The following is a 72,089-nucleotide window of genomic DNA, read 5'->3' as shown; positions in this document are numbered from 1 at the left end:
TAGGTTGTAAACCAGGATATCTGCCAAGAACATATGTTCTTAAAAATTATGCAGAGAATGCAAAATGATCATGAAGTTGGGCATGCATAATAAACACAGATCCTACCAAATGATGTTTTCCACGTGTTTCATTTCTTCCAAAGCCAGAGTCATCTTACACAGAAACAGTCAGTTGATCAGTTGTTTTTATCTATTCATTTCAGTATATTTGTTCATTTCAGTATGTATTGGTGCATCCTATAAACTGAAGTGAATCAAGTGAAAGTTGCTCAGCCATGTCCGACTCTTTGTGACCCCATGGACTATACAGTCCATGGAATTCCCCAGGAGAAAATATTGGAGGGAGTAGCTGTTCCCTTCTCCAGGGGATCGTCCCAACCCAAGGACTGAACCAAGGTCTTCCACATTGCAGGCAGATTTTTTACCAGCTGAGCCACAAAGGAAGCCCAAGAATACTTGAGTAGGTAGCCTATCCCTTCTCCAGCAGATCCTGATCCAGGAACTGAACCGGGGTCTCCTGCGTTGCAGGTGGATTCTTTACCAGCTGAGCTACTAGGGAAGCCCTGGTTCTTTGCACCAGTGATCTTAAAAAATAAGTAAGAAGAAAAAGTGGTCCTAGTTCCTGTCCTTAAAGAACAAACAAAATAGATGGAAACAGTATAAAATAAAATAAGTATACCTCAGTGTGCTAAAGCAGTATTACTGTAAGGAATATGTAGTGGGCACTGGGAAACTGCATTCACTTGCTGAAGGTGATCTGCAAAGGTTTCAGAGAGGATGGTAAAATGAGCCAATTGGGATAAGGGAACCAATTCAGTAGAGAAGAGAAAGGTCACACGGAGAACATCTTCCATGTCTCTGCTGACAGGAGGGTATTTTAAATCTGTGCTTCTCAAACATTTTCCTTCGAGAACCAAAATCAGAAGCCCCTCAAGCACGTGTGTAGTTGTCTGGGTTTCACTTGGAACTACCAAATCAGAATCCATAAACATGTGGCCAACACGCAGGCTTACCCTGTAGCTTTAGGACTTGTATGCAGTGTCTGGCGCACAGAAGGGGCATTGATGTATCACTTAGAGCTAACAGTAGTGTCTCATGAAGCTATTCCCACCTCCTCCTTATAAACCACCACTTACAATGTCGTCTGTTCAAAAAATCTTTTTCTGCCTGTTTAAATTGCTTTAAATTATTTACATTTTTAAATAACAAAAATACAACAAAACAAGTAGCTTAATCAGAGTTTATGATGACAGACATTTTTTATGCTTTTCTTCAATAACATAGCTTCCTAAAATCTAGGTCATTTTCAGAGCTGTGTTAATTTTTCCATTCATTGCCAAAGGGAGAAGAGAGATTCTAAGCATTAGTACTGGTTGGGGGCAGTTAGGTTTCTAATGAGCAGAAATATTTCCCTGCTCTTCAGTGAATAGCATGTATAGTTATTTAAATTAGTCCACACCAATATCTCTATTATGATAATAGTAATAATAATAAATCTCTACCATTATTTGCATATCACATTTAAGATAAAATCTAGAATATCTTTTAAAGTAGAAACACCTGGCTATAATTTGCAATACCTCACAGTAAATTTCAACTCTTATCTATTAATAAATAATTTAATTCTGATCATATCTCTCTGATCTAAATAACAAATTTCCCCTGACTCCCTTCTTAAATTAGAAGTCTTCTAATCTTCTTTCATTTCAGTGATAAGCATGGACAGAGAAAATATTTTCTCATTTTAGAAAAGTAAAAACAAAATAATGCAAAATATCATATGTGGTCTAGATGCAGCCTTTAAATGGCTACTTAACTTTTAAACAAGAATCTGCCTTCTAAGCATCCCTAAAAGTCACCATGTTTTGTTTTGTTTTGTTTTGTTTTTTACTTTTTGAGATACATTTAAGCTTTAGCTAAAAACAGCTTTATCATGGCTGTTGTTTTTTCTTCCTATCTAATAAAATTATATGCACACTCAGAGTGTATCAAAATTTGGGAATAATTTTGTCCTGTTTTCCAACCCTGATCTCCAATATAATCTTTAAAGTTAATAAGAAGAGTGAAAGGCACTCTTAAATATTACTGATTACTTAGAAGTTGAAAATATACTTGAAACTTTGTCATCAGAAATTTCTTGAAATATGCCATTTTCCTCTGTCTGAAAGTTTCAATACCATTTATTAAAACAGAATTGTGTTTAACTTTGCTAATACCATATTGTATCATACTATCCATTCCTAGAAATCAAATAGTAGTAAAGACCGGCATATTTGCAATATAAACAAAAGTACACTTATTGCAAGAAGGGTTTCAGGTAGCTTCTTTCCAAAAAGACACAATCCAAAACCAAATACAGATCTTCCTTGATTTACAATGGGGTTACATCCCAACAAGCTCATTATAGCTGAAAATACCATAAGTTGAAAACACATTTATTTCACCAAATCTACCAAACACCTCAGCATAGCTCAGCCTACCTTCAACTTGCTCAGAACACTTACATTAGCTTACAGTTGCTCAAAATCATCTAACACAAATTCTACTTTATAATGAAGTGTTGAATAGCTCATGTAATTTATTCAATTGTACTGCAAGTAAAAAACAGAATAGTTGTCTGGGTATAAATTGGCTGAATGTACCAGATGTTTACCCATATGATTGTGTGGCTGGCTGGGAGCTGTGACTCTGCTCAGTATCACCAGAGACTATTGTACCAGATATCACTACCAGATATCACTAGCCCTGAAAAGACCAAAATGCAAAATTTGAAGACAGTTTCTACTGAATGCATATTGCTTTTGCACCACGGTAGAGTCAAAAACTTGTTAAGTGTAACCATTGTAAGTTGAGCACCACATGTAAACAGTACAAATGAAAGCTATTTTCATGCAAGTTACAAGTAGTGAAAATAATATTTTATCATTTAACAAAGAATGATGTTTATACAAATAATTTTTGATTAATTCCAAAGATGACTATTATGATCCAAAAAACTGTCATGCACCTATGATGTGAATATGGAAATGTATAGTCTTTATGCAGCTCAATATCTAGTGGTGGGTTTCAAGAACCAGACTAAATAAGCTAGGTCATGAACTTGCAACTTGCTGATACAGTGAACAGTAACTTTGGATATTTTTTCCTCAGCTATTCAGTTCAGTCGCTCAGTCGTGTCCGACTCTTTGTGACCCCATGAATCGCAGCACGCCAGGCCTCCCTGTTCATCACCAACTCCTGGAGTTCACTCAGACTCACATCCATCAAGTCAGTGATGCCATCCAGCCATCTCATCCTCTGTCATCCCCTTCTCCTCTTGCCCCCAATCCCTCCCAGCATCAGTCTTTTCCAATGAGTCAACTCTTTGCATGAGGTGACCAAAGTACTGGAGTTTCAGCTTTAGCACCATTCCTTCCAAAGAAATCCCAGGGCTGATCTCCTTCAGAATGGATTGGTTGGATCTCCTTGCAGTCCAAGGGACTCTCAAGAGTCTTCTTCAACACCACAGTTCAAAATTATATTTGCCTAAATTGCCTTATGCATGAGTATTTTACTTGTTTTATGTCAATACATCACATTACTAGCAACATCCTTAGTTTGCGTCTTTGTAATGAGCTCCCATGATTTCTGTAGGACATGTCTCCAAATTTGTGTTTACTAATAAAGATATGACTAGTATCATGGTTTGTTCTTGGCCTATTCAGCCCTTTATTAAGGTGAGAAGCACTGTGATGAATAAAGTGGTAATCCTAATTTCATGATTTCATAATTTCATAATTTATGAAACATTTTTCTCTACTTTCCAACATTATATAAATTAGCTTATAACCATATACATTTCCACATTTATTCCAGATGTAGACCCAAAATAACCTCAAACGTTCATAAACACTTTCATTTTCTCTTATCAGATCATCATGTTTATAATTTTGAAATTCACTTTCTTATTTGAGGAATTGGAATAAATTAAAAAGGAAAAAACATGTACCAATGTAAAAAGCTTAAATAAGTGCCAGATGTCAAGAAAACTGCATTCTGATTAATCAAACTCTGAAATACATTAGTAAAATTTTTCTGAGAGAAAAATTGGAAGGAATAAGGGAAGTTTAGAAAGATAGGTCTTACTCTCTGTAGCTGGGCTTTCTAGGTGGCACTAGGGATAAAGAACCCACATGTCAATGCAGGAGAAGCAAAAGATGTGGGTTTGATCCCTGGGTTGGGAAGATCTCCTGGAGAAGGAAATGGCAACCCACTGCAGTATTCTTGCCTGGGAAATTCCATAGACAGAGGAGCGTGGCAGGTTACAGTCCATGGAGTCTCAAAAGAGTCAGACACGACTAAGTAAACATACACTCCATAGTTACTAGTTAGTCTCTTAAGTCCCAACCCCTGCATGTAAACACTGGGATCCCCTAAATACCTCCTTGTTTCCAGAAAACCAAACAAAATTTGTCAAGTTCACAATAGGTGTAAAATTATTGTCAAATGAAATTTTTGCTATTTGTTTGCTTTTCTTGCTTATTTACTTCTTGAGCAATGAGATTATGTATTTAAATATGTTTGTTAGCATCTTAATTATGTAGGTTAGTTCATTCAAAAGTTCACCTTATTAGCAAATTAGTCCAAACACCTTAACAATAGAGACCAGCAATGTAGAGCACCCCTCCAGGTTATGATCTGTGGACTGAAGAAACAGGGCAGTGAAAAGAAGTCACAGATTTGGTAAAAATAATAATAATAATAATAACGTCAATGTGAGTTGAAAGCCAGGAAGAGGGTATGGTAACCAACAGGCCAGGAAAGGAACATCTTTTAGAAAAGAATATGAAGAGTTGGGTAAGACAAGAGCAGAAATGTGTCTATTGACTAGATCACTTTCAGTGAAGTGCTAAGGGTGAAATTGCCCTGGAAACAAGATTGACAGGGGAGGAAGTGGAAACACTGTATAGGAAACTATTTTGTCTGTTTAGAGTGTTGCTCTAAAGGGGCACAGATAAATGGGAATGCAGCCAGTGAATATGAGGTGAAAGGGACTTTTTTTCATTAATGAGAGATACTGAAGCATATTTCTTTGTTTTTAGAAATAAGAAGTAATTGAGCAAAGAGTACTGAGATGGAAGATAAGGAATTAATGAGGGAACAAAGTCCTTGACAAGGCAAGGAGGATTGAGATCCAGCATCCAAGGGGAGAGACTTGCCCACCAGAGGGGTCTTTTGGTAGATGATGTCTTTTTCGTAGGTCTCAAAGTAATTCTTTTCCAAATTAGGCCTGAAAAGTCAGTCATCCAATATATTTGAAGGTTACCAATTTATCTTGAGGAAAATGTCCTTCAGAGTGGAAATGTGAAATGCATTCTTTTTTTTTTTTTTTCCTCCCAGTATCCCAAAGGGAGAAGTTTGTTCTGGCTCACAAAGACCTACATTCGAGAGTTGCCTACATTCGAGGCAAATAAGAAACATGCTTGGAAAAATAATAAAGACTCCTAAGGGATTGTGCAGAGAAAAATCACCAGATTCTGAAATGAGACAAATGAAAGTTAGTTGGGTTTTTATTTAACACCTGTGTAGTAATTCAAACTTGGTGACATGCAGTAGTATAAGCAAAACCCTAGTCAATAGCATGACATCCTTGTCCATTACAACAATGTAGGCTTCAATTTAAAGAAAATTTAATCTGAATGGACTCAAACAAAAAATGAAATCTACTAGAATCCAGATACTCTAGGGATAACATTTATGAGGGCCCTTGGTTCAGGGTTCAAACACAGTGATCACGGCCTGCTGCTGCTACAGCTAAGTCACTTCAGTCGTGTCCAACTTTATACGACCCCACAGACGGCAGCCCACCAGGCTCCCCTGTCCTTGGGATTCTCCAGGCAAGAACACTGGAGTGGGTTGCCATTTCCTTCTCCAATGCATGAAAGTGAAAAGTGAAGTCGCTCAGTCGAATCTGACCCTTAGCAAACCCATAGACTGCAGCCTACCAGGCTCATCTGCCCATGGGATTTTCCTGCAAGAGTACTGGAGTGGGGTGCCATTGCCTTACTTCTTTTTCTATAGAAGTATATTTTGCTTTCTTAGTGTTATCTCAATTCTCAAGCATATTCTTTTCTCTTGCATAAGGTGATTACACAAAACTCTTTATTGTTCATCAGAAAGGTAAAAAGACAAGCATCAAACAAGGAGTAGGCATTTGAAACATGTAACAACTTAATAATTTGTAAAATGTATTACTGCTGTTGTTGTTGTTCAGTCGCCAAGTCACATCCGACTCTTCATGACCCCATGGACTGCAGCACACCAGGCTTCTGTTTCCCTTACCGCCTCCCAGAGTTAGCCCAAGTTCATGTCCATTGATTCGTTGATGCCATCCACCTCCTTCATGGATCACTGCCTTGTCATGGCAAAGGGACTTGTGTAACTCAATGAAACTATGAGCCATGCGGTGTAGGGCCATCCAAGATGGACAGGTCATAGTAGAGAGTTCTGACAAAACATGATCACTGGAGGAGGGAATGGCAAACCACTCCAATATACTTGCCATGAGAACCCCATGAACTGTATAAAAAGGTAAAATGTATTACAATAAAACTCCCAAAGGGAAAAAAATGGTAAAAATCATGGCTGGGCAGTAGTAACTAGAATAAGAAACACAAACAGTTAAAAAAACATTGAAGTTGTTCAATATTATTAAAAAATGAGGAAATCTGAAATGAAATAACAATGAAGCATTATTGCCTAGGTACTATAATGACTAAGATTAAAATGTGATGGCAAGGATGTAGAGCAATGGAACAATGAAACTTTCATACTTGCTAGTGGGAATATAAATTGTCACAGTTACTTTGAAAAAGAGTTTGACATTACTGAGTAAAGCTGAAGATGCACCTATCCACCCCTGACCTTTTTATACCTAGATATATTGGGTTGGCCAAAAAATTAGTTCATCCATAACATCTTATGGAAAAACGTAAATGAATCTGTTGGCCAATCCTAGAGAGATTGGCCACCAGGAGTCATGTACAAAATACTCAAAACATTACTGAAGATTCAAAAGCTTATCAATGGTAGACAACATAGAAATAATAGATAAATTGTGGTATATATTTCATTTATTCAATAGAGCATGTTAAAGCAGTGAAAATAAATGAACTATAGCAAGTAGTCACAGCATGTCTCTCAACAATGAAATGTTAAGCAGAAGTAGCTGGTCAAAAGGAATATACAACATATTATTCTGTGTATGCAAAGTTCAAAATGGGCAAAATTTCACCAACTATCTTTTATGGTTATTTACACATATATATTAAAACTCAACATAAGTATAAAGAAGAGTACAGCACTTAAGTAAGTGGTTATCTCTGTGAAGGGGTGAGTAAAGAAGATGAGACTGAAAGTGAAGGTTTCTATTCCATTGGAAAACTATTTATTAAAATTAGTGTTGGATACATGGGTACCCAATTTTATTATTTTACTCTACTATGAGCAACCCACTCCAGTACTCTTGCCTGGAAAATCCCATGGACGGAGGAGCCTGGTAGGCTTCAGTCCAGGGGGTTGCGAAGAGTCAGATATGACTGAGCGACTTCACTTTCACTTTTCACTTTGATGCATTGGAGAAGGAAATGGCAACCCACTCCAGTGTTCTTGCCTGGAGAATCCCAGGGACGGCAGAGCCTGGTGGGCTGCCATCTATGAGGTCGCACAGAGTCGGACACGACTGAAGTGACTTAGCAGCATGCATATTATGTACTTTTTAGTATGTATTACATATTTCACAATAAAAAGTTAACCAAATACACCTAAGGATGCTAATTATATTTGTAACACCAGTCATATGCTGGTGAACTGGTTGCAAAATTCTTGGTAATGAATACCCAGAGCTATACAAATGCTCTTTTTTTCTGACCTCATAAAAATAGTTCTCATCTTATTATAAAGAAAAAAAAAATACAGAAATTAAGTTTTTGCTCTTTGCAAATGCATTTTCCACCACTCTTACTGAGCTGTTCTAAACCATCATAGCAAACAATCTGCTCCTTAAAAAAGCTGGTTTTATCTCTCTTTCTATAAGCCTTGAAACTCTGCAACAATCTTAATTTCTTCAGAATGGGTTCCTTACCCACCTTATTTTCTACTAAATCCCCCTATATCTTTCAAGACTCAATGCAAATGCTGTTTCCTCATGTCAACTGTCTTTGATCAGTATATCAGGGTTAAGGTTCCCTCTACCATGTTCCCATATTTGTATGTTCATCTATTAAGTATTATGGCATGAGTCATGTGATTTCCTATGAGACTATTAGCTCTATGAAGCTAAGTAGTGGTTTATTCACACCTGAATCTTTCCCCAACAGCAAATTCTACAGATAATTGTTCAGTGAATATTTGTTAACTGAAAAAGAGAACAGGTGACATGTTCACAATAGGATTGTTTATCATAACAAATCTCACAACAACCCAAGTGTCTACTGGTAGAGGAACAATCTGTTAATTACAATGTGTACATCTGATGAAATATTATGCACTCATTAAAATGCTTCTGTGAAGTCAAATATATTAAGATATTGAAAAACTTAATGATATAATGGTAACTAAACTAACTTATGAGAAAGATGGTAATTTATTGACTATATATATATTACAACTATGCAATAATATACTTAGATGAACAGGAGCTGGAATGCAAAATAAAATAGCCTACATAACAAATAGCTACGTATATCTATATTCACATAAATATTAAAATGATTGTGGATTCTTTGTTGAAATTCTTCATCATAGTATTTTTTTTTAGAAATTACATTTAAATTTTAATATTTTCCTACACAAGTGAATAAGATTTTGAATCTCATAACTTATGGCCTTATTCAAAGCAATTTCTATTCTCTTTCTTAGCATGTGGCTCAATATGTCCACTGGAGGCCAAAAAGGATAGTTTCAGATGAACCCTATGAAGCAATTTCTAATCCAAACCATTTAAATGATAATATACTTAAAAAAAATAAGAATCCATAAATGAATTTTCAAGAATAATTCTAGGTCACCAACCAGTAAAGCGAGGGGAAAAGTAAAACAAACAAACAACAACAACAAAACCCACACAAAAAAAACCTGTTGAAATGCACAATTATAAAATGTAAGGATTTCATAAAATTATAACATTTTAAGATGTTCTATGAATCACCCAGTATAAGTGTCTGTGATTGCACTAATTACTGGCCCTTCCTGTAGTCACAGGCAGCATTTAATATAGGACTGCTTTCCATGTGGGAGCATAAAAATACCAAATCAGCATTATTTTTCATCTTTGCCTCAGTTACACATCTGAATAGAATCTGAACATTACAAATAGATTTCTGGGCCCCATTCCAAGTGAGTTTGGGGAGGTGCTCTAGGCTTTCTGAGCTTAAGAATTCTTCAGGATATTTAAATATACAGCTTATGTTGAAAACAGTTGCTTAAAAAATGAAAATAATTTTTAAGGTTAACATAAAGCCTAATGAAACAAAGAACTCACTTAAAAAAAAAAAAAGTATCACTACATATAGTGTCTTTGAGGTACCCGTTGTGGTACTTGAATTGAACATATCTGAAGCCAGCCTCTCTCTTCCCCATTGCACTTCTAGCACCCTTGTTTCCCTCAGCTTTATTGAGGTATAATTGACAAATACAATTGTAAAATATTTAAAGTGTGTAACAAGGTGCTATGAGAAATGTGTACATTGTGCAAGGATTCTCTCCTGACTTTGATACTAGTTCAGACTCCCTAACTGCCAGCCCCATAGTTGAATCCACCCTGAATATCATTACTGAATACATCTTCCTTGGGCATAATTCTGCTCACAAATCTTCAGTAGGTCCCCACTGATTACTGAACAAAGCTCCAGACCCTCAAACTTCCACTTAAGACCCCTGCCTATCTGACCTTAGATAACTTCTCCTATCTAACTCTTTTATTTTCCTTCACAGACTCTATGTTGCAGCCAAGCCATCTATATTCTGTACACTTGTCCCTATCCTTCTCCACATATATGCTTTAAAAAAAAAAAAATCTTCACAGAGTGTATCTAACTTAACAGAAATTCAAGTCTCACTGATCCTCCAATTCTAGTTCTATTTTCCAGGCTTTCCCTGATATCTTTCTCCCTTAAAAGTCTATACATAAACAATCCAATTTTTGGATTTTTGTATAACAATTTGTACCTTTATACCCTGTATCCTTTACCTAACAGAGTCATTATCATCTTATTATCTATAAGATGTATGAAGTGAAGTAAAGCGTTAGTCACTCAGTCATGTCTGACCCTTTGAGACCTCATGGACTATAGGCTGCCAGGCTCTTCTGTCCATGGAGTTCTCTAGGCAAGAATACTAGTGTGGGTAACCATTCCTTTCTCCAGGGGATCTTCCTGACCCAGGGATTGAACCCAGGTCTCCTGCATTCCAGGCAGATTCTTTTACTGTCTGAGCCACCAGGGAAGCCCTTGGGTGTATGAGTACTTTAAAACTAGTATTTCTGACTGATTGTGTTATTTCCTTCAGCATTTTACAACTATTCGTACCCCAGATACTATCATTAAATTACTATATACATTAGAAAGACTTTTGATGTTTCCAGGAAATTCAGAGCATGAAAAGAGATAAACTCCTCTATGCCCTTGACCCCCCTCAACAATAACAACAAAGTTTCCCCTCTGTCTTTTGTATGGCTCTATCCATTTTTGAAGTAGTCAAGCCTGCATCAAGTTCTGTACAAACTTGCATCAGATTCCAAAGAAATAAAAATTAAAAAGACCTGTCACCTTGGAAGATACGAAAGAAACATCAGAGTGCATATTTTAGGGGTTGCAATAAGAAAATAAACACATATTTCATAAAAATGTTTACTTTCTATTATAGTCAATCTAAGATACGCACACAGTTCCTCAGGAGCACCAAAGAGGTGACTTTGATTGAACTGTGATTTTTAGTAATGCTTAGTTATACTCTATTGGGCCCTGAGTAAGTGGTCTGAGATTTCTCCTCCAGTCTGTTTAGCCTCACCCTGAGCTGACCTGCCACCCTGGGCTGTCGCTTGTGCTTCTTCCTGGATTCCATTTCCCCGCTCTTCTGTCTCTGCACTCACTCACCAAACACTATCTAGGCCTCTAGAGAGAGGAGATGCGGCTCCAGGTATGCTGGTCAGTCCACGAATCACTGACTTTGACTTGAAGAAAAAGATGTATGCATAGGATTTTTTGGCTTGTTTTTCTCTAGAAAAGAGAGCACTTGTTACCCCCTGTAATTCTGAACATGGAATGATTTTCCATCATTAAATATATCTTCCCCATGCTTGAGGAATGCTCAAAATAGCAAATCAAGGACTTCCCTTGTGGTCCAGTGGTTAAGACTCTGTTTCCAATGCAGGGGGCCCAGCTTGGATCCCTGGCTGAGGAACAAAGATCTCACATGCTGTGCCATGAAAGTGAAAGTGAAGTCGCTCAGTCGTGCCTTAGCGACCACATGGACTGGAGCCTACCAGGCTCCCCCATCCATGGGATTTTCCAGGCAAGAGTACTGGAGTGGGGTGCCATTGCCATGAGGTATGGCCAAAAAATTTTTTAAAAGACTTTAAAAAAAAGAGGAAACCACATCCTATCCTTCTTTTGACATCAACACTTCAAACACATCTATTTCTCTTTATTATTTTTTCCAATTCTCTGAAGGTCTCAGAAAACCTGAAAAGCCCTGCTCCAAGTTTGCTCCTCCTCTAGGAAAGAACCAGTTTTAAACCACTTAATTATCAATCAATCTTAAGTAAGTCAAGCAAAAGCAGCATCTGACCCAATTTGTTTAGAAACCCATTCATTCAGCCTTGTGGCTTCTCTGCCATGCAGGAAACCTGTCAGACTGGAATCAAGAAAAAGGCTTATTGAATTTTAATGTTGAACTAATGTTGCTTCTGCAGTTGCCTGCATTAGAGGGGTGATGGGGAGTCCAGGAAGGAAGTGAAAAATGGTCTTTCTCTCTCTCTCACTTTTTTTTTTCTTTTGTGAAGAGTTCAAACGTTCAATCTGTCCTTTCTGTGAACCTACTATTTATGGCAACCTCTTTTAACCTATATATAATGCATGAAGAAATCTAGGCAGAATAATATTGCATGTAGGCACTCATATGACTGATTGTGTTGAACCCTGAAAGCTTTTGAATGTCAGGATCAGGATATTGCGAGGTCCTCAGCTAACTCCACCTGCTAAGACAACTCTTATCTACCCTCAGAAAAATTATATATCAGTTTATACTATGGGACTTCAAGTGTGGATACTGTCTCGACCTGGAAGATTTATATGTCTTCCTCATTTCTCTGCATCATTTGTCATAATATAATGCCTTCAATAGGGTTTCATTAATGCTTTCAACTGAATAACAGACTATAAATATGTGCAGTGATTTAAAGAGCATCAACACCACCTGAACATGGAAAATGTAGTAAATGAATACTGATTTTCTCACCTTCTCTTTCCCAATGATTACAATATCTAGTTCTTTTTCTGAACCCCATATCACATATGCTACTCAGACTGAAGAAAGATAAGGAATAAGCAAGAACAGTAGATATTACTTCTATAAGAGGAATTTCCAGCTCTGCCTAAGTACTCAGGGCACATGGAAATTTGTTTCTCATGTCTTAGTGATATAAGTGACTGAGATTATGAAAAGTGAGTCAAAGGGATTTGTTTAATTTTGACTATTTAATTTCACTGTTCCACTTCCAGTATGTCCAACAATGGATTTGAAATAGCTCAACTCTGGTACCCTTGTTTCATCACTCCTGAGAGTTGTTACATTTCTTTTTTAAAAAGGAGGTCCATTGCCTGAGTTTGCGTTCATCCCAAAACAGGGCTTGAGACAGGTACTTGAGTAGTTTATTTGCGAGTAGGAATGTCAGTGCAAGGAAAACAAAAGAAGAAAGGGGAGAAATCCAAGGTAGTTAGCACTTAAGACAACTGGTTCTTGGTCCCGTAGGTATCTTAAGTTCCATAGGGAAAGGTCTGAATAACCCTGTAGAATGCAGATAAAAGAATAGTCTCTTAAAATACTTGGATGCTTAGCCACTTATCCACGCAGTCCTTTCCCACATGGTTTAAGGTTATCCTCCAAGACCACTGACCTCCTACTGCCAGGCTGCCCAGCATAAATGACTTCAGGCTAACCAAGTGTCCAAGCTATCGGGAATACACACACACACACACACAAATATTATACGGGCTTAAGGCAGGGCACTGAAATAAGCCCGAAATCAAAGGTGTGTTACAGAGATGTGGTAAGATCACACAAATTATGTGCTATATCCATGGATTTACCAGGATTTCTCAAGCTCAGCATACTAACATTTGGGGACAGAAAGTTATTTGTTGTTTGAAGTTGTCTTTCACATTGTGGTATGTTAAACATCTTCTCTGAGTTGTGCCCATGATATGACAGTAAGACTCCCCCAGTCGTGACAACAAAAAATGTCTCCAGACATTGGCAAATATCCTCTGGATGGCAAAATCACCCCTTATTGAGACCAATGACCTGAGTCAATTCACTAAAAGTGATATTAGATATTGTTCTGGTTGTATATATAGCATGCTAGAGAAACACACAGGTCATAAACAGATAACCTGCCAGGAACCTCCTACCATCACAAAAAATAATAGGATTAATTCATTTATTCATTCATTAATTTAAAGACATCTGTTTAGCATGTGCTGTGTTCTAGGTACAGTTCTTTAATGCCCTAAAGATATAATTTTGAGTAAGAAGTAGATTTTCCCTACCTTTGGGGAGCCTACAAACTGATGGGGAAAAAGACACTGGAAGATATAATAAAGTTCATCAAGTGTATGATATTGATGAAGATTCTAAAATCAGTTTTGACAGGAAAAGTTGAGACTTCAGGAAAGAAGTAACTCCTCATGGGAATTGGGACCATATGGGTATGATACAACAAAGAGTCTAGAATTCATTATAAGCAAACCACTTAGCAATAATAATAATAATCTTATATACTGCAATGCCAAGTATGTAACAAATGTTTTATGTATGCATATTGCTTTAATTCTTACAATAATATCATGAGCATTATTGTAACTATTTTTAAAAAGGAGAAACTACTTTAAAAAAGGAAAAAGGTAGAGAAGTATAGTACATTTTCCAACATCTAGTGAACAGTAGAACTGGAATTATTTCCCATATAGCCTAAATTCAGAGTTATACCTAAAATAACTGTGATGAACTACCTAAGACAATTGCAGTCACCCTTCATTATTTCCCCCTCAGCCAACATTTTGCCCAATTTGTCCACATTCCCATTAAAAATCGAGGTTCACTAAATTTTTTTAATATAATTCATTTTCTTTAAGATTCAATCCAATTTAGTTTACAGAATTTTAGTCTCAGATGGGAGTAATTCTAAAAAAGAACACAATGAGACACATCCTTTATTATGCAATGCTTTTATATTTCTTCAGTAAATAGTGCAATGGTCTGAATACAATCATATCATTGACAAGTCAAACCAGGACATTCAAGAGTGAAAACAGATACTACTGATAATTTTGCTGGGACCATGGGTATAAATGTTACCTATCTTGGGTTAATTAACTTTACTCATTTGAAAAGACCCCTATGCTGGGAAAGATGGAGGGCAGGAGGAGAAGGGGACGACAGAGGATGAGATGGTTAGATCGTATCACCGACTCAACGGACATGAGTTTGAGTAAACTCCGGGAGTTGGTGATGGACAGGGAGGCCTGGTGTGCTGCAAGTCTTTAAATCTCTTAGAGCTTTTCAGAATTTACCTCTTTGAAATTTCTTGACTTCAGCATCAGTCCTTCCAATGAACACCCAGGACTGATCTCCTTTAGAATGGACTGGATGGATCTCCTTTCAGTCCAAGGGACTCTCAAGAGTTCTCCAACACCACAGTTCAAAAGCATCAATTCTTCAGTGCTCAGCTTTCTTTATAGTCCAAAGTAATGTCTCTGCTTTTTAATATGCTGTCTAGGTTGGTCATAACTTTCCTTCCAAGGAGTAAGCGTCTTTTAATTTTCATGGCTGCAGTCACCATCTGCAGTAATTTTGGAGCCCAAAAAATGAAGTCTCTCACTGTTTCCACTGTTTCCCCATCTATTTGCCATGAAGTGATGGGACTGGTGCCATGATCTTAGTTTTCTGAATGTTGAGCTTTAAGCCAACTTTTTCACTCTCCTCTTTCACTTTCATCAAGAGGCTTTTTAGTTTTCTATATAGGATTAAGCAATGAAAAGATTGTTTTCCTCAATTCAGCCCTAAATATTTCTTCAGTTTCATTTTCTGCCACTGCTTACTTCACACTTCCCACTGCAAGTCTTTAAATCTCTTAGAGCTTTTCAGAATTTACCTCTTTGAAATTTCTTGACTTTGTTTAAACTATTCTGTCTCTGTAATGGTCTTCCCACTCCTCTTCTGTTGGCTAACTGGTCACTTGGCCAACTTCTCCTTTTGTAACTACTCTTTTGGCTAACATCTCATGCCTATTCCTATAAGAATGAGATCAACTCACAGAAGCCTTTTTTTTTTTTTTTTTTTTTTTAATGAGTTTCCTCCTGCTCACTTTCCCAACGAGCCTTAAATCTTTTCTTTGACTTCACTCTCCATTATGTTAAAATTATGCTGCTGAGGAACAAGGCACAAGTTTTTCAAATCTTTGCAGACTCCATGCTTAATACAAAGCATGCAACATGATAAATGCTCAGTGAATGTTAAATGACATATGGACATATTAACAAATATGTTTTTGCCACCCTCGCAGCAAGTATATGTCAGGATCTTGAAATCAATGCATAATTCTACAACTCTTCATGCCCATTTTGTAATAAATGAGACTTTTTAAAAAGTAATGTGGCAAACGGGTTCCTTGGAGTACTTGCCAGATCAAAAAGAGTTTATAACACCATGGATACATCTCAAGAAAGTGTACTGTGTCCTAGATACATGTAGCATGTTACATAATCAATCCAAGTGGTCACTTCCATAACATTTGATGAAAGAATTAGAAAAAAAAAAATCATTGAGAGAGTTATTCCTTGGGAGGGTGGGAGTTTACAACAGATTTTTCATAAAAAATAATTCTATAAAATTAATACAAAGAAATATATTTCCAGGAAATTATGTATTCAATATTTTTTTCAAGGTCAGAAGGGTACTTTTTTGAAGAATAAAGTGTTAGTTGCTTAGTAGTGTCCAACTCTTTACGATCCCATGGACGGTAGCCTGCCAGGCTTCTCAGAGGTCCATGGAGTTTCCCTAACAAGAATCTGGAGTGGGTAGCCACTTCCTTCTCCAGGAGATCTTCCCCACCAGGGATCAAACCCAGGTCTCTCACACTGCAGGCAGATTTTTTACCTTCTGAGCCACCAGGGGAGGAGGGCACCAAAGCTTAGTATTAATAGTAGTATACTAAGGATTTTGCTAACTCCACAACAAAATCTAAACACTTGTCCAATTTTGTTTAACAAAAAAGTTCTAAACTTATTTGACTCTAAGCTATGTTAAATGTGTATATGTTTTAAGAGTGAGAGGAGAGAGAGCTCATCCAAATAAAGCCTTCTGTGATTGGGTGAATAATGACCTTACAAAGAAGACCACATCTTAACCTCAGAGCCTATGAACATACTATCTTCACAAGGCAAAAGGGATTATGCAGCTGTGATCAACTAAAGATTTTGAGGTGGGAAGATTATTCTGGATCATCTGAGTGGGACCAATTATTGAAATAGTTCTGAAGTGAAAGAGAGAGGCAGGAGAGTCAGAGATGTGACAACAGAAGCAAAGATCAGAGTTATGCAATTGCTGGCTTAAAAATGGAAGAGAGCCATGAACCAAAGGACAAAAAAAGGACTTGGTAACTGGAAAAGGCAAGTAAACAGGCTGTTATCCACAGCCATATTCATAGGGAATATGGTCTTATTGACAGATAGTCTAATTTTAGGCCCATTGAGCCCCATTTCAGATTTTTGACTTCTAGAACTATAAGATTACAAGCTTGTGTTATTTTAAGACACTGTTTGTGGTAATTGTTTACTGATGTATTAGAAAAACAATATACTTTCCTAGTGAGCAATGCTTCTAATTTATCAGAATATTTTGTCAACTCTAGTTTTATTTCACCTTATACTTTGTTTCCAACAACCCAAGAGATGACTGTATACAAAGACATCACCAGATGGTCAATACCAAAATCAGACTGATTATATTCTTTGCAGTTAAAGATGGAGAAGCTCTATAAAATCAACAAAAATCAACCAAAACAAGACCTGGAGCTGACTGTGGCTCAGATCATGAGCTCTTTATTGCAAAATTCAGGCTTACATTGAAGAAAGTAGGGAAAATTACTAGGCCATTCAGGTATAACCTAAATCAAAATTCTTATGATAATACAGTGGAGATGATGAATAGATTCAAGGAATTAGATCTGGTATAAAGAGTGCTTGAAGAACTATGGATGGAGGTTCATAACACTGTACAGGAGGCAGTGACCAAAGCTATCCCAAAGAAAAAGAAATGTAAGAAGGCATAGCAGTTGTCTGAGGGGGCTTTACAAATAACTGAGTTAGAGAAGAGAAGTAAAAGGCAAGGAAAGGAAAAGCTATACACTTACTGAAAGCAGAGGTCTAACAAGGAGAGATATGAAGGCCTTCTTAAATGAATAATGTAAAGAAATAGAGGAAAACAATACAATGGGAAAGACTAGAGATCTCTTAAAGAAAATTGGTACCATCAGGGAAATATTTCATGCAAGGATGGGCTCAATAAAGCACAGAGATGATAAAGACATCACAGAAGTAGAAGAGATTAAGAAGAGATGGCAAGAATATAGAATTATACAAAAAAGATCTTAATGATGGGATAACCATGATGGTGTGGTCACTTACCTAGAGCCAGATGTCCTGGAATGTGAAGTCAACTCGGCCTTAGGAAGCATTACTATAAAGCTAGCAAAGGTGATGTAATTCTAGGTGAGCTACATAAAATCCTAAAATATGATGCTGTTAAAGAGCTGAACTCAATCAGTTCAGTTCAGTTGCTCAGTTGTGTCCAACTATTTGCAACCCCATGGGCTGCAGCACACCAGGCTTCCCTGTCCTTCACCAACACCCAGAGCATGCTCAAACTCATGTCCATTGAGTCAGTGATGCCATCCAACCATCTTATCCTCTGTCGTTTCCTTCTCCTGCCTTCAATCTTTAAAAGCATCAGGGTATTTTCTGAGTCTGCTCTTCGAATCCGGAGGCCAAAAGATTGGAGTTTTGTTTAAACATCAGTCCTTCAATGAATATTCAGGACTGATTTCCTTTAGGATGGACTGGTTGGAGCTCCTTGCTGTCCAAGGTACTCTCAAGAGTCTTTTCCAACATCACAATTCAAAAGCATCAGTTTGGGGGCACTCAGCTTTCTTTATAGTCCAACTCTCACCTTCATACATGACTACTGGAAAAACCATAGCTTTGACTAGACAAACCTTTGTTGGCAAAGTAATGTCTCTGCTTTTTAATATGCTGTTTAGGTTAGTCTTAGCTTTTCTTCCAAGCAGCAAGCATCTCTTAATTTCATGGCTGCAGTCACCATCTGCAGTGATTTTGTAGCCCAGAAAATAAAGTCTGTCACTGTTTCCACTGTTTCACCATCTATTTGCCATGAAGTAATGGGACTGGATGCCATGATCTTTGTTTTCTTTTTTTAATTTATTTATTAATTTTAATTGGAGGCCTACTACTTTAAAATATTGTGGTAGTTTTTGCCTTACATTGACATGCATCAGCCACGGGTGTACATGTGTCCCCCATTCTGAAACCCCCTCCCACCTCCTTGCCCATCCCATCCCTCTGGGTTGTTCCAGTGCATCGGCTTTGAGTGCCCTGTTTCATGCATCCAACTTGGACTGATGATCTATTTCACATATGATAATATACATGCTTCAATGCTATCCTCGCAAATCATCCTACTCTCACCTTCTCACACAGAGTCCAAAAATCTGTTCTTTATATCTGTGTCTCTTCTGCTGTCTTGCATGGTTTTTTGAATGTTGAGTTTTAAACCAGATTTTTCACTCTCCTCTTTCATTTTCATCAAGAGGCTCTTTAATTCTTCTTCACTTTCTGCCATAAAGGTGGTGTCATTTGCATATCTGAGGTTATTGATGTTTCTCCCAGCAATCTTGATTCCAGCTTGTGCTTCATCCAGCCCAGCATTTCACAATATGTACTCTGCATATAAGTTAAATAAAGAGGGTGACAACATACAGCTTTGACATACTCCTTTTCCAATTGGAACCAGTCCATTGTTTCATGTCGGGTTCTAAAGTGTTGCTTCTTGATCTGCAATACAAATTTCTCAGGAGGCAGGTCAGGTGGTCTGGTATTCCCATCTCTTTCAGAATTTTCCACAGTTTGTTGTGATCCACACAGTCAAAGGCTTTGGCGTAGTCAAGAAAGCAGAAGTAGATGCTTTCCTGGAAACTTCTTGCTTTTTCTATGATCCAATGGATGTTGGCAATTTGATCTCTGATTTCTCTGCGATTTCTAAATCCAGCTTGAACATCTGAAAGTTCACTTTTCACATACTGCTGAAGCCTGGCTTGGAGAATTTTGAGCATTACTTTGCTAGCGTGTGAAATGAGTGCAATTGTGCGGTAGTTTGAACGTTCTTTGGCATTGCCTTTCTTAGGGATTGGAATGAAAACTGACATTTTCCAGTCCTGTGGCCACTGCTGAGTTTTCCAAATTTGCTGGCGGAATGAGTGCAGGACTTTCACAGCATCATCTTTTAGGATTTGAAAGAGCTCAACTGGAATTCCATCACCTCCACTAGCTTTGTTCGTAGTGATACTTCTTAAGGCTCACTTAACTTCCCATTCCAGGATGTCTGGTTCTAGGTGAGTGATCATACCATTGTAATTATCTGGGTCATGAAGATCTTTTTGTATAGTTCTTCTGTGTATTCTTGCTACCTCTTCTTAATATCTTCTGCTTCTATTAGGTCCATACCATTTCTGTCCTTTATTGGGTCCATTTTTCATGAAATATTTCCTTGGTATCTCTAATTTTCTTGAAGAGATCTCTAGTCTTTCCCATTCTGTTGTTTTCCTCTATTTCTTTGCATTGATCATCTGAGGAAGGCTTTCTTTTCTCTCCTTGCTATTCTTTGGAACTCTGTATTCAGATGGGTATATCTTTCCTTTTCTCTTTTGCCTTTAGCTTCTCTTCATTTCTTAGCTATTTGTAAGGTCTCTACATTGATGTGTATGTGCTTATTTATAATATAAAAAAATTATTTGACCTTTTGTTATATGATTGAGTAGGAAATGGGCTAGGAGACAGTGCTATAGGTCGGGTTCTACAGAACTAGATCCTCAGAATGAATTTGTATGCAAGTGTTTTATGAAGGAAATACTCATGAGAGAAACTTGCAAGTGAGTAGGTGAGGCAGGAAGGAAAAAACTGAAAAAGACAAAAAAGGGTATGATTTTAGGAAAAGTCTATCTTAATTATATCTTCAGTATTACCCTGAAGAAGAACATTCCTTTAGGAGTGGGTATTTTGCTTCAATGTCTATTTCAATATGGGCCTCAGATGTCAGTGCTGGATATTAACATCTTAGGTATAGGTTGTACATAATTCCCCAGACACATTTTTCTCTTTTCAAATACTGCAAAGATCAAAGTCAGTTCTCTGGAAATTTCTAGATTCAAAATTGAAAATAAAAGTACACCTATGAAGGAAGACTCAAAAAAATTAAATTTATCTTAGAAGGAATCTGTGTTTCTGAGGACTTTAGATGTGGCTCCCCTTTCTGGGTCTATATAAGTAGCCCTACTGGTTGTAGCCATTCCTAAACCAGCAGAGAGGGAAGAATAGAGGAAAATGGAAAGGAAGCAATTACCTTTAAAAGGGGACATAAATGTTGTATTATGCTAATTTCATCAGCTCGTATTTCACTGATGAAAACTTTACTTATATACCTCCACCTAACTGTAAGGGAGGCTGGGAAATTAAACTCCAGTAAAATTCTATTACTGTAAAGGACGGAGCAAATAGATTTGGGGAGGTACAACTTACACAGGTGCTGCTAGCTTATGGTTTTAGTTGCACTTGTGGAATAAGACATGGTTACTCTAAGAATCAGAATAGTTTGATGAGAAAGGAGACTGTTATAGCTCAAGTTTGACTAGTGCAACATTTAGAAGCCTTGCATAGCAGAATCAGCACATGAAATGATAAATTGCTGGCAGGTGGTAGGAAGAAGTAAACCAGGAGGATGTGGTATTACCAAAACTTGGAAAATAAAATGCTTCAAGAAAAGAGGGGGAAATGATGTGTATATTCTGGAATACTCCAGACAGTAAGAAAGCAAGGATAAGACATAACACTCTGTTCTCACGGGGTTGACTTTGGAGTTTTGTTCACAGAGAGCTAAATAGAGAGCTAAAGGTCAGAAAGGTAGGTATTAGTTCAGCGTGCATGAGAATATGAGAGGGGATAAAAGATAAGAGATGATGTATTCTGAACTTTCCTCAGAAAAAGAAGCAAGAGGCTGTCAGTCAAAGAGTAGTAAGAAAATAGATTCTACTACCTCTTGTGTATACGTCTATGAGCTTTTGAAAATGGACAGAATAATGAGACATCCATACAAGATACAGAAGAGTTCCATCACCCCCAAAAATCCACTAGGCACTTCTTTTATAGTCAATCAATCCCTATTCCCAATCCTAGCAGACTGATCTTTTTGTCCCTCTATCTTGGTTTTTTGAGAATATCATAAAAACATGATCATATACTGAATGTAGCCTTTTTGGTCTTGGCTAATTTCTCTTACACAGACCAAAGGTCCATTTAATCAAAGCTATGGTTTTGCCAGTAGTCATGTATGGATGTGAGGGTGGGACCATAAAGAAAGCTGAGCACTGAAGAACTGATGCTTTCAAACTGCAGTGCTGGAGAAGACTTTTGAGAGTCTCTTGGCCTCCAAGGAGATCAAACCAGTCAATCCTAAAGGAAATCAACCCTGAATATTCATTGGAAGGACTGACATGGAAGCTGAAGCTCCAATACTTTGACCACCTGATACAAAGAGCTGACTCACTGGAAAAGACCCTGATGCTGGGAAAGATAGAAGGCAGGAAGAGAAGGGGAAGACAGAGGATGAGATGGTTGGCTGGCATCACTGACTCAATGCACATGAATTTGAGCAAGCTCCAGACATGGTGAAGGACAGGGAAGCCTGGTATGCTACAGTCCACAGGGTCGCAAAGAATCGGACATGACTGAGTGACTGAACAACAGAAATTTCTCTTAGAATAATTTGTGAGATTCATCTATTTTGTTCCATGTATAAACTGTTCACTTCTCTTTATAGCTTTGTAGTATCGAATTGCATGGATATACCACAGTATGTTTATCTATTCTCCGGTTGAAGGACATTTGGGCAGGAACATTTGAAATGAAGCTGTAAATAAATACTGATATACAGGTTTTATCTAAACATAACTTTCCATTCCTCTTGAATAAATATGTAGGAGTGATATTGGTAGGTCTCAAGCTCAGTTTACATCTACCATATTCCAAAGTGGTTTTACCAGCTTACATTACCATAGTAACAATGAGAGCTATTCTTACTCTGTATCCTCAATAGTACTTGATAATGTCAGTTGTTTTTATTTGTTTTAATTTTGTCCATATTAATAAGTATGCAGAAGTATCTCATTGTGGATTTAATTTGCATTTTCCTAAAAGTGAATAATTTCAAACTTTATTTCTTGTGTTGATTTGTCATCCATTCATCTTCTTAGTTGAGCATCTGTTCAAAAAATTTTATTGGGTTTTTTTGTTTTCCCACTGTTGAGCTTTGAGAGTGCTTTTTGTTTCCTGGATACAAGTCCTTTGTCAGATAAGCGATTGGCAAATATTTTCTTAAAATCTATGCTGCATTTTTACCCTCTTAACACTATCTTACATAGAGAAAAATGTTTTATTTTGATGAAATCAATTTTTCAATTTCTTCTTTGGTGAATAATACCTTTGGTGTCATATCTAATAATGCTAACTAATTTAAGGTCACAAAGATAACCTATGTTTTCATAAAGATGTTTTGTAGCTCTAAATGTAACATTCAGATATATAATCCATATTTAGTTATTTTATATTGTGAGAGAGATGGATTGAGGTCTTCCTTTTTTAGTGGAGTTGAATCAATTGTTGAAGCTGAAACTCTGATGCGGAGAGCTGACTCATTTGAAAAGACCCTGTGGCTGGGAAAGATTGAGAGCAGGAAGAGAAGGGGATTACAGAGCATGAAATGGTTCGATGGCATCACCAACTCAATGGACATGAGTTTGGGTAGGCTCCAGGAGTTGGTGATGGACAGGGAGGCCTGGCATGCTATAGTCCATGGGGTCGCAAAGAGGTGGACATGACTGAGTGACTGAACTGAACTGAACTGAATCAATTGTTAAGATAGGGGAATAAACAAGCTGAACTCTATGATTGTTGTCACTTACTATAAGAGATAGTTTGCAGGCTGCAGGATGAGAAAGAACCCAGTAAGAGGGTGGCAGTCTCCCTGAGTTGAGAAGACTAAAATGAATCTTTAAGAAGGCCAGGAGGGTAGAGACTTGAGTCTGCAAGATAGAGTAGTGGACCTCTATGCAAACACACACATCCTTACAAATACAGAAAGAAAGAGAGAGAGAGAGAGGACAGTGCAGAAGTTCATCCGTAGTATTGAACAAGGTATTGATTAACATATGCCTGTGAAAAAATGTCTTGAAGCTGGGGGGGAAAAAGACACAAACCAGAAATAATTAAAGAAGATGTGCAGAACTCACAACAGAACAAAGAACACGTTGTTTTCTCACCAACTGGATGGAAAAACTATGAAATTTCCCAGGAATCAAGGAAAGGGCGTAACATGAAGTGGTATAATTTATTAGAGGTCCAATCTCAGCTTCATAGCCTCATACTAATGGCCGCATTGATCATGCCATCACAAAATTTAAACAAGTTTCAAAAGGCTTAAGCTATGGCCAAGTAACTAAAATACATCCCGGAACAAAGTTCAAGAATACTTCTATGACTACAAAAATATTTGGCACAACAAAATTCATAATGTTTTACATTGGGTCAAAAATTAACAGTCATGCAAATAAACAGGGAAATCCAACCAAAGTGTAAAGAGAGACTCAGAAATGACACAAAGAGTTAGCAAATAAGGGCATAAAATAATGATTATGACTGTATTTCTTGTGTTTATGGAAGTAACGGAAATTTTGAACATGTGTTAAACAGAGACATGAAAGATATAAAAAAGATTGAAATCAAGTACGATTGAGAAGTACAATGTCTGAAGTGGAAATTACATTGGATGAGATTAAGACCAGATTAGCTACTACAGAATAACATAATTCATTAACTTGAAGACATAGAAATAAAAACAATCCAAAGTAAACCCCACAGGGAGGAAAATATCTGATAAAAAATGAACAGGGCATCAGTGAGATGTGAGACAATTTCAATCAGCCTAGTATACATAAAATTTGAGTCCTTAGAGAGCTCCCTTTTTCTATTTCATTCAGAGTTTTTCATTGTAATCACTGGGTGAAACAGGTTGAAGTGAAATTATCCTGTGTGAGCAAGCACTGAACATCTAATAGGCTTTTAGTATCATTCACAGGACCATAGAGCCCAATCACTTTTCTTATTGGCAACTGATAAATCTTCATCCAGTTGACTAGTTATTAAGATAATCAACACCATTGATTTAGCACCTATTAAAAGAAACTATCTTTACATAAGATAGGCTTTGCTTATTTGTTTCATTCTACCCTCTGTGCAAAGAACTGACTCATTGGAAAAGACCCTGATGCTGGGAAAGATTGAAGGCAGGAGGAGAAGGGGACGACAGAGGATGAGATGGTTGGATGACACCACCAACTAGATGCACATGAGTTTGAGCAAGCTCCAGGAGTTGGTGATGGACAGGGAGGCTTGGCGTGCTACAGTCCATGGGGTCGCAAAGAGTCGGACATGACTGAGTCACTGAATTGAACTGAACCCCATCTCCTAGCTCCTAATTATTCTTCTTTATCTCTTGTCCCTTGGTTAATATTATTTGCAGAATATGCACTGTCATCAGGCATATTATCTGTAGTAAGCTGAATAATACACCTCAGAGATCTTAGGTCCTAAACCCCAGGATTGTAAATGTTACTTTATTTGTAGGGTCTTTGCAGATATAATTTTGTTATGACCAACCTAGATAGCATATTGAAAAGCAGAGACATTACTTTGCCAACAAAGGTTCGTCTAGTCAAGGCTATGGTTTTTCCTGTGGTCACGTATGGATGTGAGAGTTGGACTGTGAAGAAAGCTGAGCGCCGAAGAATTGATGCTTTTGAACTGTGGTGTTGGAGAGGACTCTTGAGAGTCCCTTGGACTGCAAGGAGATCCAACCAGTCCATTCTAAAGGAGATCAGCCCTGGGATTTCTTTGGAAGGAATGATGCTAAAGCTGAAACTCCAGTACTTTGGCCACCTCATGTGAAGAGTTGACTCATTGGAAAAGACTCTGATGCTGGGAGGGATTGAGGGCAAGAGGAGAAGGGGACGACAGAGGATGAGATGGCTGGATGGCATCACTGACTTGATGGACGTGAGTCTCGGTGAACTCCGGGAGTTGGTGATGGACAGGGAGGCCTGGCGTGCTGCGATTCATGGGGTCGCAAAGAGTTGGACACGACTGAGCGACTGATCTGATCTGATCTGATCTGCAGATATAATTAAATGAAATTTCTTGAAATGAAATTATCCTGGATTGTCGGGGTAGGCCCTGATTGCAAACACTCATGTAAGACAGAGGCAGAGGAAGATTACACACACACACACACACACACACACACACGGGCAGAAACTGATGTGGCCAGAAGCCAAGGAATGCTAGCAGTAATCATCAGCTGGAAGAGACTAAGAACATAACCTCCCTGAATGTCCTGCTAACAACTTAATTTTGGTCCAGTAATACAGAATTTCTAGCTTCCATAACTGTGATAGAATCAATTTCCATTTTATAAAGCTATCCAGGGTATGATAATTTGTTACAAAATAATACAATAAAAAATACAAAAATACAATCTATTAACTCATTATGCATTTATTTTGTTTGCTCCCATCACATACACACAGAATGTATGCTCCATGAAAGCAGAAGGCTTTTTAAATTTTTTTTCCCTCTGCTCTGTCTTCAGTGTTCCAAATGGTGCCTGACATACAACAGAAGTCCAATAAATACTTTTGAAAGAATATTTCAAAATATTGAAATACTCATATCTAAGATATTCAGTGCAGTAAACAAAGTTCAAACAAATGGGCTGGAGAGGTGAGGGAAAGTTTCATGAGAAGGTGAGGGAACCAAGTTCTCTGAGAGGGTCCAATCACCAGACTAAACCTCGTGAGTATGGAAATGACTTCTTTATTCTCCTAAGCTATGCTGAGGTCATTTCCAGAAATTGCTTTTATCTCTTGAACAGAGGGTGATGATCAATACGAATAACTGTCCCTGGATATATCTTGACATTGTCATTGGCTTCAATTGTGCCTAAAAAAGAAAAGCATAAATGACAAAATTTTCTTTTTTCCTGTGTAATCGTCTTTTGTGGAGATGATAGTGTAACAGGTGACAGGACACAAAACACGAAGGCTTGGGAGACCTGAGTTTAAATCCAGGCTTTGCCACTTCTAATACAAACAAACATTTATTTAACATTTGCCAAGTGTTAAGAATTGTACTATGTGGTTTGTGCACTGATTCCTAGCCAGTTGCATAAACCTGGAAAAGTCATGTAACTTTTTAGTCTCATAACAACTCTGAAAAGAGGCCATTTTCATCCCTATAGAACTGATGCAGAAACAAGCACAGAGAGCTGAAGTAACTCACTCAAGGTCACAGAGCTTAGTCCCAGAGCTTTAGGTCCCAGTTCCTAAAACTGGGATTCATATCTCAGGGCTGCCTGACTCTCAATTTCATTTATAACAGAATTTATTCTTTTCCTATTCCAACATGATATATATATTTCTCTTAGGCAACTTTGTGACAGTCACTAAATTTTATTTCTGCCTTAGTTTCTTCATTTATAAAATGAAAAGAAAGTCACTGGATTGATGGTTAAATTAATGTCAGTGGCTATGACGTAAAATGTTCAACAGATACATTCAATGAGTCATTATTGAAGAGGGGATTTTTGCAGAAACTAACGCTTGTGGCTAGAGATTTGTTTTGTAAGTGATATTGATATGTCAATAATGTTCCAGTAACAAAAGCCATGGGCTTCCCAGGTGTGAATTGAAAGCTGCTCAGTCATGTCCAACTTTTTGCAACCCCACGGACTACCCAGTCCACGGAATTTTCCAGGCCAGAATACAGGAGTAGGTAGCCATTCCCTTCTCCAGGGGATCTTCCCAACCCAGGGATCAAACCCAAGTCTCCCACATTGCAGTTGGATTCTTTACCAGTGTTTCCGTGGTAAATAATCTGCCTGTCAAACAGGAGACCCGAGTTCCATCCCTGGGTTTGGAAGATCCCCTAGAGAAGGAAATGGCAACCCACTCTAGTATTCTTGCTTGGGAAATCCCATGGACAGAGGAGCCTGGTGGACTGCAGTGCATGGGGTAGCAAAGAGTTGGACATGATTGAGTGACTAGCACTTTCTCACTACTCAAAGACAAACTTAATTCTGAGTGTGGTGGAGAGGAGTAGGTTCTGAGGCATCAGAGAGGTGAACTAGCAGTTTGGGGAGTATTGGGATTGTGGGAACCCTCCAAAAACCCTTTGCTCTCGAGTATCACTTTGCCAACAAAGGTACACATAGCCAAAGCTATCTATGGTTTTTCCAGTCGTCATGTACGGATCTGAGAGTTGTTCCGTAAGAAGGCTGAGCACCAAAGAATTGATGATTTCGAATTGTGGTGTCGGAGAAGATTCTTGAGAGTCTTTGGGCTGCAAGGAGATCAAATCAGTCAATTCTAAAGGAAATCAACCTGGAATATTCATTAGAAGGACTGTTGCTGAAGCTGAAGCTCTGATATTTTGGCCACCTGATGTGAAGAGCTGACACACAGGAAAAGACCCTGATCCTGGGAAAGATTGAGGGTAAGAGGAGAAGAGGGCAGCAGAGGATGAGATGTTTAGATAGCATCACTGAAACAATGGACATGAGTTTGAGCAAACTCTGGAAGATAGTGGAGGACAGGGGAGCCTGGCGTGCCACAGTCCCTGGGGTCATGAAGAGCTGGACACGACTTAGCAAGTGAACAACGATAACAAAGGCTCGTCCTAGAGGGCAGAGCATGCTCCTAAAACTCCTGCCATCATCTTTGCCTATCAAGTGGAGTGTCAGCACCTCCCCGGCCAGATGTGAGCACAGACCAGTTGTTTCTCTGCAGATTCCACAAGCCCACACTCTTGCTACTTTACAAGCTGTGCAAACACGTGTGGGCTCAAGGCAGCTCAGTGTTGATACAGCCCTTCATCTGCCCTCCTTCTCCCGTGTAGACCCGAGGCCAAGTTCTGAACGGGTGAACCCTTATGACAAGGATGCCTGTCAGGGAGATGTGGTGGCCCCCAAGCCTCTCTTCCTGCAGACATGACCCAGAAATGCAGTTCTCTCTTTCATTAGAGACATGGAACTGTGCCAACCCCTCTAACAAAGCACTGGAGGGTGGATTCTGCCTCACACATCTCTTGCTTTCAGCAGATGTTCCACAAGAGTGGCTGCCAGGGCATTTCTGTAGCAATGAAGGTGTTAAAACTTCAAGGCCTTCAGAATATGTCTGTGCTGACAGATTGGGGAAAACATGCTAAAGCGCTTATGATGATGAACATGTAAAAATAGGGCACAGATGTCTAATTTAAAAGACAAGAAAATTTCTTGGCATTTACATCTTATTAGTCATTACTATGTTTTTCTTGTATTTTATTCACACATTTAACTTTGGGTGTTCCTCTGATTCACTTTGCCAACTGCAAGCTACCATCCCATAAACCAAAAAAAAAGAAAAAGAAAGAAAAGAAAATGAAAGGAAGGTATTATACATTCCAAAAGATCATTAAGAGTAACGGAAATTTTCAGTGATCTTTGCTCAGAACCTCACTTGGTCTTCAGTGAGACTGTTCAAACAAAGGTGTCCATACAGTGGGCGTCTTGACCTGATTCTGTGAGGAGGAAAAACCTAGGATGCTCGCAAGATGTGCCTTTAAGAAGGAAGTGAAAGTGTTAGTCACTCAGTCATGTCCGACTCTCCATGATCCCATGGACTATAAAACCCTCCAGGCTCCTCTGACCGTGGAATTCTCCAGGCAAGAGGACTGGAGTGGGTAGCCAGTCCGTTCTTCAGGAGATCTTCCCAATCCAGGGATCAAACCTGGGTTTCCTCCATTGCAGGCAGACTCTTTACTGTCTGAGCTACCAGGGTAACCTGAGAAGGAAAAGGCATTTTAAAAATTACCTTCAGAGGGCTTAAAAATATCCTCTCTTTGTTTTAATGGCTAGGCTTTTATTAAGGTATATGATGACTTTAATGGTTTTACCCAATTCTTAACCATGGTGTGTTGAACAAAGTCTGAGTGGAATAAAAAATAAATAGTAGTTGCACAGTTACACAAACACTTTTTCTATCTATTAGCTTTTTATAAGGCTTTCGATTAGAAAAAGACTCTGGTTCACAGACTAAATGGAGGGGAAAGATTTTTAACTCAATAGACAAGAAAGCTTTGGAATCTTCAAACTTCTAGACAGCTGGCTGTGCTCACAGACAAAAAGAGAAAACAAAAGCAGAGAGAGAGAAACTGAAATTAGATGAATGATTTTCCTTTCCAGACATACCTCAGGGTTAGTTTCCCAATAGTACAAAGAAAAAGGATCTTGATCCATGTTGATAGGTAAGATCAGGGCAGAAAAGAGGAAAACGCTGCATTCTATCAACGTCATCAAAGCATGTGCTAATTAAATGCATAACACCACTTGCAGCTGTGAGAGTAGCTGCCCCTGTTCTCTGTGGCTCATAATGCAAAGATGCGTGCGTGCGCATGCACACATACACACACACACACAAAGGGACATAGTATCAAACTACCAAATTAAAAATTAATAGCTTAATAGCTAAGAGATCCTATAAATACTTGCTTACCGAAATCTCAGTTATACTGCATGTTGTCTGCATGGCACCGGAGAAAGCAAAAATGTTCTTTAAGCCTCGGTAACCTTAGAAGTTAATTGGGGATCATATTGGGTAGTATGCTATATTCAAATGCTATAGCATACACCAAATGCTTGTCAATATCTTACACATTCTGAACACTCAATAAAGAGTACCTTTTATTATTGGTTTCTGATCTCTTTTTTGATGCAATATCTTTAGAGGCAGGTTCAAGGACAATCGATACATAAAGTAGATTCTCATTTTTCAGCAGGCTTATTTGCCACCAATTTTATATATAATTGCACATACCTGAACTGCCTTTGCACAAGCGCTCACCATTTTCAGAAGCTGATGACAGACTTAAATATGCCAGGCTGAGGACAAAGCGATATGACTTTTGCTATAGTTTGCATGGGAAACTCCTTTTAAGGTTGTGTGTGTCGCACACGCCTCCTATCCGTGCATGTGGAAATGAGCTCCCTGCATGAGATTCCACAGAGAGTGCCCAGAGTCCGTCTCAAATTTCTCTCCTCACAGATCTTAGGAAGATGAGATTCAGAAGCTCTGTCTTTATAATGGAAAGCCCTCATATTTAGAATTCTAATGAAACCTTTCTTCAGCTAATTCTTTCCTCTGAAAATTGTCTAGGCATAAACTCTCTCAAAACTCACAGAGGGTCTCTTTTCTCATTAATCCACACCATCACCACATTTTTAATCAGTTAAGAGAATGTCTTACATAGCCCAGGTCCTGATGTAGGGTAAGTACTTAATAAGTGGTAGCTATTATTATTTTATCATTAATATTATTAGTCCATTTATAGGAAATCTATTTCCAGTGCACTATTAAAGCAATCATTAAAATCATTAATGCAATCACTATTTGTAGTGCTTAATTTTATTATAATTATCTTTATCTGAATAATCCAAATACTACTACTAACTCACAGCTATTTCAATTATCATTAATTACTTCTAACTTTATGGCAATCTATAATATTCTGGCAGGGCCAGCCCTCAGTTACATACTGAAATAGACATGTTTGTATTTGCTTCCTGTCCTCTGTTCCTTTGTTAACAATACCTCTTTCCTTTCTCCCATGAAGATCTCTTAGTGAAAAATATCTGGATAAATTAACTCTCCACTGGGGGAACTAGAAGATACACACTAAGGTGTGATTTTTGCCCCTCTTTCAGTCTTTGTTCTGTCATCCTCTCTCTCACCCTGGGTTTTTCTGGTAAGCGACCAACTCCTGGAGGGTAACAGGAGAGTAGTTCTTGATTATGGACAGGGATCTTTCCAGAGTCACAGATCTTCAATCAAGTTCTCTGGAAGATGAACATTTTAAATGCAGCAGAGCTGATTTCAAAGGATAGGCCAAATACCAGGAGTCATAACTGCAGATTTGTTTTGGGGGGTGGGGGCGGGGTGAGACTTTGTAGGGGGAGATTCAATGTCAGAGATTTTGACTCTACTGGGAAACCCTGCAAGGGGCCACAGTGCTAAACATGGTGCTAATTCACCTCGAAAGGGATAACGGATACTAGGTAGCTGCAGGAATGGCTGACTGCCTCCTGACCAGTAAGAGCCTGGGAGCAGGGCTGGCCAGTTGATGATCTCTGTCATCAACACCTAGAGAAAACACTGTGAACTGAAGAGGGAAACTGGCCAGGCCATGCCCAAGGGAAGGATTTCAATTACAAAAGCCGATGGCAAGTGTTAATTATCCTGTAGGGGTCAGCAAGTTTTTTTTACTGTAAAGGGCTCATGTGATTTCCATCATTTCATTGGTGTGTGTGTTACCATTCTTAAAAAATCTAAAACACATCCTTTGTTTAAAGCCAATAGTTTGTCAACTCTTGCAAAATGACTAGGAGAGCCATGAGAAGGAAAAGCATTAGTGGGCTATAGGAAGGTTTGGAAAGGCTTCTGGAAAAAAAGAAAAAGGCAGAGACGTGGACTCGTTCGTTTCCCTCCCCATCTCCAAACCCCACAGAAGTACAATTATTTAACATCAGTCTGGACAAGTCCTAATGTTCTAAGAAAAGCTATGTGAAATTTCAGCTAGTCCTGTAGGTCTAGCAAAGCTAGCTACTTCACCAAGCAGCAAAGAGACAACTTTCTCTCTGACTGAGATCATTCTTTTTCACTATCCAGCCTGAAAAGATTACATTGGCAAAATGACCTCCCTAAGAATCGTTAGCAAACAGTCAGCAATATGGAAACTAACAACCTGGAGGAGCTGTCAGAAAGGCAATGTGCCACTGGAATTATGAACTCATTAATTAAATATCAGTGTATCAAATGGGCTATGAGCTATTAATTCGAAAGCTATTACTGGCTTTGAAGTTGAAATTATAAGCAAAGCAATTAAAAAGTAACTTCTCAATGAGAGTGTTAAGGGATCATCATATCTGTTTATATACATCAGCTCTTTAATTTGGGAATTGAATTGCTCCCTTAAAAATAATGATTATATAAATGATCAAACTACCTATATTATTGCGAAGCCTGCATGCTAGCATTAGAAGGAAAATCTACAATCTTTCCTCTGCTGCAGTAATACTATGCATTTCAAGTATTTCTTTTTCACATGAGCAAAGGGATCACTGTGAAAATTACAAATCAGGAAAAGAGTGCAAATATTTAAGAGGATTGATATTTGCTTTTGTTTATATCCTCTGGACACCAGGACTTCAAGGGGGTCGACTGTGACCAGGTGATGGTATTGAATAGATGGCTGTGCAGTTCAGATGTTTTTTGAAAGTATGACCTGACTCATGACTCCACAGTTTTGTTGTTTTTTTTCAATGCATGTAATATTTTTAATCATGTCATAATAGTCAACCTACAGACTCATTTCCTTTGACATATAATGGAATTCCCTTTTTTTGTCAGCTTACCTTCTTTCTATCTTCTGTATCTTGTCATCTCCATTTTACTTGCATAACTCTGTTTCTGCTTATTTTATGGCTTTCTATCATTTTTTAAAAAAATGTTATCCTCTCTCTTGGTTTTAAACATACATAGGCAAGCAAAGCAGCCACTGAAATCCTGTGGAAGTCAGATATCTCTTTGAATTTCATCTTTACTAGAGGAATATTAACTAGAAACGAACAAACAACTTCTCTGAAAAGAAGTTGTTTCTTTGGGCAGACTTAGCATCCTGGTTTTTAGACCAAGGCATCCTTTTCCTCCTACCATGTAAGTGCAAACTATTGCTGGTAGGGGTTTGATTAATGGACTAAAACTTATTCTGAAGAAAAATGAATGCTTTTAGTGGATTGGAAGCAGAAATGCCTATAGTTTATAACCAGTGGTGAACCACTCTGAAAGAGCAGCTGGAGACTTTGTATCTATTTAGTTGTGGCTTGTAGGAACTTCTATTATTTTTTTTTTCTCAGTGAATTCTAAAAGGTTCATTTATTCCTCCAAAGTGCAACCTTTCTTTTTGTAACAAAACAAAAATAATGGTGGGCAGCCTAATGTTGGCATGGGAAGTCATCTCAACCCAGAAAATGCGTTCATTCAACAGCTATTTCTTGAGTTTTGTCAATCACTCTTCCAAGAACTCAAAGAACCACACTGAACCAAACAAATATCCCTTCTCCAAGGAGCTTGAACTCTAATAATATTTTAATTAAATGTCAGCATTATCCTGTAACAACAGCATTTTTATCACACAGTGAGCTAGAAAATCTTTTTTCCATCACTTAGAATATCTAAACTATCTACCAGTTAACCTCGGGCATCAAAGGAAGGGAATGGAAGGAGGTTCTAGGGCTAATGCTACCAACAAATCAGTTCTGGGAAGCATTATACTACCTGCTTTGTTCCTGTTTGTGTTCACTCATCGTGTCTGACTCCTTGCCACGCTTTCAACTATAGCCCTCCAGACTCCTCTGTCCATGGAATTTTCTAGGCAGGAATACTGGAGTGAGTTGCCATTTCCTCCTCCAGGGTATCTTCCTGACCCAGGGATTGAACTCGCATCTCCTATGTCTCCTGCATTGCAGGTGGATTCTTTACCTCTGAGCCCTTGGGGATGCCCTTGATACCAAGGAACTAAGGCTTGAGCCCGGGTCTTCCCATTTAAAAGATATATGTTATTAACAATGCAGTCCTTTCTGAGATTCACTTTCACCATTTGTTTAATGGAGACCCTACTCAAAAGGCTTTGTAAGGATATAATGGGATAATATATGTAAAACACTTAACACAGTGTTTTCTCCTCAGCAGGCAAGTGAGAGCATCCCCAGGAGGCTCTACTTTGTTTTGAAAGCCAGAAGCCTGCTAAAGAAATGCTGGCAGACTTTCTTTCATCCAGGTGCAACCAGAACTGGAGATGAGGATGCTGTGTGAGAGAGACTGTCTAATGTCTTCCCCTGGGCTCCTGAAGACACATGGGTAGTTAGTGTCTCCTGGGCCAGACAAAAATATTGTAAGTTTTATGAGAGTGTTGGATTCTGCAATAATATCTCACATTTTTCTCCACGGCTCTTCTGGAAATAATTTATACTGTTTACCGAAAACAGAGCCAAGACCATCAGATTAGCAAAATCCAGGATTCATGCTTATCCTGTTGTTAATGAATGATGGAGCAGAGGATACAATCACAATTATCCCATTGTAACACATTTGCCTCATTGCTGCCACGTGCTCGATTTTTGATCTTTGAAACAAAAGGAGAAAATAAGTAGCTGCATCCTTCATAAGTTTTCCTGGACGCATCAATATTCTCTTCCAACTGTGCTCCTGATTCTTTTAATTAGGGGCAAACAAAACACAATCACAAAAGCATTAATGCTCATAAAGCTTAAAAATCTCTTAAATCTCTGAAGAAATACTTGGCATAATTAAAAAATGAAAATCTATCATTTAAAAAATAGTTTGACATGGCATATCTGTATTTTGCATTCTATTAGTTAAGACTGATATTTTTTTTTTGTGGTTTACCAGCTGAAAAAGCCAGAGAAGGCAGATCTCTGTTCTCATTCCAAATCCATTATTTTGCAGCTAGAAATGATTATAAGAGAAAGTGTATGAGGAGGACATGAGTGCATATATGTGTTGGGGAGAGGGAGGTAGAAAAAGTCATGCAAGATAAAAATATTCATATCCTCATCTGAAAAATGACTGTGTTCTACCTTTGATAGTGTATCTCTTCTCCTCAAAAATGGTATTGTTCAAAGAATCTACAAGTCTAAGATGTAATTCAATCATGACAGCAAGTAGAGGTCATCTCCTCTAGGTCTAACATAATTAATGAAGGCAAATGGGCAGTCCAGGAGGGATTTAATAAAATTAATTTAATAAGTCTTTGTGAAGATATTTTACAAGGCTGGCTCTGTGCTAAAAAGTGCTGTGGGAAATATGGAGCTCCGAAAGACAAGGTCACTTGCTTAAATAAGACACAGATCCAGGGCAAACACAAAGAAAGATGACAGGTTCATTAGAATACTAACAAACTTTAAAAATCATTATTCAAACTTGATACAATTGAGCCAGGACAGGATAATTTTAATCTATGGATTATATTACCTTCTCTTTTCATACAAGTTCTGTGTCACATTTACACTCCAAAACATTTCATATTTTCATTGGATTTGTCCTATTGCTTTTCTGCATTGTTATGTTTGGGGATATTGTGTTGAATATGCCATTAGGTTATCTGATGATGGGATTATCAATTCAGGGTCAGTCTGGTTTCCCCACACTACTCCCCACCATGAATCATATATATTTCAGTATGAATGAGTATGAATAATTTTGATACAGTATGTTAGATGTCAAAGAAAAGTTGGAATGGATAAGTGAATATCAGAGAAGCTACTGGAAGAGATAACAAAATCTAGAAGCCCATGAAATCACAGGTCAGGGTTGATTTCCTCCAGGATTGACTGATTTGATCTCCTTGCAGGTCAAGGGACTACTCCAGCACCACAATTCAAAAGCATCAACTCTCCAGTGCCTTCTTCATGGCCCAATTCTCACATGTGTACATGACTACTGAAAAAACCATAGCTTTAACTACATAGACCTTTGTCGGCAAAGTGATGTCTCTGGTTTTTAATACACTGTCTAGGTTAGTCATAGCTTTTCTTCCAAGGAGAAAGCGTCTTTTAATCTCATGGCTGCAGTGACCATCCACAGTGATTTTGGAACCCCAAAAAATAAAACCTGCTACTGTTTCCACTTTTCCCCCCATCTATTTGCCATGGTCTTAGTTTTCTGAATGTTGAGTTTTAAGAGTTTTTTCACTCTTGTTTTTCACCCTCATCAAGAGGCTCTTTAGTTCCTCTTCTCTTTCTGCCTTTAGAGTGGTAACATCTGCATATCTGAGGTTGTTGACAAAACATACTAAAGGATCAATAACTTCTAAAAGGAAGGTCCAATGAGACTCAAGAGAATTGGATGAAAGTCTGTACAAGAATAATTTAGGTGTCCTAAGAAACTCTCACATGTCACTTATCATGTAAAATGGGCAGCTGTCCCTCCTCTTTCCTATCACGTGGCTTTGGATTTGGAACATAGGGTACAGAAACACCATGTTGAAAAGGGAGAATGATAAAAACATGCACATTCTGAGTTTGCAACCTCAGGCTTCTCTACCTGACTGGCTTCCCCTTAATCTGTGCAAGTCAGTTGTATACTGCCAGGCAAATGTGATGTCTAGATTCAGACAAAATTAAGTAGCTAACCTAAATACATAAATAAACTTTGGGTTAGCCAAAAAGTTCATTCAGATTTTTTTCCCCTCTATAACATCTTACAGAAAAACCCAAATGAACTTTTGGGTCAACCCAATTAATAGAATTATAGGCAGCAAAGTCATGATTACTCCAGTGAAATAGCTGAACCACATCACTTGGTAGTGAAGCCCAATCATAGGGGGAAAAAAAGGATACTCAATGCACATAGAGCTTTTTTTAGTATTTCACTGCTAAATATAAAAGGAGAAACAAGAATCAACAGGGAGGGGGAAAGAAACTTACTGAGAAAAGAATAGATGAGGGGGAGAAATAATTCTGAGAGAGAAAAACAAACAAATAAAAATAAAACTAGATAAAACAAAGCCACAACCATTTCTAAATGTTATGTCTTTATAGCAACAAAAATAAGGCATTCCATGAAGGAACAAGAACAGAATGCCATGAAAAGAAATGTCTGGAGAGCCACAAAATGCTCTTGAAGATTAAATTCACTGGAAAAGATGCAAGTTAAATCTATGAAATCTCATAGAAAGAAAAGAGAAGCAGACAAGGATGGAAAATAGCAAAGACAAGACAAAAAGTAAAAGGTAATTAAAGGGCTGGTCCACCTTGCTCAACAACATATAATATTTAAAAAAAGAAAAAATAAGTTAAAAGTGAGAAACAGAAATGCAGTAGAGAATGAGCTGGCACACTCAGCTGGGCCTTCATCCTGCTAGGAGGCCACTCAGCAAAGCATCTGGCCAAGCAGGCCATGTCATTCTCCAGTCAAACATAAATACTGTAGGCCCTCCATATCATTATTTCTGTGACCATGGATTCAACCAACTTCAGATCCAAAACATTAAAAAAAATAATAATTCCAGAAAGTTCCAGAAAGCAAAACTTGAATTTGCCTCACACCCAACATTTTACATAAGCATTTACATTGCTTTTTAAAAGTATTTACATAGCATTTATATTGCATTATATAAGGTATTATATCTCTGGGTATTATAAGTAACCTAGAGATGATTTAAAGAATAGAGAAGGTTGAGTTTAGATTATGTGCAAACACTATGCCATATAAATAAGGGACATGAGCATCCTTGAATTTTCATATCCACACAGGCCCTGGAACCAATGTACTGCAGATACCAAGGGATGGCTGTTATTTTACAAAAAATAAAAATAAAAAATAAATGAACATCAGACAAAGACGTTCTCTGACCATAACAGAGCAGAACAAAAATACTACTACTGCATAAACATGAAGAGCACAGAGAGAAAAGAAAATACTGTTCAAACCACAAAAATACCCAAATAGCCTCCTTTTCTAACTTATATAAGTAATTACTGCTGCTTTACTTATACTTTACTTCTTTATTTCTGTTTGAGCAAGTCTTCAATGATCCTATATTCTAGATGAGAAGCATTAATACACTTTCTTTGGTTAGAGTATTGACCAAAGGAAATTATCCATGATATAATTCAAGAAACTATCCCATAACTGAAAGCTATCTTGGAATTAAAAGGAACCATTGAATTCCTTGAAAAATGAAGAGAAACCTGTAAGTTGGACATAGAAAAATGGATATAATGGGCTTGTGAAAGGTTTGTCTTCAAGAGAAAGTATAGGTGAAGAAGACAGAGAGTCCAGGACAGAAATGCAAACCTATTTCAAGACTTGCTAGAGAGGAAAGAATTGGCATAGAAGAGAAACCAGAGGACAATGGAAGATGCTGCTGCAAGAAGAACTGCACAGTGTCTCTTGAGTGGATGTTTGTAAATGATAAGGTGCTAGTTGGGCTGCAGGAGTGGTGGCCAGCTCCCTTAACTAAGAAGTTAGAGCAAGTGTTAGGAAGCACAGACAACGCTTAGGAAGTAAAGGACTGAGAAGAGAACTCACCTGTCACTCCCAAGTAGCATGACTCTCCCTTTCTAGGTCATCTTCCTTTCCTGAGAAAGCACTAGACATCTGTTTCGGAGGAGGGGGCTTAACATTGCTTGCAACTTTTAGCTCCTTGGGGGATGTTATTATGCATATCATTCTTAGGAGTTTCCTTTACCAGATTGCACTTACCTTTGTTCTATGTTGAAAGGCAAAGAAGAAAAGGAAAGATATACCCATTGAATACAGAGTTTCAAAGAAAAACTAGGAGAGATAAGAAAGACTTCCTCAGTGATCAACACAAAAACATAGAGAAAAACAATAAAATGGGAAAGACTAGAGATCTCTTCAAGAAAACTGGAGATACCAGGGGAACATTTCATGCAAAGATGGGCTCTATAAAGGATAGAAATGGTATGGAGCTAGAGAAGCAGAAGATATTAAGAAGAGCAAGAATACACAGAAGAACTATACAAAAAAGATCTTCATGACCCAGATAATTACAATGGTGTGACCACTGACCTAGAGCCAGACATCCTGGAATTGGAAGTCAAGTGGGCCTTAGGAAGCATCACTACAAACAAAGCTAGTGGAGGTGATGGAATTCCAGTTGAGCTCTTTCAAATCCTGAAAGATGATGCTGTGAAAGTCCAGCACTCATTCTGCCTGCAAATTTGGAAAACTCAGCAGTGGCCATAGGACTGGAAAACATCAGTTTTCATTCCAATCCCTAATAAAGGAAATTCCAAAGAATGTTCAAACTACCACACAATTGCGCTCATCTCACACGTTAGCAAAGCAATGCTCAAAATTCTTCAAGACAGGCTTCAACAGTACATGAACAGTGAACTTCCAGATGTTCAAGCTGGTTTTAGAAAAGGCAGAGGAACCAGAGATCAAAATGCCAACATCCACTGGATCATCGAAAAAGCAAGAGAGTTCCAGAAAAACATCTCTTTCTGCTTTATTGACTACGCCAAAGCCTTTGACTGTGTGGATCACAACAAACTGGAAAATTCTGAAAGAGATGGGAATACCAGACCACCTGACCTGCTTCTTGAGAAACCTGTATGCAGGTAAGGAAGCAACAGTTAGAACCAGACATGGAACAGCAGACTGGTTCCAATAGGAAAAGGATTATGTCAAGGCTGTATATTGTCACCCTGCTTATTTAAGTTATATGCAGAGTTCAGTTCAGTTCAGTCGCTCAGTCGTGTCTGACTCTTTGTGACCCTATGAATCCCAGCATGCCAGGCCTCCCTGTCCATCACCAACTCCCAGAGTTCACTCAAACTCATGTCCATCAAGTCGGTGATGCCATCCAGCCATCTCATCCTCTATCGTCCCCTTCTCCTCCTGCCCCCAATCCCTCCCAGCATCAGGGTCTTTTCCAATGAGTCAACTCTTGGCATGAGGTGGCCAAAGTACTGGAGTTTCAGCTTTGGCATCAGTCCTTCCAATGAACACCCAAGACTGATCTCCTTTAGAATGGACTGGTTGGATCTCCTTGCAGTGCAAGGGATCTCAAGAGTCTTCTCTAGCACCATAGTGAAAAGCATCAATTCTTCTGTGCTCAGCTTTCTTCACAGTCCAACTCTCACATCCATACATGACCACTGGAAAAACCATAGCCTTGACTAGACAGGCCCTTTGTTGGCAAAGTAATGTCTCTGCTTTTGAATACGCTATCTAGATTGGTCATAACTTTCCTTCCAAGGAGTAAGCATCTTTTAATTTCATGGCTGCAATCACCATCTGCAGTGATTCATCATGAGAAATGCTGGGCTGGAAGAAGCACAGGCTGGAATCAGGATTACTGGGAGAAATATCAATAAACTCAGATATGCAGATGACACCACCTATGGCAGAAAGCGAAGAACTAAAGAGCATCTTGAAAGTGAAAGAGGAGAGTGAAAGAGTTGGCTTAAATCTCAACATTCAGAAAACTAAGATCATGGCATCCAGTCCCATCACTTCATGGCAAATAGATGGGGAAACAGTGGAAACAGTGGCTGACTTTATTTTTTGGGACTCCAAAATCACTGCAGATGGTGACTTTAGCCTTGGAATTAAAAGATGCTTGCTTGCTACTTGGAAGAAAAGTTAAGACCAACCTTGACAGCATATTAAAAAGCAGAGACATTACTTTGCCAACAAAGGTCTGGCTAGTCAAAGCTCTGGTTTTTCCAGTTGCCATGTATGGGTGTGAAAGTTAGACCATAAAGAAGTCTGAGCACCGAAGAATTGATGCTTTTGAACTGTGGTGTTGGAGAAAAGTCTTGAGAGTCCCTTGGACTGCAAGGAGATCCAACCAGTCAATAAGTCCTGGATATTTATTGGAAGGACTAATGCTGAAGCTGAAACTCCAATATTTGGCCACCTGATGTGAAGAACTGACTCATTTGAAAAGACCCTAACACTGGAAAAGATCGAAGGCAGGAGGAGAAGGGGACGACAGAGGATGAGATGGTTGGATTGCATCATCGGCTCAATGGACATTAGTTTGAGTAAACTCTGGGAGTTGGTGATGGACAGGGAGGCCTGGCGTGCTGCAGTCCATGGGGTCGCAAAGAGTCAGACAGGACTGAGAGACTGAACTGAACTGAATGTTGTCCTTACTTCTTTTTCCCTGCACTTAACAAAATCTGACTGCCTGTGAGCTCCTCGGCACCTTCCTAGGGATCCTGAAGAATCTTCATCAGCATTGCTCCTCAAAAGTATTTACCACCATAAACTCTGAATTCAGTTTTGAGATATTCCCTGCAAGACTGAGTCACGTCTCCACTTAAATACTCCCATTAAGAAATCCTGTATAGTTTTTGTTTTTTTTTTTTTATCTTCATCCAACCTAGATTCCAAAAGCCCAGTTCCTTTTACACTGGCAATGATCAGTTGTGGGTGTTATCGTTTCCCTATTTTAAGGCACTTTAGTACAATACATAAACTGTTTCTTCCTTGTCAGAGGCAGGTCTTAGTTGAGGAGTCCCCTTCTTTTAGGAGACTAATTTTACAGTAAAGCAAACTTATAGTTTGTTAGATGTTCTGGGTTTAACTGAATATTCTTCTAGCATGTATCTGATCTGATGACTTGAAATCTTTATCATTGTATTCTGCCTGTATAATATACTTGAGACTCACATTGAAATACATAATTTCCTCCACTAAGTGGAGTGCCTGAGCGTATATACACATGTTCCTTCACTCAACAAATATTTATTTGATGCCTACTGTGTGCCAAACACTGTATTTTCAAAGGGATATGACTTGTTTTCCTCCTATCATCTCTTTTTATGACATATTTTAAATACATCTTTCAAATATGAAGACAGGTATTTGAAAGGATAAATAAATCAATAAAATAGATTAATATACTCTACTCCAGTTTCGTTCAAAACCAAAAAGGATTTTTATAATGTTGATCCTGTGGACAATGTAATTTTGATGTTACAGAGCTTCAAAGGAAAAATATTTCAAAGTAGCGCCCATATACTAATGTTTATTATGCTCCAATTATACATATTATGATATTTAATCCCCATATCAACCTTATATCTTTTTTTATATTGTAATACTTATATCTTTTTTTTTAACTCATGAAAAATTAGGATTAAAAGAAAATAAACAAATTTGTTGATGTCATACAGCTAGTAATTGGTGAACCTGCATTTACAATCCAAATCAGTCAGGTCTAGAGATGACCTTGAAGACTTTAGTGTGTTTGGCAGAAGAGAGACACCCACAGAGAACTCAACAAGGGAGTACTAAAAACAAACAAAACAACAATAAAATTGCTCTCTTTAGGGATGATACTCACTTCATCCTTCCCATTTCATCTGAGCCTCCTGATTTCACATGTCTGGGGTTCGCCCTCAGTTCCTGAATCTCCTCAATTGGAAGCATCTTTTACTGTTTTGTATCACTCAGAATATAGACTCATGACCCCTTTATACTCACAAGCTTGAATACATAAAATGAACCTCCTTGGCCAGGAAGGAGCCATGATACAAATGCCTTCCACTGCCATCTTTGAGACAAACTTGCAGGTATCAGTTGGACTTTACTGACTCCTCTAGATGATTTTGTGTGTGTGTGAATAAGAATTATCTAACTCAGAGAACAGACCATGATAGTTTATTGCACAGCTAGATGGTGAAATGTAAAACTTCATTAAGAAGAGAAGGGATCACAAATTGACTGTTGTCCTTGAGTCTTTAATGGCTTCCCTCTATCCAAGGAGGTCAGAAGTTCAAAGCACTTGAGTTAAATGACCAAGAGATTGACATTCTGTCAAATAGGTAAACCAGAGGGTTTTCTGAAAAACACTGTATTTGGATGAAATTCTGATGAAAAAGATAGAAAATCTGCTGTTTTGGAAGTACAGAGTCAGACCACTGAAACCCCTAACTCCCATGAATTAGTGATTATTACGTGCAGAGGAAAACACAAACTTTGTTAATACTTTTCCCATCCACTGTGAAATATCAAAACTCAGCTGTGATGTAGCATTTAACTGCACATCGAATCTAGAGTCCAGTAATAGAAATTGCCTTTTTGCAGTAGAAAACAGGGTTAGAAGCAAACCAAAATAACGCATAAAGCAGATCTCCATGGAGAAAATTGAAGACTGTTTCTAGCATGTAAAGATCGGGGATGCAATTCCTGTTCTGTGAAAAGCTTTTTCCTGGGGTTTTAAATTTTCCTCTTGATTATGTGTAGAATCAAGGGGTGTCTGCGTGATTGTGCCCATGCATGACTCCTGGTAACAGAAATGGGGCAGATACAGACAGATGGTGACAGGCTCATTTTTAAGCCCAACGAGCAGGCATAGAAGTCAAGCATCTAAGGCAGATCATAAAAGTTGGCATCAGATTTTCACTTCCAAATTCGATATCCTCAATCAGCTAAAACTAAGTTTACTTCACCAGTAAAGAATAGATTTCAAATAAAATAGTAATGACATTTAAAAAATTTAACTAGCTAATTCAGAATTTTTTTTAAAAAAGGATGTTTGCTTATTACTTCTTTTTCTCATTTTTTAAACTGGAATATAATTGCTTTACAATATTGTGTTAGTTTCTGCTGTACAATGAAGTGAATCAGCTATATGTATACGTATATCCACTCCTTCCCAGCCCATTCCCCCATCCTACCCGTCTTGGTCATCACAGGGCACCAAGCTGAGCTTTCTGTGCTTTATAGCTGGTTCATACTAACTATCTATTTAACACATGGGCTTCCCTGATGCCTAAGATGATAAAGAATCTGCCTGCAGTGTAGGAGATCTAAGTTTGATTCCTGGGTCGGGAAGTCTCCCCTAGAGAAAGAAATGGCATCCCATTCCAGTATTCCTGCCTGGGAAATCACATGGACAGAGGACACTGGCAGGCTATAGTCCATAGTGTTGCAAAGACTCAGACACACACACAGTGTATAAATGTCCATCTTATTACTTGAAATATAAATCGAAGCAGCCTTTCTAAAAAACAATTAAATACACACATAATTATTTGTAATGGAGAAAATTAGAAATGATTTTTTTTTCCAAAAACAGAAGACTCTGATATCCATTAAACCCCATCAATACAAATTAAGTTTTCAATTAATTTTAAGGATAGAGGAACTTGGTTACATAACCTACCCTATATTATGAACAAAATAAGGTACTAATCAAATATCCAATATAATTCTCATAGAGTTCTATTTAGTGAGGTTTTTGCAGAAAACCAGATATACTCCAAAATGTTATTAATTGCAATATCTCCCCACTATAGCATACTTAACAAGTTTTTGTTTAATAATAAGCACTGTTTCGGAGACAGATTGCTTGAAAAACAATATATTGTCTTCCTTTTAAGTGCAAATCCTTTTGTATCTGCTGATGCATTTTTCAAAGTATATCCCTACATAATCTTAGAAAGAGAATCCCCCTCACCTAGGAGAAACATATCTATATTGCTTTTGTTGAGTCTAGGCTCATAATCCCTTTCTTCTACTCTGTGATACAACCAGAGTTAGATGTCAGACTCAGGATCACAGCCTGTAAAAAAATACAAACACAATAGTTCCATCTCTCAACTACTTTAACTCTCTACAAGATCACAGGCATGGGGAAATAATTGCCAGACATTCAAGAGGAGCTCCCTTTGAGTATATCTCTAAAGAGCACGTGTCTACCTGTGGATTTGCAAGGAAAATAGAAAAGGATCAACTTGCATAAAGGTGAATCTTTTATGATTATGTCCAAAGACTCACCCTTGCACATTTTGTTTCCTTCTTAGGTCACGGGAAAGATTTCCTTGAAGACTTCTTATTTCCTTCCTTCTAGAGTAATGTTGAAATTAACTAAATTGAGGTAAAAATGCAGGAGGAAGTCCTGGAAGAGTTCAGTTGAACTTCTTTCTTTTGGATGAAAATGAGTTCTCTCTCACCCCTTGTCAGCTAATTTAACCAGCAAAACAACCTTATAAGGTAGGTACCATTATTAACTCTACTGTGCCAGGAAACCTGACATGCAAGAGATTAATTAATTTGCCCAGGATCACAGAGATAATTGGTGACAGAGTTAGAACTCAGACTCAGGCTGTCAAACTTCTGAAACTGCCCTTTATCTATCTATTATCTACCTACCTACCTATCTTTCTAACTATCTATCCATCATCTACCTACTATCTACCTACCCATCTATCTATTCACCTATCTTTCTTTCTTTTCTTCCTTCCATCTATCCATCCATCCACCCATCCATCTGTCGATGCATGCAGATACTATTGCCCTACTTCTTCCAAACAAATGATGATTCATCAGGACACAGAAAAATCTCTAATCTGCAACCTAGTATGTCTTCTCAAGTTAGCAAAAACAAATTAAAGTCTCCAAGTCCTCACTTTCAGTTTCACCTGTGATAATGTGAAAACAACAAATTTTTGTACTACACCACCACACCACAAACGTACTGAATTTAAATCTCTGCAACCTATTAACCTAAAGGTTGAGGCATTTCCATTAGGACCATTTGAATGCTCACCAGCAAATGGAGCAAAGCCATTTGCACTAGAAGAATTTTTGAACCAAGGGGATAACCAGGGCTCTTAGTTTACGATTTCATTTAGCAAGTTGGTTGTTTATGATCAGACTCGACTCCCTTAAAGTGTTAAGCATTTTCCAGCACTGATATTCATCATTGCAGGACAATTTAAACACACAGGCATGTGCTTTTTTGGATGGATATATGAATGGATGGGTGTAAATCTTCATATTTTTATTTGGAAAAACATGTATGGTATCAATATCTGGAAAATATCAATCATGCCTATTCCATCTTTTTTTCCATAAAAAGAGAAGAAATGTACTTTTTATATGGTATTGATACTTTCTTTTTCATTGTTTTCTAAATCAACCAACAATATTTTATGCACATCTATGGTATTATGGTATAAATAATAAGGTGTGGTTGATTTGAGTGGGCTTCCCTGATAGCTCAGTTGGTAAAGAATCTGCCTGCAATGCAGGAGATCCTGGTTCTATTCCTGGGTCAGGAAGATCCACTGGAGAAAGGATAGGCTACCCACTCCAGTATTCTTGGGCTTCCCTTGTGGCTCAGCTGGTAAAGAATCCACCTGCAATGTGGGAGACCTGGGTTGGATCCCTGGGTTGGGAAGATCCCCTGGAGAAAGGAAAGGCTACCCACCCCAGTATTCTGGCCTGGAGAATTCCATGGACTATATAGCCCATAGTATTGCAGAGTCAAATGAGACTGAATGACTTTCACTTCAGTGATCTGGGTAAACTTCAGCCTTGCAAAGACATTAAAATGAATTCTAGTGAATTAGTCATTTTGTTCACTGATTTATAGTGAAGTTGAGAGCATTATGTGATACCTGATTGGAATAACTATAGAAATATCATTTTGCCAACACTTAATTAAGACACCAAAGGATAGTCCTAAATTGTAGAAATAATTGATTCCTTATGTTTGATGCATATTTGAGCTACTTGAACTTTGTTTTATCACTTAAAATGTTTTGATCTCATCCTTAATATGGTTGACTTAGATAATATCATCTAACATTGGTCATATATTCTAAGTTTTATGACTGCACTCTGCTCCAATCTGTTCTTACTCTCCATCCTGAAGTTTATTCCATCTAAGAAAGTCACTGTTTGTCAATGGTTAGATCAACAGACTATAGACAAAAACATCTGGAGATACTGTGCATGTGAACACTTTACCTCATTTAAGCCCATTTCTTCGGGAATATTTTCCAATCAGTAAAATAAAAATGATATTCAGCCTGTGTATGGCTACTTCCTTCAGCCAAGACAATGACGAATGGATTTATTATCTACTTTTCCTTAAACAATGCTTTTGTAAGGGAAAAAATTATGACAAAATTACATAAAAAATTGTTTGCGGGGCACAATTTTCAAATAAAACTTGTTATATTGATAGACATTGAAATTACTGCTCAGTGTGCAAGGACATAAATATCCATCCTGCCCAAAACAAATTTAGCAAAATCAAAATATGTAACACTAAAGAACGTTTCAGCTTTTCTCTAGCACATGGAGCCAGCCCTACATGCCAACCCGATTCTATCACTTCTCCTCATTAAGCTTGAAAGCATATTTTTGTTGCTTTTAGCAGCTCCTAAAATTTCTTTGTCTCTTAGCACAGCACCATAAAAGTTCCCACCTGACAGATCATAAATCGTTCTCACAGAGCAGCCTGTCCCCTGGCACACACTGGCTACATTCTCTTCTCCAGAAACATTAGTAAGAGCAGTTATGTGCTTTTGCACAGAACATAGTTTCAGGATCTGGAAAATGGTTGACCCTGTCCTGTCAATTCAGAGCAGGGAATGGTCTACTTTAGACAAAGGATTTATTTTCACCAAGACTGAAAGGAGTGTTTTTTCTGTGATGAAACACATTTGCAACAATAAAAAGTGGGTTAAATCTGAGGTCAAGGAAATAACCACACAAATATGCCCCAGATATTTAGCAGTCCCTCACATACTATATCATGTATAATGGTGGTTTCTTAAACTTCGCCTCTAGACAATATTGAAAGACATGTAACTGGTGTGTCATTCTGCTATGTGTTCCTTCATTTGTCCAGGCATTAACTGAGAATCTACTCGATTCTACATACTTTGCAAATGATACAGCCTCAGAGATGGAGAAGACACAGTTCCTGTCCACAGTTGCATATAGATGTGCAGCTATGCAGGCATTTATAGTAAAGTGTATGAGATGTGTCATTAGCCATTAAAAAACTTACCCTGTAAGAGAGAAGGAGGAGTCAGAAAAGCTTTTAGGGAGGAATAAAAATGTGAGCAGAATTTTGACATCTGAATGAGAATTTCTTAGGTGATTATTGGGTTCAGTTCAGTTCAATCGCTCAGTTGTGTCTGACTCTTTGCGACCCCATGAACTGCAGCACACCAGGCCTCCCTGTCCATCACCAACTCCCGGAGTTCACTGAGACTCACGTCCATCGAGTCCGTGATGCCATCCAGCCATCTCATCCTCTGTCATCCCCTTCTCCTCCTGCCCCCAATCCCTCCCAGCATCAGAGTCTTTTCCAATGAGTCAACTCTTCACATGAGGTGGCCAAAGTATTGGAGTTTCAGCTTCAGCATCAGTCCTTCCAATGAACACTCAGGACTGATCTCTTTTAGGATGGACTGGTTGGATCTCCTTGCAGTCCAAGGGACTCTCAAGAGTCTTCTCCAACACCACAGGTCAAAAACATCAATTCTTCGGTGCTCAGCTTTCTTCACAGTCCAACTCTAGTAGGTAACATATAAAAGGTACACAATTTTGAAAATATAACACATTGTAGAATAGCAAGTGGTTTGGAATGAGTGGAACCCATGTAGTATGTGGTAAAGGGAGGATGAGACAAGAGAGGTACACAGAGGAATCCTAGAGGATCCTGAATGTTAGTATGAAAGTGAAAGTGAAGTCGCTCAGTCATGTCTGACTCTTTGTGACCCCATGGACTGTAGTCTACCAGGTTCCTCCATCCATGGGATTTTCCAGGCAAGAGTACTGGAGTGTGTTGCCATTTCCTTCTCCAGAGGATCTTCCCAATCCAGGGATCAAACCCGGCTCTTCCTCATTGTAGGCAGATGCTTTTACCATCTGAGCTTCCAGGGAAGTCTGAATGTTAGTATAGAGAATGATAAGGATGTTTGTTTTTTCCTATGGAGCGTCAATCAAAGATATAACTCACGGGAAGCTAAATGACCATATGTTCAGATATTCTTACTTAAGCAATAATAAAAAGTAACTACAAAAGCCAGTATGACAGATTGCAAAAGTAGCTACAAATTCTCACCATCCCTACATGTGTATCCCTTTGTAAAGTGAGTCTGAAGCTTTTTCCAGCAAGAGGCTGACTTTCTCTAATCACTGAGTCTTTGCTTGGTATGTGACATCCTTTGGTCAATGGGACAGGAGCAAACATATGCAGTCAGAGACTTGGAAATCACTTCCTTAAAGAGGCATGCTCTCCAATTGCTCTTGAAAGCCTCAAGCTGCATGTGAAGCAGTCTGGGCTGACCACCTGAGTGATGGGATGTAAAATTCTCAGCAATCCCATTGCCCTATTAATCTATTAACAGCCATAAGTGTAAGAGAGGCCATCTCAAACCATCCAGCCACATCCAATACCTGATGTGACCTTGTGACCTGACAACTGACTACAGAGGCATGAACAAGCCCAGAAAAGATCAACATAACTACCTCAGAGCAGAAAAACTAAGCAATAAGCCCAAATAATTGTGAGCTAAATATTAATAAATGATTGGTTTAATCCACTGAGTTTTGAGGCAGGTTTTGTTTTTTTTTTTAATGAAATAAAGCTAACAGATACAACAGAGCATTATTAGAGACATAAGTGGAAGTGAAAGTCACTCAGTTGTGTCTGACTCTTTGTGACCCTGTAGACTATACAGTCCATGGAATTCTCCAGGCCAGAACACTGGGGTGGGTAGCCTTTCCCTTTTCCAGGGGTATCTTTCCAACTCAAGGATCAAACCCGGGTCTCGTGCACTGTGGGCAGATTCTTTACCAGCTGAGCCACAAGGGAAGCCCAAGAATACTGGAGTGGGTAGCCTGTTCCTTCTCCAGTGGATCTTCCCAACCCAGGAATCCAACTGGGGAGTCTCCTGCATTGCAGGTCGGTCTGTACCACCTGAGCTATCAGGGAAGCCCAGAGACGTAAAATGGCAGTAACTATTGAAAAAGTTCCATGTACATTCTTTCATCAAATTATAAAAAATTTTATGATTTATGTCTTCATTTTATGGAGTAAAAAACTGATCTGTAGCCATTGCTTTTGACTACTGAATATACTGAACTACAGAAGTAAAATAATGTAAGACAAAACTGCAACAAAAAAACAGATTGAAAGAGGGTAATTTCTTGATTAGTGGTGGTAATGCTTAGTCCTTTGAAAATTCTATTTACCTCTGAGAATTTAACAAGACTCTGAGGACAAGCTTTCTGATACATATTAAATTTAAAAATTAGTGTGTACCTGGTTTGTAAACTTTTAAGTAGACTCAGCCAGAGATATAAATGAATGGAATAGAAGTGTGCTTGATGTAAGAAGAAAATAATGGATAGCACACACTCCATCTAAAGTGGACAACCTCCATCTAATTGTTGTCATGCAAAATATAAACCCAATATTCTCAGTATTTTAGAACTTGTCTTTCTAAACAAGAAAAAAATTCTAGACGCAGTGTGAAATATTCTAGTACTTAAATGATTGTACTTAATTTATAACCATGTGTGTGTCACAAATAAAAATTCTTTCTAGCATTTGACTAGTGGACATCTAGTTTGTAATCTGAAATCAATAATGTTGAGGTGGTGGGTCTGGTGAGGTTGGTTTGTTGATTATTAGGCTACTTAAGTCTATCAGTGTGCGTCTAAGTTCCCTATACAGTCGCTTGTCACACAGTTTGCTTGGGGAATCTGAACCTGAAAACAAATTTTTTTTTTCCCTCAAGAAAATTATTCAGCAATTGGGACCTACCCTGACACTAGACATCCTGAAAACTTAGTACCTCTGGCTTCTAAATTGAGCCTTCAAAGATTTAACATAATCAACCTTTCCTAGCTGTAAGCCAGGACGCATCTGGATACCTTCAGCCTTAAAGAACTCTGATTTATTTCCACAAGTCCCCTCCTCCCTAAAGTACTAGAGCTCCTTGGAAGATCAACCATCTCCTTCATTCACGTCTGAAAGCATGTCCAGTAATTCTTGGTTCTCAGTCATTTGGTCCATACTTTTCTTTAAAAAACTTCCCTGTTTTTCACCTGGGGTCCTACCTGTATTTCTCTGTCTGTTACTGAGAGCTCTGATTGGCTATGTTGATGAAAGAGCTTGAAAGCTTCTCAGGCCTTCTTCTGTCTCTGAAGGGGCATGGGAGGGTGGCAGGGCATCTAAATGAAACTGAGTTCTGGTGAGATACCTTGCAATTCACTTAATGCTCAGCATTGTGAAAGGGCCAAACTGCCATAGCCAGGACCACTCAACTGGAGAGAGAGGACCCCTCATTTGGCAAATTTTACTCTTTCCAACACATCTTGCTTCTTTTTTGCTACCAGGCCAGCTTCCCTGTGCGGGTGACAGCGGCAAATGGGCTAGAATTTCAATGTCTTTATTGTATTGATTTCCATTTATTTTGATCTTTACAGTCTTTTCTCTTTGCCAGTGAAAGTTGGGAAATGCTCTTCAGAGTTGGCTTCTAAGTTGTAGCACTTTAAAAAACACTAGTAAGTAATAAGACAAGTGACAGATAAGGGTCAAAAGACACATGATCAAGGGTAAGTTGTAGGAAAGCACATCAAGGCAGGGTCAGGGAGAAAAGCAAAGCATGATACCCAGGTCCATGTTTTTCCTCTCAGGTCTGTCTCAGGCTCTTAAACGAGAGAATTTGGCTTTGCAGAATATGGAGCTAAGGGACTCAGAAAATTTAAGATCAATCAGTTATATCCTGATCCCACTCTGATCTATGCACAGTACTAGAAGCATGGCTGTGTCTTTAACACCTGTTCTAATAACTGGTTCTGCTTCAATCACCTGTCAATAGTTCAGCTCCTTCAGACATGAGGTCGCAGCTTTCTTGTTTCAGGTTATTTCATTGTATGAAGATATTTAAGTCCAGCCAAGTTTTTGGAACCTATTACTTGTTGAGAAATATTTCTGATGTTTTCCTTCACACTGTTTTCTAAAACTTCTCATCCCTCTGTGGCTAGCTTTCTTTTTTACTTAAACAGTCATCCATAAACTCTCTTTAGACTTATTCTGTGCTAGTTGACTTTGAATAGCTTTCCAAGAAGTTGGGTGTCCATCTGCTTATCATTTGTACATGCCCCACTTGGTCTCAGGGCAAGCCAGTAGACCCCAAACCTTTTTTCATTTCTGCTTCTATTTAGCATCTTGGTCTGTTAGTATTTCAGTATAATGTGTGTAGTGTGGCTTCTTTTCAGTTATTCTTTCTGGGTAGAATGCACATTAGGCTGACACATTTATTTGTAACACCTGAATATATATATATATCTTTTTTCTTTTTTTTATTCTCTCCTTCAGGCATTTGTCCATTCTAGACATGGGCCAATGATCACACTTGATCAGGCACAAGGAGACTGCTGAAGGAAAGAAAACAATGGGGTTTTGAGTTTTGCATAGTCTCGTGAAACATAATGGAATGTAATGGGGACCACCCCTCCCTGCCAAACACACACACACACACACACACACACACACAGCTGGTTTCCTCATAGAACACTTGATGAATTTTATGGCATGGGAGATAGACTAGAAACTTCTAAAAGGCAGAAAGATATCTCCTGTGGTGTCACAGTATTTTGAAAATCAAGTCCAACCAGAAGGACTGGTCTCTCCTGAAGATTCTGGGCATGAAATTAAAGAGTTAAAATTAAAATTCTAGAGGGCAGACGTGAATCTCAGCCTTTCAGCACTACATCACAACTCCAAGGATGCTGCATTTTAGAAACAGAAATGAATCCAAGGTGGACAGTCTTCCTAATAATACTGAAGCCCAAGACACGACACTCTAATCCTTGGTTGTGATAATAAGTTGCTCCTGCTCTCCCTAACAGAGAGCAGTGTGAATACTCTCTGCAGGAAAGTTGCAGCATTTGTAGTCTATGGTTCTCTGTACCATAAAATGTCATGAAACATGAAAAGGCAAGAAAATGTATTTGAAAATCAAGACAAAAGATAGATAATGGAAGCAGATTTGAAGATAATCTAACTATTGGCTTCTGCAGACAAGGATGTGGAAAGGACGACTTGAAACAGATTAATCTTCTTAGGGCTTGTTGAGCCTTTTTGTACCTCTTAATCTTTCTGGAATTCTTCTTAGCCAATATCATTCTGACTAGTACCTCTTCTCCACTATTGCCTCTGGAACTCTGATAAGACAAGGGTCTGCCCCAATGTAGGAGACCTGGGTTCGATCCCTGGGTCAGGAAGATCCCCTGGAGAAGGAAATGGAATCCCACTCCAGTATTCTTGCCTGGAGAATCCCATGGATGGAGGAGCCTGGTGGGCTACAGTCCACGGGGTAGCAAAGAGTCGTACACGACTGAGTGACTTCACTTTCACTTTCACCCAACCTATCCAGCATAATTTGAGTTTAACTATTTATCTTTGTTTCTCTTCCATTAGAATACATACTTCTTTAGGACAGGAATTCTGAATGTTTTCTTTATTGCTATGTCTCAAGGCCACTACAAAGTCATTTAATCTAATAAATTCCACATGATATTCTGATTGGAGGAAAACAATGCCTCTGAAAAATATAAGGAAAAAATAGCTGTAATTCTGAATGATACATATGACAAAACTCAGTTATATGCATCAAAATAAGAAATAAAAGCCATCTCAATATAATAGTGAAAGGTTATAAATGTATATGCTAATTAAGGTAGAATGAATAAAAGAATAGTTAATATTTATTAAATTCTTACTTTGAAATTCTATTCCATCTCTCTACATATTAGTCTATGTGGAGACTAATAATACTAATAAGACTAATGCTACTACTTGAACAGTATTATTACTTAACATAATCTTGGGATTCCTATTTAAAGCAAAAATATAAAATAAAATAAATGAATAAAATCACAATTATTTGTACATACTATTATACTGTGAAGCTTTGGACTATCAACTGGAAATCCATTAAAATTAATAAAAGAGTTAGATAAAGTGGCTGAATACAAAATTAATTAGAAATTATTTTCTACATACCAGCAATATTTTTTTAGAAAATATTTTGGAAAAATTATTCATAATAGCAAATTAAAATAATATATTGAAATAACTTTAAGGAAACTTATGAGAAATATGTAGAAAAGAAAGCTTTTCTGAAATATTAGGAAAAAATAGCATGTGTTTTCTGAATTAACCAGCTACTGATTTGACTGGTTTAGCAAAATGCTAAAGAGTGAACCTGATGACAGGTGTGGGAAAGGTGTGGCCTTTTCTTTGGACTATACTAGTGAGGTTACTCAACTCAAGACAATGGGGCTTTACTCACACCAGTCCTGGTGATGGCAGCCACGTAGCCTTGTGTGTATTCCCTGGAATGAGCTTGCTTTACCTGCGACTTGTGTATGTGAGTGCTCAATTGCTCAGTCATGTCTGACTCTCTGCAACCCCACCAATGGTAGCCCAACAGGCTCCTTGGTCTGTGGAATTATCCTGGCAAGAATACTGGAGCAGGTTGCCATTTCCTACTCCAGGGGGATCTTCCCAACCCAGGGATCAAACTCAAATCTCCTGTGTCTCCTGCATTGGCAGGTGGAATTGTTACAACTGAGCCATCTGGGAATCTCTGATGAGGGACCTGGGCTCTGTGTAGACATCTTTGAAGTGACATAGCAAAGAGCTATCTCTGGGATGTGTACATCAAAACAAAGCTATTAACAATAACAACAATAATAACAACAAAAAAAAAGGACATAAAGTCTTGAAGCTGTAGAGAAATTTGAACCTCTGCACACTGTTGTCAGGAATGAAAGAATACCATAGAAGCTCCGCAGAAAGTTAAAACATAGCTACCACTTGATCTGACAATCCCACTTCTGGGTATTTATTAAAAAAAAAAATGAAATCAGTATCTCAAAGAGATTAGCATTCCTATGTTCATTGTAGCAGTATTCACAGAAGTCAAGATATGGAAAGAACTGAAAATAACCTAATTATTTATCAACAGATGAATGAATACAGAAATAAAGAGATGTGATATATACATTAAAAAAAAAAGAAGGAAAACATGCCTTCTACAACAGCATAAATAAACTTCAAGAACATTAGGCCAAGTGAAATAAGCCAGCCCACAGAAAGAAAAACATGACATGATCCTACTTAAATGAGGTATTTAAAATAGTAATATTCATAGAATCAAAGAATGGACTGATGGGTTTCCAGGGGGTGGGGGGAAGGGAGGTAACTAATCAACAGGTATAAAGTTTTAATTAAACCAGATGAGTAAATTCTAGAGATCTGCTGTATAACATCAGTACCTATCAGTTCAGTTCAGTTCAGTCACTCAGCCATGTACGACTCTTTGTGACCCTATGGACTGCAACACACCAGACCTCCCTGTCCATCACCAACTCCCTGAGTTTACTCAAACTCATCCGTTGAGTCGGTGATACCATCCAACCATTTCATCCTCTGTCATCCACTTCTCCTCCTGCTCTCAATCTTTCCCAGCATCAGGGTCTTTTCAAATGAGTCAGCTCTTCGCATCAGGTGGCCAAAGTATTGGAGTTTCAGCTTCAACACCAGTCCTTCCAATGAACACCCAGGACTGATCTCCTTTAGGATGGACTGGTTGGATCTCCTTGCAGTCCAAGGGACTCTCAAGAGTCTTCTCCAGCATCACAGTTCAAGAGCATCAATTCTTCAGTGCTCAGCTTTCTTCGCAGTCCAACTCTCACATCCATACATGACTACTGGAAAAACCATAGCCTTGACTAGATGGACCTTAGTTGGAAAAGTGATGTCTCTGCTTTTTAATATGCTGTCTAGGTTGGTCATAACTTTCCTTCCAAGGAGTAAGCGTCTTTTAATTTAGTGGCTGCAGTCACCATCTGCAGTGATTTTGGAGCCCAGAAAAATAAAATCTGACACTGTTTCCACTGTTTACCCATCTATTTCCCATGACGTGATGGGACCAGATGCCATGATCTTCGTTTTCTGAATGTTGAGCTTTAAGCCAACTTTTTCACTCTCCTCTTTCACTTTCATCAAGAGGCTCTTTAGTTCTTCTTGCCTTTCTTTGGGATTAGATTGGTAGGTATGGTCAACAATAATAAGCTGCACACTTACTATTTGTGAAGAGGGTAGATTTCATGTTAAGCATTCTCACTGCAAGAAAATGAGATTTAAAAAAAAAGAAAAATCTAATTTCTCCATTATATTACTCAGTAGCCAGAAGTGGTTTCCTAAACAGGCAGCCCTCCTTTCCCTCCTCCGCCCCCTACCCCTGCCCTTAACCTTTTACACCTTCTACTCTTTCTGATGGAGAATGTCCTGATTGCAGCTTTCTATAGCCAGAGGGCCCTGTATATCCTCCCTCTCCTTACTTTGTACATCCAGCTGGGCAAAGTTTATTCTGTTTTATGTACCATAATCTGTCATGGCTGATTTTCTTATAACAAGATCTGAACAGATGGGGAATGGTTTGCTCAAGAATTACTTGCAATACGAGTGACCTATAGAAAAAAATTGGAAACTGGAATGCAATCCCTGCAATAAAATCCCAAACTCGTTATCCTCCCCACAGGATGCCCATGGATCTTGCCCCCACATGAAGGTGTTAATGACTAATTCAGAGACCCAATAAAGGAGCCCAGCCCTCTGGTAAACAGTACATGCACAAACAAAGGAAGAAAACAGCAACAGAGAAAGGCAGTAATATTTCTTTGTCATAACTTGTCCTTCTGATTTTTTTTCCTATTAAGTGACATATACTTAAAAGATACAAACACAATCAGTGAACAATGGAATGGAAATGCTGCAAATAAAGCAATTTCCTTAGATCTGGAAAATCTCCAGAATTAGACAGATTCCTATCAACATTTAATAAACTTTTTTAACACCTACTGAGTCCAATTTCATAGTTCTTCAAAGTTCTCACTAAGCAAAACAGGGAAGATAATCAGAAACTCTTATGGACAATATGCTCTCTGAAAAGAGTATTAAAAAAAAAAGAATTAGGCAACGAGGATGCCATAATCCTCTAATCCAACTGCCCATATTTATGTTGATTTAAAAAAAAAAAAAGGAAAGAACCTAGCCATTCTAAGTGGTTAATGCCTCCACCGCCACTCCAAAGAGATGGTGCAAATAAATTAAAATATCCTTCTCTGCCCAAGTTCTCTGTGGTTTAGTATGTTTTACAGTGACTGCTCAATTAGAACCAGCCTGAGGCCATTTCTACATTTAAAAAATTGCAACATTAACCATATGATCTTTGAACAGCATTTATGATCCAACTACATATTCCCTGCAGTTCCTAAAATAACATGAGTAGAGAAAATGAAGAGAAAGAATGCTTTCAGTATTATGTTATAAGCTTCTTCTGTTGAAATCTATTCCTTTTCATTTACCCATATCTAGGCATTTTCTAGTTTCAACCCAGCCATCCTGACATCTTGAGTCTGTATCAAAACTTGGGCATCATTTTATAAAATTAGAAGTAAACAATTGATTAAACCGTGTCTGTATGGTTCTTTTCTGTTTTAGGTGAAATCATTTCTCCTGTCTGAGTAAAATTAATTTTTTCGAGGCTGAGACCACTGACTTTCATCTTCCATAAAAGTGAAAGTGTTAGTCACTCAGTTGTGTCTGACTCTTTTGTGACCCTGTGGACTTTAGCTCACCAGGTTCCTCTGTACGTGGAATTCTCCAAGCAAGAATACTGGAGTGGGTAGCCTTCCCTTCTCCAGGGGATCTTCCCAACCTACAGATCAAACCTGGGTCTCCTTCATTGCAAGCAGATTCTTTACCATCTGAGCCACCAGGGAAGCCCATAATTAACACTAAATAACCCAATAAGTATAAAGAAAGCTGAGTGCTGAAGAATTGATACTTTTGAACTGTGGTGTTGGAGAAGACTTTTGAGAGTCCTCTGGACTGCAAGGAGATCCTAAAGGGAACAAGTCAATCCTAAAGGAACTCAGTCCTGAATATTCATTGGAAGGACTGATGCTGAAGTTGAAACTCCAATATTTTGGCCACCTGATGCAAAGAACTGACTCATTGGAAAAGACTCTGATGCTGGGAAAGATTGAAGGCAGCAGGAGGAGAAGGGGATGACAGAGGATGAGATGGTTGGATGGCATGATGTCAGTCCATGATGGACGTGAGTTTGAGTAAGCTCTGAGAGTTGGTGATGGACAGGGAAGCCTGGCATGCTGCAGTCCATGGGATTGCAAAGAGTTGGACACGACTGTGCAATGGAACTGAACTGAACACAATAAGTCCCACCTTCCACAGTTAATACTTAAATAGTAGAGTATGATGTCTAAATTTTCTTATTTATGGCTAAACAAGGTCATATCATAACTAATGTAAAACAGCTTAAGGGATAGAAGCCACATACCAAATAGATAGATATTACACTGTTTCATTAATCTTGGTGGAGCTTCCCAGCTGACTCTACGGTGAAGAATCCACCTGCCAATGCAGGAGACACAAGAGACATGGGTTCTATCCCAGGGTCAGGAAGATTCCCTAGAGGAGGACATGGCAACCCATTCCAGTATTCTTGCCCCCAACTGAGAGCACACACACATTAATTTTGGTAACAGCAGATTTGAGGAAGCACCTGATGGATTCAGTATTTCTCCACAGGCAGCTTCTTGTCTTCAGAGAAAGTGACAACTGTCAAGACTGTTATCCAGTTTTGTTGGTGTCCTATACTCTGGTCCGATACTCTGGTCTGATACTCTGGTCCTATACTCTGGTCCCATCACTTCATGGGAAATAGATGGGGAAACAGTGGAAACAGTGTCAGACTTTATTTTTCTGGGCTCCAAAATCACTGCAGATGGTGACTGCAGCCATGAAATTAAAAGACGCTTACTCCTTGGAAGGAAAGTTATGACCAACCTAGACAGCATCAAAAGCAGAGACATTACTTTGCCAACAAAGGTTCGTCTAGTCAAGGCTATGGTTTTTCCTGTGGTCATGTATGGATGTGAGAGTTGGACTGTGAAGAAAGCTGAGTGCCGAAGAATTGATGCTTTTGAACTGTGGTGTTGGAGAAGACTCTTGAGAGTCCGTTGGACTGCAAGGAGAGCCAACCAGTCCATTCTAAAGGAGGTCAGTCCTGGCTGTTCTTTGGAAGGAATGATGCTAAAGCTGAAACTCCAATACTTTGGCCACCTCATGAGAAGAGTTGACTCATTGGAAAAGACTCTGATGCTGGGAGGGATTGGGGGCAGGAGGAGAAGAGGACGACAGAGGATGAGATGGCTGGATGGCATCACCGACTTGATGGATGTGAGTTTGAGTGAACTCCGGGAGTTGGTGATGGACAGGGAGGCCTGGCATGGTCCAATTCATGGGGTCACAAAGAGCTGGACATGAGTGAGCGACTGAACTGAACTGAACTGACTATACTCTGAGGTCAGCATGGGTATAAATCTAGGACTCCGCTATTCTGGAAACTTTCCCTGTGGAGACTCACAAATTTTGCTGATCGGGGTTTAAAGCTACTCTTAAGAATGAGTCACTGGGGTAATGACACTCAACATTTCAACAGCCCTTTATCCCTTTTAGTTAATTATTCTGCAACATAGAAAATGACGATGGTTCTTATTTAAGAGGAAAATGAATGGTTTTGATAAAATTGCAAAACTCAGCGCAATTGGTTTCTAGATCACTGGGCATTTTGCCTCACATACTCCCAGGAGGATACATTGGCCTTGCACTCCCATCTCTCTCCCAGCCGTCCCAGCTACGGAGACCTTTTCCCCAATATGTGGCCTTCATTTGCCAAGAATTCTTTCAGCAAACTTCCTTCTGCTATATCCCTTCCATGAATAATATAAACACCAGCAAACACCTGGGAGTCATTAGTCTAATAGTTCCTGGCTTTGTTTAAAGTTGGGAAAATGTTCATGGCTTGAACAGATGAAGAAGTTGAAGGAAAAATCCATAGGATGCTTGCTGCTTTCTCATCAAGTCTTCCCATCTATCTTCCCTAAGCAGTATAATCTACTCATCACTTCATCACCATCTCACTGCCCCACACTAATAACCACACACACACACAAACACACTCACAACCAGTCATATCCACTGCTTTAATCAGTCCTAACCTAAAGCTTTTCCCGTCCTCTTCAGTGTGAACAACATCAAGTCCTTTTTCCTTATGCTTATCAACATCGTTGAGATGGCAGAGACTTTATCAAAGGCTTATTAAATAGGGATTTTTAAAAAGTAGATGGGATGTGTAGATGACTGCCACTTCACTTTTGTCCCAGCAATTCCGTCTTCATTCTTTCTAAAGAGGAAGTGACCAAGCAAATTAGATTAGAAACAGCATTTTCTCTGAATTCTATAGACCCTGAACATTCTCCTAAATCTGGCAAGCACTTGTGTGTGTGTGTTCCCTATGATGGTTGGTTAAATGAGAACCCAGCTCTGCCAATGGGAGGACAATGCTCAGAATGTCATTATTTCCTCTTTATTGAAACAAAGAAAAATATACACTATATGGGCTTCTCAGGTGGCGTTTGTGGTAAAGAACCTGCCTGCCAGTGTAGGAGACAAGAGAGATGTGGCTGCAGTTCCTATTTTGAGAAGATGCCCTGGAGGAGGGCATGGCAACCCACTCCAGCATTCTTGCCTGGAGAATGCCATGGGTGGAGGAGCCTGGCAGGCTACAGTCCATAGGTTCAAAAAGAGCTGGACATGACTGGTGACTTAGCATGCACACGCACACACACACACTTGCCATTTACCCAGTACTCTGAAGAGAAGCTGTTAACTTTTTATTACATTGACTATAAAATATTATTCTGTCTCACATTCCCTGTCCCATGATTTGTTCTGACTCCCTAGAGGTGCACACTATTATGAATTATATGCGTATCTTTCTGTCACTATTTTGCTTTTTTCTTTGTTCATTTTCTCTTTATAACATAAACACACAATTATGTGCATATCAAGGATTTTTGAAATGTGTTCTAAATATCAGGGTGAATACATATTTTAAATATAATTTTATAACTTTATCTTTTAACACTATGCTTTCTAAATTTTGCCACATGGATGGATGGATAGATATATTCTTATATACATGGATAACATACATATACAGCTTAGAGAGAGGAAAAAGAGAGTGGGAGTAGGGGAGAGGAAGGAGAAGAAGGAAAGAGATTTATTACTTTAAAATGCTATAAAATATTTTATTGTGGCACTATGTCTCATTTCATTAATTAACATTTAACATCCTAGCGATTGACATTTAGGTTATTTCAGATTGTTGCTATTTTCATGATTGCACACAATGTTTGCATGCTGTGTGTCATGCAAGACCATTTTCCCCCATATCATCTATTGAATAGTCTGTCCTTGCTTTATTGATTTGTCTTTTTGTAAATCCGGAAAAAATTTTTGCCATTATCTCTTCAAATATTCCTTCTCCCCAATGCCCATTTAATTTTTATTAACTGATAAAAGTGTTTTAGAGATTCCCAGATTATCTGCCATACAGTTGAATTTCTTATCAGCACTTCCATCTTTTTATTTTGGGAGTCATATTGTTGATGATTTTCTGAGATCTATAATCTGGTTCACTAACTTTCTCTTCATCTGTCAATATTTTCCCACTTAACCCATACTTAGTTGCTACGTGTTTTAATTTTAAGGATTAGATTTCTTATCTCTTGAATTTCTCTTAGAAATATGCTTGCTTTTCTTCCACAATAGCCATAATATCCTATCCCTGTGTTAATAGACTTCATCCCTCTCTTTATCTCAATACAAATTAGAAATGCAATTTTTAATTTTCCTTTTCACCTTGTTCTTTCAAACCTGGTCTTTGCTTGTAAATTCTCCTGTTCACCGAATCTATTATTTATATCCATGACAGTGGGCTTTCTCATGTGTTCCTAATTTTATTGTGAGTTTCCCTCTGCTGGGAGATATCCTGCTAGAGAATCCTATGCTTGCCCAGGGTTGTGAATTAATTGTTATGTGTCAGTTTAAAATTTTGAATCCTAAGGGGAAGTAAATTGCATTTTTAATTTTTAAAAATTTATTGGCGTATAGAAGATTTACAACATTGTGTTAGTTTCAGGTGTACAGCAAAATGAATCAGTTTACATATACATGTATATCCACTCTTTTTAAGACTCTTTTTCCATAGAGGTCATTACAGAGTATTGAGTTCCCTGTGCTATATAATAGGTTCTTGGTAGTTATTTTATATATAGTAATGTGTATATGTCAGTTTAAATTTCTCAGTTTATGCCTCTGCTCCCACATTCTCCCTGGTAACCACAAATTAAATTGCATTTGTTTTAATAAAAGTAACTCATTTTTCACTCCTGGCCTGGGAGTGTAGCCTATTTTCATGCTGTGTTCAAAGGCTAGTGGTCAAATTTATGCACTGAGCCTTGTTCCAGTCCACCCACCACGTAGGGAGGTTTGACACCCACCCCAGGATAGGCGCTCATCCCTAAGGGGGCATCTACCAGCTTCTGTGGTGCCACAGTCTAATCTCCTTAGATTTGGGTTCCTTCTTCATTTTTGGCACTTAGGAAGTTCTCCTTCTGAGATTTTTGACATCAGATATGAATTTAAAATTGAGCATGTCGTCTACTCAGTCAGTTCTCATCCTGTTCTTTGAGCAGAAGTTCACTTCCCCATGGACCTGTAACCATAGCAATCCTACTCCACTTCCCCACAGATGCCTGGATCAGTTTCTCAGCCCTCTTTTCTTCTACTTGTGTATCAGTTACCCCTACATTATTACCACAGTGTTGTTATTACTATGAATATCTTAATATTTTTTTATTTGAACATAATTTATTTATTTCAGTTCAGTTCAGTCGCTCAGTCGTGTCCAACTCTTTGCAACCCCATGAAGCACAGCACACCAGGCTTCCCTGTCCATCACCGAATATCTTAATATTTTAAAAGGTAAGATTCATTCTCCCTTCCTGTTTAAAATTCCCTTGGCTCTTCTGTGGGAACTGTGGTACAATCAATTTGTGGTAGACTTATCATGATCATGGGACACACACACTGCTTCCTCAAAGGCACTGAATATCATACCCAGGAAACAAATAATGTGTCAATAACACTGTGATCAATCCTCCTAGGACAACCTTGCTACTAAACTGTAACAGACCACAAGGTGCAGTTTAACTGGGACATTCCAAAGCAATGGTCTACTTCCATTCTCTCGCTCCTTAGAGAAGCAGCTAGAGAGGTAATGAGACAAGTGAAGGAGCATCGATGGGAGGACCATTCAGGCATGCACAAATTCCTTCTGCAGAAAGGTCAAGGCTGGGAAGTGCCAACTCTGTGCAGGAATTATTCCTATATCTATTTACGAAGGAAGGTAAAAGTCCATGATAACATCCATTAATAGCTGGAAGTTTTCAAGTTACAGTAGTAATGCTGAGATTTTTGAACCCAGTACCAAGCCCATGAAGGGCCTGATCACTGAATAAGAGAAGGCTGGACGAAGAGGTGTGGGTAGTGTATCCCATTCACTGAGTCACACCGTTGCTTCCCTTCAGCCGTTCAGTACAGGCAGCGTAATACTTTCCAGGAAATGGCAGTGCGCAGCGCGCCTTGAGCACCAGGAGGCCAGGTGGAGACTCTGTTCAACTCCTAGAGGCTTCTTAATGTCTCATTTCTTGGGAAAGAAGGGGTGAGGGGAGTGTGTCAAGAAGGAAAATGAATCACCACACGGGATCTTCATCAATCTTACCCATGGCCTTTGAGCACAAATAGAGGCAGGTAACTCTGGTAACTCTAACCACATTACAAGGACAGTGTATTATCACAAAATTACTAATTTGTTGAGGCGACAGTACAATTTACACATCTCCAGTCCCATCTCTAATTGTCTGACACTTATTTGTTGCTGAAAAGAAGCACACAGCAGGAGAGGGTCTGAGAGGCAAGCCAATCAGTCGAAGGCTTTCAGAGCCACAATGGGCTCACTTCTGGCATACAGGACTTCACAAGAGAAGCTTTCAAAGGGGGAAAAAAGTCCCGCTTCTGATGGGAAAAGAGATTTTTGAAACAGAAAACATTGTTTGATAGAGATAATATAAAAATTGGGACAATTTCTGCTTTTTAACTTACTCCTAAGGCTGCAGTGAGGGAATCTAAGATCATGGAAAAATGCTTTGAAAACTCAGAATGCTGACAGATGTGAAGGAAGCAGGCATACACTGGGGGCTGTGCCATTCATCAGAGCTGGAAGGCTAGTGGATCCTCTAGCTTGTTGAATAATGCACTGTCTTCATTCTCTCTGGAGAAGGAAATGGCAACCCACTCCAGTGGGTTTTCCAGTATTCTTGCCTGGAAAACCCCATGGATGAAGGAGCCTGTAGGCTACAGTCCTTGGGGTTGCAAAGAGTCAGACATGACTGAGCGACTTCACTTCACTTCATTCTCTCTGGACCAGTCCCATATAAGAATGGCCACCTCTTGCCTGTCTGTCTCTCCCTTTCTTTTAACTCTTCTAGATAGCTAACAAATATTAGGCTGCCTGGTTTATCTCATTTAAATATTTTGCAAGGAATGATAAGCAATGCCATGCAAGAAATGACAAGAGTAGGCATTTCCAAAATGTCAGTCACCTTCATTGCCATAAAGGCAAATGGAGACTTCTTGAATGAGTGGAGTCCCACCTTGGATGGATCAAAGTCAGAAAGAGCCAAATGTGGCATAAAGCACAGCCTCTTTCTCAGCCACCCCCCAAAGACCACAGAAGTAAAGAGGAACAATACATTTGAAATAACTCACCTTATAAGTTAAATGCAGACAACTGCTTGAATTGCAAAACTATGTTGCAAAGCCAAAAAATATTCAAAAACCTATGAAGGTGAATTGTATGAATACTTTGTGGAATTACTAGATAGCCCTGCTAACAAGGAACTATATGTCTTCTAGGAGTTTGTACACACAAGGACACACACATATTTGTGTATAGAGAGAATTAACATTACAAAGTAATAATGTATTTGATCAGCTGTCAAATGTAGGTGCTCACGCATAAACATGCTTTGAGATTTCAGAGCATGAAGAAATTCCTTCCTGCTGGTGAGCAGGCAATGCTCCATGGAGGAGGCATCAATTAGGTACACCTTGAAGTACAGGCTTATTATTTATATATGAAAAGAGGAAGCAAGGTATAGACAGATCTGTTGGAAATATTATTAGTAAAGCCTTCAACGTGAAACTGAGTAATCCTTGTAAAGAAGACAGTAGGATCACTTAAGTGGGAGCAGAGGATCCATGGAGGAGGGAAAAGCAGATAAATCTTGAAAAGAGTCATTTAGTTAGACTGCAGAGGTCCTTCATTACCAGAATAAAAGAGCGGACCATGAGGATTAAGCAAAGATTTAGTCATCATGGACAGCATCAAACATTTCCAACTTTGGCTGAGACTAAATGAAAAGAAGATTAGGCTCGGGGGATAACAGAATTTTTTTTTTTTCCCAGAGGTTGCCAGTCAATTAAATGTGGCTTTTACATATTTTAAATTCCTTATAATATTCAGTGTTTCAATAGTTCTTATCAAATAAGCTTGTTGGAAACCAGCTCTACCTTGTGACAACTTAACTTCACTAAATCATTTTATCATCTGGAGGAGTCAGCAATGGGTTGACGTGCCATAACTTTGACAGGAGTTTAATTCATTTCAAATGAAACTATCAAAATGCTATTGAAGAAATAGTTTATATCTACCCTCTATTATATTATTAGGATCAAAATAATCTGTGTCAAAAAGGCTGGCATCATGTATAACCTTGGGTCATATATGGATCATAGCAGAGCCCAAGCTTACTCTGCATATTACAATATATATCATATTTTCATAGTGACCGTGAGAGAAGGCTACATAACTAACCAAATCACAAGCCATGCAGTCTGTACTTGTCAAATCCTAATCTAACTTAGTTTACATTTAAGAATACAAGACACTTAAAGAGAAAACAAGTCTGATTTCAACAATGGAAAATATCACTTAAATGTTAATATATTAGGATTGCTTATCTGGATATTGCTCACTCACTAGCATTTGTCAAGAGTATACATAAATTTACTTAGAGATCATGAGCAGCTGATGTGCCCCATCTGAGAAGAGGTGAGAGGGAAACACGATATTAAACATTTAATGATATTAAATGTTAAGAACAAACTTTTAAAATATATACTCATGTGGTCCATGGATTAATTCATTCAATACATATCAATATTTATTGTCTATGATACAGCATATACCATTTTTGGTATTAGGCATATAACAATGAACAATAATAGTCTCTGCCTCCATTAAGTTTTTGTTTTTATTTTTTTAATTCATTATATAGCTGATCATAGCAGTGCTATTTACTGTGGCCAAGATATGGAAGCAATCTAAATGCTCATCAACAAATAAACAGATAAAAAATATGTGGTACATATATATATACACACACATACACAAACAATGGAATACTGCTGCTGCTGCTGCTAAGTCGCTTCAGTCGTGTCCGACTCTGTGTGAACCCATAGATAGCGGCCCACCAGGCTCCTCTGTCCACGGAATTCTCTAGGCAAGAATACTGGAGTGGGTTGCCATTTCCTTCTCCGAATGGAATACTACTCATCCATAAAAAAGAATGAAATAGTTCCATTTGCAGCAACATGGAAACATGGATGGACCTAAAAATTATCATACTAAGTGAATTAAGTCAGAAAAAGGAAGACAAATACGATGTATCACTTATATGTGGAATCTAAAATATGACACAAATGTCTCCATGAAATTTTTATTCTAAAAGGAGACACAGATAAAGAGAAACAAACAACAAAAGGCATCTAGTGTTATGTCAGGCATGGTGCATTCCTGGAAGAAAAATGAAGCATAATAGGAAAATAGAAAGCTTTAGGTTGTTTTCTTAAATCAGGTGATCAAGAAAGGCTCATACAACATTTAGGAAGAAACCAAGGACAAGAAAGGAAGATAGTCCTGAATACATTTGGGGGAAAGATTACCAAAGGGAAAAAGATTAGCAAGTGTGAAAGTTTTAATACAGAATAATGTTTACTGCAGCACAAGAAGAAAAATCAACCAGGGAAGCTAGATCAGAGTGAGTAAGACAGAGGGCATGGTTGACAAGACTGGCAAGTTAGCAAGAGAAATACATTATTAAGCATTGGATTAATATTAAGGACCTTGAATTTGAATCAAAATAAGGTGGGAAATCTTTGGAAGGTTTTTATTTTGTGGAAGATATTTCATTTGATTTGTCTTTCAGAGGCTTAATTCTAGCTGCTTTGCAAAAAATAGGAGGAAAATACGGAAATATTGCAATTTTTGTTCATTCTATTTTAAGCGGAAACACACTGTCTAAATTTTTATGATTTATTTTTTAAATAGACATTGTATTTTTGAGATTCATCCACTTTGATCCATACAGCAACATCCTATTCCACTTCACTGCTATACAGTATTCTTTTGGTATATGAATATGCTAAAATTTTATTATGTATTTTCCTTTCAGTGAACAGCTTCCGATTGCTTCTAGTACTTTCACTTCAGAAAATGCTGCCATTTTGTACATGGTTCTTAAACATATGTACTATTTCCTCTTGGGTATATATTTAGGAATCAAATTTGTGGACCAGAGGACTCATCCATCTTACTTATATTTGGTAATGACTCCCTGTTTTTCAAAACAGAATGTACAAATCTAGACCTCTTTGAGCAGTTTATGATGGCTCTTGTCACTTCAACATTTTGACCATACTTGCAATTCTCAGACCAATTTTTATTCATTCTTATTCATTTTGTGGTTGTGAAAGAGTAATTCAATGTAACCTGTATATCCCATATGATTAATAACATTAAGCAGCTCTTTATATGCTTGTGTTCCATTCAGGTTTTCTATTTTGTGATATCTTGTGGAGGGGGGAGGTTCCTCATTTTTTTACTCTTGGGTCCTTTGCCTCGTGAGAAAGTCTTCCTGTGGCAGCATCTGCCTCACGATGAACCACGGCTCCTAAGCACAGTGAGGTAACATGTTGATGCTACTTTCCAGTGACATGAATGGTGCTGGGAGGTCTTGCTTTTCTATTTCCTAGTGTTTATTGGGATACTTTCAAGTCTGAGCAAAGCAGAAGCAGGGCAGAAGCACTCACCCATGCTCTTTGGCTTCACAGGCTCTTAGAGCCACGTGTATTAACTGAACGGATTGACTACCGGATTACAGCCTTCTCCTATCCTGTACTTCATCACGCCAAACAATGTCATTCCCAATACAGGACTGACAGGCACTCATGTCCGGCCTTGGTTCTGTATCCCCAATCCATTAGTATTGGCTCCAGGTCAGCTTTTTGAATACAAGATCAATTGTAATATAGTTACATTGACTTCTCTGTGTATCAGAGAGTAGATAGAAAGTTGAGAGGGATCAATAAATGCCAAACAACAAATCAGAAAATACATAGTGTATATGAACCAGTTAGCATGCATGGATTTCTCTGTGCTTGTCATTGATTCAAGTATACGTAATCCAGAAATAATGTGTTCATATTCATATCTGAAAGCCAAAATGGAACTCAGACTCCTCAGGCTATGTCTTTAGCTGAATAGAAAATAAGAAATGACAAAATTCTTGGTTTTGTGTTCAAAATCTTGAGTTTTCTGGATCTATTACCTTTTCAAACTCAGTCATGTCTTCTCTTCAGATGTTTCTGTTGCTGGGAGGGATTGGGGGCAGGAGGAGAAGGGGACGACAGAGGATGAGATGGCTGGATGGCATCACTGACTCGATGGTCGTGAGTTTGAGTGAACTCCGGGAGTTGGTGATAGACAGGGAGGCCTGGCATGCTGCAATTCATGGGGTTGCAAAGAGTTGGACACGACTGAGCGACTGATCTGATCTGATCTAATTTGCTTTGTCCTGCTTGTCCTGTGTCCATTTGCCTGTTGTCCTGTGTCCATTTGTCCTCCACCATAGCCATAAGTTTCCTTCCCATCTGTTTTCTGCCTCCCCAAACCACCCCCTAACCAAGGCCCTGGCCAAATCTCTCTCTTCTATTAAACCTGTAACACCATTACTCTGAGGCTCAAGCTATCATAAAGCCCTAGCCCTTATTCTTCTTAGGACTAATTTATAGCCTTATCATGTCTTCCTAATGTGATTAGCTTGCTACCTGTGTTTTCAAGCCAACACCTGAGGATCTAGGACTGTGGACTATCTACATACATGCCACCCATACAGCACATTGCTTGCACACAAGTAGATGCTTAATTAAAACTGATGGGTTAATACAGACATATGCTTGCACACATACCACTTGCTAACGTCATGTTCATCAAAATTAATCAATTTCCACTAGGATCCTGCCCTCTTTTTAACTTGAGGCACTGAGTCCGACAATTTCTACATTTCCATTTTTTTCCTTCCACTCATCCTGACCATAATTTCATCTTTAAGGTGAGCACCTATTATTAAAGAAACATCAAGCTAAAATATGCAAGGTAGTCCTAGCTACACCTCACTCCAGTACTCTTGCCTGGAAAATCCCATGGACGGAGGAGCCTGGTAGGCTGCAGTCCATAGGGTCGTGAAGAGTCAGACACGATTAAGAGACTTCACTTTCACTTTTTACTTTCACACATTGGAGAAGGAAATGGCAACCCACTCCAGTGTTCTTGCCTGGAGAATCCCAGGGACGGGGGAGCCTGGTGGGCTTCCATCTATGGGGTCGCACAGAGTCAGACACAGCTGAAGTGACTTAGCAGCAGCAGCAGCAGCAGCAGTCGTAGCTAAAATGCATGGGGCACCTTGTTCCTTCTTAAGGTCATGTCTTGGTATCTCAGAGATTCCAGCTTCTTGTGCCTATGTCTCATCATAGAGATTTAAAATTAGTCTAAAGATGAGACAATCATGTTCTTAAAGAATCTTGAGCTGTCTTTGGGCCTGATAACTTAGGAAGTTATCACTATTAATAAAGTTAATAGCACATGTTTTTGACAAAAACTTATATAATGCATGCTTCTTAGTGCTTTACAGGTATTCACACACTTAATTTGTATAAACTTCTACAAGATAGGTACTGTTACTCTGCTCAAGATTGTCTCTTAGCCACTCTCCATCCAGGCCCCTCCATTCCTCATGCTGCATCAGGCTCCTTGTCCTCAGGTTTATCACTGAATCCAGCCACTGGGACAGAGTAGCAATATATTAGAAAGAGGGAGGAGAGAAAGGTCAATATTTTTACTTTATCAATTTCCTTTTTGCCAGGCTGTGTATTGACAACAGATGCTTTTATTCCTATCAAAGTCTACAACTTCCATAGCTAGCCCTCTCCTAAAGCAATAACTCTCCTAAGATTCTATTAACCACTCTCTCTTCTTGCCCTTTTACCTAGGAAGGGTGAGGGTTTTTTATTGCTAAAGTATTTTATTATCCTTTATTAGTTTTCTTAAGCGTTCTCACACCTCTGTAAATATTCCTTTTATTAAACTCTTTTAAGTTGTTCCATTTGAGTATAGCATTTGACTGCCTGGGCATGAACCTTTACAAGTAAGGAAACTGAGACACAATCACACGAAGTTACTTGCTCTTACTTATTCAGCTAGCAAGCAGCATTGTTGGGATTCAGATCTTGGCTGTCTGACTCCACAATCTGTGCTCTGATCACAGATTGTTCTATGCTTTCCCTGGGTCTCCAAATTTAGCCAGACAACTGGTTTTTAACACTAATATAAGCCTCCAATATATGCTTATCAGCTGAAGCCAAGATCAAAGGCCTCTTTCTTTGCCAGGAGAGAAAGATCATCAGATCAATTTCAGAAAGGATGTGGGCAAAGTTAAACATGAAAAAGGAAAAAACTGCATTTGGCCATGGTTTTCCTGTGAACTTCTTCTAGGTTCTACTATTGTCTGTTTTGCATTTAAACAGTAGAGACAGGCATGGATTTAAGAAAAACTAAAAAAATAGTACATGATTGAAAACAAGGAACAAGAACAACAAAGAGCTACAGTCTAAAATCAAAATCCCACTGAACCTTTCAAAGACTCAAGCCAGCCCTTTGCTCAAACCAAAACCAATAATGAAGTCGAATTTAAACAAAAAAATATATAATAATTTTGTAAAGGAAATGCTCATGAAGTTACTCAAGGTGGCTGATGAGATCTTCCACTCCAGTCCTACAATAAAACAGCTAGTGGTCTGTCCTACAATTACCAGGAAGACAACATTGTTTAAATACCACTGTTTTAATACCACTGTGCATCAGATGCCTACTATGTGTGAGAGGCTGTACCTAAATATCATTGATAAATTTCTCCACATCCTTGAAAGCTAGATAATATTAGTCCTGTTTATTCGGTGGAGAGTAGAGGCTCAGAATGATTAAGTTATTTTCTCATTATCAAAACATGAGTGGAGCTGCTATATTTTAAATGGATAACCAACAAGTTCCTACTGAGTTGCACAGGGAACTCAGTGTTATGTAGCCACCAGGATGGGAAGGGAGTTTGGCGGGGAATAGATACATGCATATGTATGACTGAGTCCCTTTGCTGTCCACCTGAATCTATTGGCTATGCCACCAGAAACTACTGGCTATACTCCATACAAAATAAAGTTTTAAAAGAAATGAGTGGAGAATTAAGATTCAAACTCAAATATGCTTTTTAATATTATATATATATATATATATATATATATCTATCTTTAAAAAATATTGTACTCACAGGTGTAGAATTACACAATAATTCAAAATTCAATGCCCTCAGAATGGTGGAAACCACCTTGAACTCTATTTAAGCTTTCCCCAGTTTTGTAGTGCATACATTATTTTGGCTGACATGAGATTATACAGATACAATGAAATGCATTTGTTTTCTTTTTATAGTTCCCTGAAAGCAGCCATGAGTGAGGTAAGAATAGAGTATAATTCCATGTATACAGTTGGAATTTTCACACCTGAGA

At 38.4% G+C, this 72,089-nt stretch overlaps 1 long non-coding RNA gene across 1 annotated transcript; it reads left to right on the top strand.

Annotated features, from left to right (window-relative positions):
- Positions 1–19,760: 19,760 nt before the first annotated feature.
- Positions 19,761–36,339, top strand: LOC129623413 (uncharacterized). Its single transcript, XR_008700513.1, has 3 exons — positions 19,761–19,942; positions 34,493–34,694; positions 36,174–36,339. It is a non-coding gene; the product is annotated as an uncharacterized LOC129623413 (long non-coding RNA).
- The last annotated feature ends 35,750 nt before the right edge of the window (positions 36,340–72,089 follow it).

The sequence above is a fragment of the Bubalus kerabau genome, chromosome 11 (assembly GCF_029407905.1).
Source record: "Bubalus kerabau isolate K-KA32 ecotype Philippines breed swamp buffalo chromosome 11, PCC_UOA_SB_1v2, whole genome shotgun sequence".
Taxonomy (NCBI): domain Eukaryota; kingdom Metazoa; phylum Chordata; class Mammalia; order Artiodactyla; family Bovidae; genus Bubalus; species Bubalus kerabau.
Note: the sequence above shows the minus strand (reverse complement) of the source record. Positions and strands in the feature narration are given on the sequence as shown.